This window comes from Mytilus galloprovincialis, chromosome 4, assembly GCF_965363235.1.
Source record: "Mytilus galloprovincialis chromosome 4, xbMytGall1.hap1.1, whole genome shotgun sequence".
Taxonomy (NCBI): domain Eukaryota; kingdom Metazoa; phylum Mollusca; class Bivalvia; order Mytilida; family Mytilidae; genus Mytilus; species Mytilus galloprovincialis.
In genome coordinates this window covers 43,794,781-43,866,869 of record NC_134841.1, presented here as the reverse complement: position 1 = coordinate 43,866,869, position 72,089 = coordinate 43,794,781, and the positions used below count along the sequence as shown (strand labels likewise).

General features: G+C 31.9%; 2 protein-coding genes and 3 long non-coding RNA genes across 6 annotated transcripts in view; 2 read left to right on the top strand and 3 right to left on the bottom strand.

Annotated features, from left to right (window-relative positions):
- The window catches only part of LOC143070618 (uncharacterized), a 5,435-nt gene extending 4,609 nt beyond the window's left edge, over window positions 1-826 (top strand). Inside the window, exon 10 of one of the 2 annotated variants that reach the window (XM_076244847.1) lies at window positions 383-826. In XM_076244847.1, coding sequence (XP_076100962.1) covers window positions 383-756 — 374 coding nt within the window. In that variant the 3' untranslated portion in view covers window positions 757-826. The remainder of the gene's footprint in view (window positions 1-382) is intronic. The other variant, XM_076244846.1, reaches the window with a different exon arrangement.
- Window positions 827-9,897: 9,071 nt separating this feature from the next.
- Window positions 9,898-16,771, bottom strand: LOC143070617 (uncharacterized). Its single transcript, XR_012976601.1, has 4 exons — window positions 16,526-16,771; window positions 15,647-15,770; window positions 13,767-13,817; window positions 9,898-11,770 (listed from the first exon to the last, which is right to left on the bottom strand). It is a non-coding gene; the product is annotated as an uncharacterized LOC143070617 (long non-coding RNA).
- Window positions 16,772-17,863: 1,092 nt separating this feature from the next.
- On the bottom strand, window positions 17,864-20,361 carry LOC143072200 (uncharacterized). Its single transcript, XR_012977071.1, has 2 exons — window positions 19,828-20,361; window positions 17,864-19,349 (listed from the first exon to the last, which is right to left on the bottom strand). It is a non-coding gene; the product is annotated as an uncharacterized LOC143072200 (long non-coding RNA).
- A 5,502-nt stretch (window positions 20,362-25,863) lies between these two features.
- LOC143070616 (uncharacterized) lies at window positions 25,864-29,831 on the bottom strand. The gene is made up of 3 exons (XR_012976600.1): window positions 29,669-29,831; window positions 28,332-28,450; window positions 25,864-27,123 (listed from the first exon to the last, which is right to left on the bottom strand). It is a non-coding gene; the product is annotated as an uncharacterized LOC143070616 (long non-coding RNA).
- An 11,516-nt stretch (window positions 29,832-41,347) lies between these two features.
- LOC143070615 (snaclec botrocetin subunit beta-like) lies at window positions 41,348-68,505 on the top strand. The gene is made up of 5 exons (XM_076244845.1): window positions 41,348-41,632; window positions 42,752-42,837; window positions 49,967-50,054; window positions 55,255-55,464; window positions 68,429-68,505. Exons 1-5 carry the CDS (start codon window positions 41,425-41,427, stop codon window positions 68,434-68,436), a joined length of 600 nt encoding a protein of 199 aa, XP_076100960.1. The 5' UTR covers window positions 41,348-41,424; the 3' UTR covers window positions 68,437-68,505.
- Window positions 68,506-72,089: the final 3,584 nt, after the last annotated feature.

The following is a 72,089-nucleotide window of genomic DNA, read 5'->3' as shown; positions in this document are numbered from 1 at the left end:
AATCTTTTCCTTCTTTTAAATTAATTGCCAAATTGTAAATCAAATAAGAATGAGAAGATGTGGTATATAAATACGAAGATGTGGTATATAAATACGAAGATGTGGTATATAAATACGAAGATGTGGTATATAAATACGAAGATGTGGTATATAAATAAGGAGATGTGGACACAGTGGTATATACATTTGTATGTAAGGAGATGTCGTATATAAATGACGGAATAAGGAGATATGGTATATAATTAACGAGGTGTGGTATATAATTAAGGATATATTGCATGATTACCGATGAAACACTCTAGTTACAAAAATGTTTGACAGTAAACAAAATGAATACATTTGAGTTTGTAGTATGTATCATATTTTTTTATTATTACAACAGGTTACCAAGTAAAATTAAAATTATCTTTGATGAACGAAAAGATTGGCTTTGGTTGGGTTAGACAAAATGCACTCTTTAGACGGAAGACATGGGGGTTTTATTTCCTGACATCAGAAGATTCAACAACAACATCAACAATAGATGTGCCATCAGTAACATCCCTCAAAGCTATTTCAACAACTGAAGTTATCGACTGTTCTGACGATTTTAGAGGACAGGGGGATAATCCATGTGTTATAGCCCAGGGAAACGACAAACAGGAAGACACAGAAAAGAAAGAACAAGAAGATGTAGTTTTAGTGCCTATGATCAAGAAAATTATTGCTGAATGTATTCAGGAGATTAAACTGGAAGAAAACATATTGGTAGTTTAAAATGGGGAAAAAAACAATTGAAAGTTTAAATTGTACATAAAACTTTTTACTAACTTTTTAATTAATCTAATAAAGTTATAAAAAACACGATTGTGTTACTGTTGATGGCATGTAAGATTTATGTAAGATTAAGGAGATGTGATACGATTGTCAATGAGACAACCGTTGGACCAAAGAAACCACTAAAGATCAAAGAACAAGGATTTCAACAACAACAGATCAATGTACGCTTTCAACAATTAGAAAACCGGATACTGTAAATAGTAAGCAATACAAGACCGTTATCTTCAACAGCGTGCAAAATCATTCCGTATAGTACGCAATAGAAGGGCAAAAATAAGAATCTCCTGCAATATGATATGCATTTACAAACGAATGACTTCAAAATTTATAAGAATAAGAAGATGTGATACCATTCTCAATGAGACAGCAGTTGAAACAAAGAATTCACCAAAGACCAAAAGAACAATGTACGCTTCCAACAATAAGAAAAACACATACCGTATATAGTAAGCAATACAAGGCTATACCATCTTCAACAAAGAGCAAAGTCATTCCGTATAGTATAAACAGATTATTGTAGCATGTTACCTGAATCTTAAATAATGATTCTGAATTCTGATTATATTATATCAATAGAAAATCAGAAGTGCCCACACGTAAAATCAATTTTCTAGCTCAACAGAAACATTTGTCTATACAGATTCATCATCCTTCGTACATGTCATGAATGATATAATTTTCTTCTTTGTTTATATTCAACAAAATCATTTCCTTTTATTAAAGTCAGTGGCAATACTAGCAAATAATTTATTCACAGTTTTTTTATCAGCCGAAAATTCATAGAAGCGCTAAACACAATTATAATTGTTTTAGAAGAGCAACATATACAAAAAGATGTTGTATGATTGCCAATTAAACTACTCTCCACAAGAGACAATGACAAATGTAAAACAATTTAAACGAGAAAACTATTTCTAAACAGCCTAATTAATGTACAAAAATTGAACGAAAAACGAATATGTAACACATCAATAAATTAAACGACAACCACTGAATTACCGGCCCCTGACTTGAGACAGGCACAATTATAATTGTTTTAGAAAAGCAACATATAAAAAAAGATGTTGTATGATTGCCAATGAAACTACTCTCCACAAGAGACAATGACAAATGTAAAACAATTAAAACGAGAAAACTATTTCTAAACAGCCTAATTAATGTACAAAAATTGAACGAAAAACGAATATGTAACACATCCATAAATTAAACGACAACCATTGAATTACAGGCTCCTAAATAAACAGAATGAAGCGGGGTTGAACATGTTAGCGGGCCCCCTTTACATGGGACAGTGGACGTGGCCGGGAACTTGTATATCCCAACCAGAAAAAGACAAGAAGTTCTGATCTGAGGTTACTCGTAGTTGAGTTCTTAACAAAGATATTTTTGAAAAATTCAACATTAAGTCGAGCAGTATGTAATTCATGACTAGTCATTGCACGGTCTGGGCACGACAAAGCAATTTTTAAAAAAATGTTAATTTTAGAATAGCAAGGAACACGTTCTATTGAATAGCTCACTATCTCCAGTCCCGATGAGCGACACCTCAATAGAATAACAAACGCCGGATCAAATATTATGACGTCAATAGATTGTTGGTTAACGTCACTGTTGGAAAGAAGGTCACGGTTTGACCTCAAGTCTATCAGACCGATAGTGACATAGAAAATTGTGTAACACTACGAATGAGACAAACCTCGAATTATCTAAAATATACACAACTATCATGATAAAAACTTACTGATAAAAATAATCTTAAGTATATATATTTTTTTACTGTAAAAATTTAGTATTACAAAAAACAAATTATCTAAAAGTTGAGTCTTCTTTAATTTTTTATTTAATATTCAACCTGAAAATTTTAAAATTGCTAATAAGACTACAAACCATCAGAGACCTTCTTAGGGCGAGGGGAAATCAAAGTGTCGATTTGAACATAATGTCATTTTATCTACATGATTTTGTGTAGGTACGCTTAAATATTTTATATCTCGTCCTGTTCGAATTATGTGACCATGAAGGACGTAGTCTTGGGTGGTAATTTTAAATGCACTTTTGTATTCTATAAAAAGATTGCAAGCATACAATTTTTTTAAAAATACGATATAAATTAAATGAAATACACAAACTTCATCAATTTTATGTTAAATGTTTTTTTTTTTAGTATTTCTATCAGTAATGCTGTCATCAGCAAATAACTTTAGTGTTGTGTAACTAATAAAGTTATAAAATAAACACGATTGTGTTACTGTTTATGGTATGTAAGATTTATGTAAGATTAAGGAGATGTTATCAAGTTAGCATATCTGTCCTTCTATGGATGTACTAAAATTAATATAAGTCACCTACATGTATCTATTGTCTCTGCCGTAGTATTCTGATTTTTAAACTATAGCCGTTCCCGAGGGTCATTGTCAAAAGCTTTGAAAATGTCCAATCACTATAACATCGATCTGTAACGTTATTCAGTGTGTATGTTGTGTTTTTAGCTCACCTGGCCTAAAAGGCCATGTGAGCTTTTCTCATCACTTGGCGTCCGTCGTCGTCGTCTGTCGTCGTTAACAATTTTTCAAACATCTTCTCCTCTGAAACTCCTGAATGGATTTGAATGAAACTTAACATGATTGTTCCTTAGTATATCCTGCACAAAATGTGCGCTTCGATTTTTGATCCGTCAAAAAACATGGCCGCCGTTACTTAAAATAGAACATAGGGGTCAAATGCAGTTTTTGGCTTATATCTCAAAAACGAAAGCATTTAGAGCAAATCTGACATGGGGTAAAAAAGTTCATTAGGTCAAGATCTATCAGCCCTGAAATTTTCAGATGAATCAAACAAACCATTGTTGGGTTGCTGCCACTTAATTGGTAATTTTAAGGAAATTTTGCAGTTTTTGGTCATTATCTTGAATATTATTATAGATAAAGATAAACTGTAAACAGCAAAAAAGATCAGCAAAGTAAGATCTACAAATAAGTTAATATGACCAAAATTGTCAATTGAACCCTTAAGGGGTTATTGTCCTTTAATGACAATTTTTCACAATTTGTTCATCATATTTGCTAACTTTAAAAAATCTTCTCCTCTGAAACTACTGAATGGATTTGGTTAAAACTTAGCATGATTGTTCCTTAGATTATCCTGCACAAAGTGTGTGCTTTGATTTTTGATCCGTCAAAAAACATGGCCGCCGTTACTTAAAATAGAACATAGGGGTCAAATGCAGTTTTTGGCTTATATCTCAAAAACGAAAGCATTTAGAGCAAATCTGACAGAGTAAAAATGTTCATTAGGTCAAGATCTATCAGCCCTGAAATTTTCAGATGAATCAAACAAACCATTGTTGGGTTGCTGCCACTTAATTGGTAATTTTAAGGAAATTTTGCAGTTTTTGGTCATTATCTTGAATATTATTATAGATAAAGATAAACTGTAAACAGCAAAAAAGATCAGCAAAGTAAGATCTACAAATAAGTTAATATGACCAAAATTGTCAATTGAACCCTTAAGGGGTTATTGTCCTTTAATGACAATTTTTCACAATTTGTTCATCATATTTGCTAACTTTAAAAAATCTTCTCCTCTGAAACTACTGAATGGATTTGGTTAAAACTTAGCATGATTGTTCCTTAGATTATCCTGCACAAAGTGTGTGCTTTGATTTTTGATCCGTCAAAAAACATGGCCGCCGTTACTTAAAATAGAACATAGGGGTCAAATGCAGTTTTTGGCTTATATCTCAAAAACGAAAGCATTTAGAGCAAATCTGACAGAGTAAAAATGTTCATTAGGTCAAGATCTATCAGCCCTGAAATTTTCAGATGAATCAAACAAACCATTGTTGGGTTGCTGCCACTTAATTGGTAATTTTAAGGAAATTTTGCAGTTTTTGGTCATTATCTTGAATATTATTATAGATAAAGATAAACTGTAAACAGCAAAAAAGATCAGCAAAGTAAGATCTGCAAATAAGTTAATTTGACCAAAATTGTCAATTGAACCCTTAAGGGGTTATTGTCCTTTAATGACAATTTTTCACAATTTGTTCATCATATTTGCTAACTTTAAAAAATCTTCTCCTCTGAAACTATTGAATGGATTTGGTTAAAACTTAGCATGGTTGTTCCTTAGATTATCCTGCACAAAGTGTGTGCTTTGATTTTTGATCCGTCAAAAAACATGGCCGCCGTTACTTAAAATAGAACATAGGGGTCAAATGCAGTTTTTGGCTTATATCTCAAAAACGAAAGCATTAAGAGCAAATCTGACATGGAGTAAAAATGTTCATTAGGTCAATATCTATCAGCCCTGAAATTTTCAGATGAATCAAACATCCAATTGTTGGGTTGCTGCCACTTAATTGGTAATTTTAAGGAAATTTTGCAGTTTTTGGTCATTATCTTGAATATTATTATAGATAAAGATAAACTGTAAACAGCAAATAATTATGATCAGCAAAGTAAGATCTACAAATAAGTCAATTTGACCAAAATTGTCAATTGACCTCTTTAGGAGTTATTGCCCTTTAAAGACTTTTTTTCACAATTTGTTCACCATGTTGACTTACTTTAAAAAATCTTCTCTTATGAAACTGCTGTATCAATTTCAGCCAAACTTAGGCTAAATGAGTTTCAGAGTTTCAGAGTATCTAGTATGAATTTTATATTTCATTTCCTTGTATGTCAAGAAACATAGCTCCTATGGCTAAAATAGAACATAGGAGAAAATGATTTGTTTTTGCTTTTGAAGAAAATAGGACGATTCAAAGAACATTTAAATAAATTGAAAAGCCAAAATAATCATTGATGAGAGATTAAACCAAAAAAATTCAGGTGAGCGATTCAGGCTCTTGAGAGCCTCTTGTTTCGTTTGGAAGCTCTTTAAGTGTTTTGTTCGTTTATGAAAGATATAAATGAGTGTGTCACGAGCACTTTATGGAAAGTCATGTTGGAAATTCTACAATAAATTTGTTTTCGATGTTCCTAAATAACAGCTTTATATACATTCCACAACTGCAACAAGTGTATTACGATATTTCTCAACTCGAGACAGTTAAATTTTTTACTTTTGAGAGTGGAGAAATATCGTAATACACGAGTTACCCTTAATTTTCTGTTTCTTTTATGATGGTTTGTCCTTCCTTTTTTCATCATTTTTACAGCGAATATATGTATGTTAGAGAAATGGGTGTATAATATATTGCATTATACGTTTATCTTCCTATTTTAGGATATACTGTTGTATATTTCCAGTTAATTAGTCCACCTCCCCCTTTTTAAACAATCTTGAATATGCTACGATAAATTTAAGGCTGAATATACACTATAATAATTATGAATCTCTTGCGTAGGACATTATTTAAAAAAAAAAAAACAGATTGTCCTTGTGATTCGCTTCATATTCTGTGTTAATTCAGGATTAACTTTCGCGGCTTTTTGGATTATATTTTGATGCGACCTAATTTTAGGAAAATTGATACTTAGGCCAAACAGATTTTTTTTTAATTCTCGTCTCATTTCCTCTCTTACGAGTTTCTATGCGTCACTGTTAGATTATATTTCACAATCTCAAATACCTTTTATTTCAGAAAATGTAGCAGACAATTAAGAAGTGCACATTTATTTATCATAACAATTTCCATGTTGATACATGTAAGACCACAGCTTCATGGCAAAACAACACTGAAGGCGAGACATACATAGTCTAAGATGCAAGTTCTGTGGTCTCTTGTGGAGAGTTGTCTTGGAAATCATGCCACATCTTCTTTTTTTTTTTTATAAACATTTCCTTGGAGTGTTGTTTTAGGAGGAGAATGATAATCCAAACATTACACCCGCATGGCCATAACGAATTTAAAATCTAATGGGTTTATTATTTGGTGAATTAAACATACTTAGTGCAAGATTGATGTACACGAATATTGGTGACTTAAATTTAAAACACAATCGTATCAAATAAAATAATCTTTTAATGATTTATTAAGTTTTCTTCCTAGTTACCGATTAATAAATTGTAATTGCTTTTTAAAATTGTTCTAGATTTTTTTACTTATAGTATTCTTAATGGACGTTTTATGTATGCAGATAATTCGTTATCGTAGCTATATACAAGAAGATTAATTTCGACCTGACTTCTAAAAGTTCATGCAATTATATTATTAAAAGGCGATGTCAGTTGGTGCTTTAATAAAAAATATCTGGACTTATTTTGGTCCTCGTTACATCATGAATAATGCATAATGATATTGTATTGCAAATGAAACACACTGCAAAAGTTCAACAAACATCATGCACCAAAATCAAACATCATCTTAACGAGAATGGAAACTTGATTATTCAACACAAGAAAAAAGAATAACAATCTATTGAAACTTTTAACATGCCATCTCAAAAAGTAAATCACATTGTATTTCTAAGAGCTAGTCAAGTAAATCACATTGTATTTCTAAGAGCTAGTCAAGTAAATCACATTGTATATATTTCTAAGTCTAGAGTATACTTCTCTAATTTTATTAAATACTGGAGCATTTTATAAACAGTAATTTAGCCTTTTTCTGATTAGTTCGTACTTTTATCCAGTTTGTGGGTTAATCGCCCAAATTTACACATCATCTACCTCTAGAAAAAAGTGTTTAATTCTATTTAAAAACATCCCTCTGACCAATATTGAGCTGTGCGACTTTTGGATTTTCAACGCTGGTCTCATATTCTGTAAACCAGGAAATTTCGCGCCTTGTGTTATTCACGATTTGCCGACCAAAAAAAAAAAAAGAAAAACTGATTCTGATTATTTTAGTTAATTTACATATGGCCTTGGCGATGATATTCATTTATTTTACCCCTCGCTAACACTCAGGACAAAGGAGTAGGTCCAGTACGACCCCTTTTTGGCCCCAAAATATAGCAGTTTTACAAAATTGTTAAAATGTAAACTTTAAGGTATTTATTGGATAGTAGAATGGTTCTGCTACATATATATGGGCTGTTTTTGACAATACAATGCACATATATTGGGTACTAGCACCATTAAGTCATGCTAAATTACTGAAATCTTTACAATTCAAACATTTTAGTTAAATTTTAGACGGTTTCCGTGTAAAACGAAAGTGGCCGCATTCGTGTTCATCCAAAATATTGAAATGGAAGTTGTATTTGATGATAATACATAACATATATAAAGATTGAGGATGAACACGGATGCGGCCACTTTCGTTTTTGACAAAAACCATCTGAAAAGTGACATTTGTTCGCATATTTGGTAGATTTTTCATATTTGATCTTGAATCGGATTCTTTTTAATGATTAAATAAGTTAAAATCTTTCACATAAATTAATTGAATCCTATGAAATAGACACTTAAGTGTTTAAAAAGTGGTCAAAATCTTTCGTCAGATGAAACTGAAATTTGAGGCCAAAATTGGTCCTTACCGGACCTACTCCTTTGAATATCATGGCCGAGGCCGTGTATCTTTACAACAAATCTATGGCTTCCATGAATTATTTCTTAAATAAAATATATTCTTTATCAAAAATAGATTATTATCTAAATAAAAGAGTCTAATTTTGTTTTAATATATAGCATTCAGAAAATTAGTTTATACAGAATCAAAAACCAACAAAGCCACCACTAAATTCTTCAAACAGTTTACCAGAGAAAAAAAGGTAACGGAGGGTTGAGATCTCATAAACATGTTCAACCCGGCCCCGCCGCAATTTTGCGCCTGTCCCAAGTTAGGAGCCTCTGGCCTTTGTTAGTCTTGTATGATTTTTAATTTTAGTTTCTTGTGTATAATTCGGAGTTTAGTATGACGTCCATTATCACTACATACTAGTATTCATATTTTTTAAGGGCCAGCTGAAGGACGCCTACGGGTACGGGAGTTTCTCGCTACATTGAAGACCCATTGATGGCCTTCGGCTGTTGTCTGCTCTATGGTCGGGTTGTTGTCGCTTTGACACATTCCCCATTTCCTTTCTCAATTTTAACAAAAAAATCCAAAATGTCATTTATCATTAAATAAAAATATCTTTAAAAAGTTGATTATTTCCCTTTGAAAAGAAATCTAGTAATAAATAACAGTGCTTTAACTGAACAAGGAGAAAAGCTAAAATCGTGAAAATTGAACTTTACCTGAAACTTGTCATGATAAAACAATAACTAAATATCAAATCAATATCTTCAAGCATGAAGAAAAAAAGTCTGGAAAACTGATTTGACGGACGGACAGATGACTCAAAACTGAAAGCAAACTTGGCATTTCAAGAGAGAATTGGTAAAAATAATTAACGTAAAACTGTTTCGCTTAAAATTTGTAAAATTTTAGTATTTGTTATGCACAACTACAGAGTTTACATTAAAATATTGATTTAAGTTGCAATATCATACGGTCGTTCCCTGATTGGATGAATGTGGATTGAGTGTACATGTATATACCATGGATCATGCATTTTAATATGGATACAAAGAGATGCAGGGTAACCCATAAATTGGAAGTCAATTTAAGAAAAGAACAAAAATAACTAACAGAAAAGAGCTAAATACCGGTGACATGCCTGTTGTTTGTTTTGAATATTTGTCAAAAAATATTTAAAATATAAAAAAGAAGATATGGTATGATTGCCAATGAGACAACTGTCCACAAGAGACCAAAAGGACACAGACATTAACAACTATAGGTCACCGTACGGCCTTCAACAATGAGCAAAGCCAATACCGCATAGTCAGCTATTAAAGGCCCCAATAAGACAATGTAAAACAATTCAAACGAGAAAACAAACGTCCTTATTTATATAAAAAAAAATGAACGAAAAACAAATATGTAACACATAAACAAACAACAACCACTGAATTACAGGCTCCTGACTTGGGACAGGCACATACATAAATAATGTGGTGGGGTTAAACATGTTAGCGGGATCCCAACCCTCCCCTAACCATGGACAGTGGTATACATTTATAAGACTATTTATGGAAATGTATACAAGAAGATCTGAATATAAGAATAAGTAACTTTATTGTCAACAAGAAACAAAAATATATTACAGAAAAAGTCATATAAAAAGCGTTTTACAAATTCAAAGCATATAAATAAAAATAATAAATATAAACAGCATTCATTTTTGTACAAATATAACTTGAAGCGTTTACATAGCAAATATATAAACAGTTAAAAACATATAATATTTAATACTATCACATTTTTTTCTTCAAATTTATTACATACATTATTATTAATAATAATAAGGAGAACGGAAGTATTTATCTTATTATAGCTGCCTTCTTCGATCACAAATTACCGGTATATATATATTAAATGAAATATGCATTCTAGTTTGTCTGTATCTATAGAAATAACATTGATGCAGGGACTTTCTATAGTTATAGGGACTTTTTCTATAGTTATAGAATAAAACATTTCTTGAACTACATGTATATTCAATAAAGAAATAATCAAATGTCCCGTACTAGTGAAACTAAAATGTCGTTTTTTCAACAACAAAAATTGCCAACGTGTAGCGCCGGTTTAAACGTTGATTTCTTAAAAGATTTTGGCTGCACTATCTTTATAATAACAGTACTTTGAATTATGAAATCGGCATAATTAGAAGAAGCGCAAAAAAAAACAAAAATCATCGTAAAAAAAATAATACCTTGATGTCAAGTAAATTGGAATTGGTTAATATGAAAAACAACATTTAATTTGAAAAATGAAAAACAATTATATAAATATCAAATATTATATCATGATGAACAAAATTAATGTTGAATTCAATTACGATAAACAAATAAAAATTGCATCATAATGCAGGAATTTGAAATTAAAATGATGAACACCATTTTGATTGAAACTTTTGAGCATTATGTAAACAGAACATGATAAATGGAGATAAAAATAAGGTCAAGGTTCTTCGCTCTTGATACACAATATCCATTTTTAAAGATGTAAAGTAAGAATAGCTTGATCGTCTCGTTTTTACGGTTTACGTCATCCAAAGCGGGTGTTCTATGTGAAAAATTCGAAAGAATGCAAAACGTCATGATCGCTATATATAAAAACAGATTAGTTTATGATACAGCGAAACCGAAGACGGTGACCCTACGATAATTGCATATCAATCAAACGAAAGTTTCATGTATCAGCCATGTCAACTGCACTTAACTGAAACAACTTTCAGTATAAAAATATAAAATGATTTTATTAATAAAAATTAAAAACAAATTTAATAAGTATGAACGATTTTCGTCGATTTTATGTGCTTTCGATTACAAAAAGTAATATCACAAAAATAGCTAGGAAAATTCAAAACGGAAAGTCCCTAATCAAATGGCAAAATCAAATGATAAAACACATCTAACGAATGGAAAACAACTGTCATATTCCAGACTTGGTACTGGCATTTTCAAATGTAGAAAATAGTGGATTTTACCTGGTTTTATAGCGCCAAACCTCTCACTAGTATGAAAAGCGCATTAAACTCCATAATATTCACCTGTTTTGAAAGAATTAATTGTCAAAGTCTTAAGATTTCGATGTTCAGTTATTGTTACGTGCAAAATTTAACCACAATCTGTGGCATACATACATGTAGACCATTAACTGTACAAGTTGAATGATCTTAAATTGCATTAATATATGAAGAGGAAGTACAATGTATATCTCAACAGTAAAATGTCAATAGTATCTACACGTTTATTGGAAGACATTTTCCGTTTTTAGTAGCACAACCTTGGGTTACGTCACATGGTCTACCGGATGTCATAGCAATGCATTTCAACCATAAAGTATTCTGTTCTTCTATGGATGCATAAATTCTTTGAAGAAGCTTCTTGTCATAATTTGCAATGATATTTTTCTGCATCACTAATTCTCTTTCAACTTGTTTTACTTTCGATTGAAGGTTCTCTGTTTCGGATTTTGAAGTTTGCAGATCTATGGCACAGCTGTTATAAGCTGGAACAGAAGAAATACATTATATTAATATAGAGTGTTGAATGATCATTATTTAAATATATATTATCATTTTACTTGAAGCCACACTTTTATTTTAACAAGCTATAAACGCCAGAACATATATTATTTGCTTTTGTAAGTTTTGATGTATATTTTTTTACACTATCTAGTTGTAAAACGTATTGAAATATTTTACTGGACGTTTAAGGGGACGACCATTTGATATTCTGGGGGGGGGAGGGTTTTGAAAATAGATAACTCAGCCTTGATAATCACAAAAATAAATGGTTTGTTCTGTGGTAGTTTGAAAATAAATGACCTGACTTGCAATGTATAGAAAATAAATAACTCCGCAGTCTAATCGAAAGTATAAGATGGCACCAGATTCTTCATAAATTCATCTTTTTTCCCCAAAAAATATCGGGAAGCACTTTCCATTTTTTTTTAATAACAAAAGTATAAATATTATTTAAATATAATAATACTTGAAATGTCTGAAAATTGGTTTCATTTAACTTGAGGTATATTGTCTCAGGAAACCTTGCCTCACTTTTATTTTAACAAGGCCATAACTACATGTAGGAAATTTCAAAACCAAACGCTTGTCTCCATATCAAATTGTGTTCACGGCCTTGCAAGAAAACAGTTCTGTTTTCCCTCAAACTTATAGCCCTGATTATTCGGGATCAATGTTTCTTATTTATTTGTCTTTTGTTCATTGATTGCCCTTCTGTATTCTGTTAGTGTTGCATTCTTTTTGTAATCTAGTAATTTTGTTATAAAGTTGATAATGAGTTTTAAAAAAAACCAGCAGCCACAGACTAAACTATGTGAATTCCATTTTTGCTTTATCATGCACATTGGTCTTTTGGTGTTGTCTCTAGAAACTTCAGTCTTACACTGAATTTATACATTTTGCTTTGAAACCAAAATATTGTCAAAAAATTATTAAAACAAAACTTCATTTTCAGATTATGAAAGGGTCTTCGGAACACCTAGAAAGCATGATTTTGCATCATTTGTTCTATAGCTTCTTGGGCCTTCAGTGGCCCCAAAACCCTTCAAACTTTTTTTGCCTCGCTCCGATCGGCGTAGTATGTTTGCCAATACATTTAAAAGTGACTAGTTATAACTTAACTTTAATACTATGTATGTATGTATTACATGTATATGCGGTTGGGAATTTTAAAGATTCATTTTTGCAGAAGGGGGTGGTTAATCTAATTAAATGGTACATAATGACTTGACTATACTATATGTATTATTTCTAATAAACGAATCATTTAAAAATTGTATGTTTTCGAATATCAAAAATATAGTTGTGAAAATGAATAATCAGTCCCTTGCTTTAATGAAAATGAAAAATCTTGTTTCAATAGTGCAGAAAATGAATAATCTGTCCTCTTAGTTTACAAAAATAAATAACCGATCAAAAACAAATCATCCTGCCCCCCCCCCCCCCAGAATATCAAATGATCGTCCCCAAAACATGGCAAATCAATCAATCAAAGACAACAATATACAATTTCGAATGTCAAAGCCAAATGCAGTGTTATTCATGTGAAATAAAAACTAAATAAAAAACCTATATATGCATTAGTTTTATTTGCACCTTTTTTTTTTTTAAAAGTTATAACGTTGAACGCTCAGCATTTTGACTAAAATAAATTTTGCTCTATTGATTTTCATAAAAGTTTGACAAAATATTTAATTTGACCTGTTGACAAGAATATAAAAGTTTCAAAAAATTAGAACAACACAATTTACAGGAATAATCTCTTTGGAGATATAGATAGCAGTATGATAAGCACAAATTGTGATCATTGATAAGCTTGGTTTCTCTCTAATAATAGCATGTGACGAAAACGTTCAGCTGTTTTTCTTTAGCTCCCTTAAGTGTTCTGTTACCCTTTAACATCAACTAGACATTGTTAATTTCTGTGTCATTTGCTCTCTTGCAATCATACCACATCTTTTTTTTGTAATATTGACGTACCATTTTTCCAGAGATATGCGTTAAAATTGTCACCGACTTCTTGACAGCCACCTGTAAAATAACAGATACAAAAATTGTTAATACATTTTTTTACAAAACGTTATTGACGAAATTGTAATTTACCCTGGTATTCATTAAACAGGCAAGTGAAATAAAAACAGTGCTTAGATATTTGTAACAATAGTTGAAACGAAAATTCAAATTGCCATTTGACAGCATATAATTATAGATCATAACAGGACCCACGTATACGAACTAGAGTAAGCATATCTCCGTACTAGATATCCTTTCTTCGAATTGTTATAGTCTAAAGTCACCTAGGGCACTTTCTCCTCTACAGTTTGTTACCTGGATTCAACTGTTTCATGTTTAAGAAATATATTTTAACTAGTCGTACATATTTAATAGATGATAAATTGAGAAGTTATGTCGCCAAAATAATAACATGATATTCACAATAAAACAAAATTAGTTTAGTGGAAAGATGTGATAAAAATTTGTCAACAAGATAAAACTTTAGCCAATAGCCAATTATAATATTAATTTTTATGACAGAGTATGTCGATATATCGAATTTCTAGATATTTTGGTACAAAATGAACGAAGGCCAGGACAATAATATTTGACCAAAATGTGCTGTCCTTATGCTGGAACATTGTAGACTTTATATGTTGTGAAACAAACACAAAAAAACAAAAAACAGATTCATAAAAGTGGCTGAAAATACCAAATGATGTTCAATCCTGCATGTATATGTCGGAGAAACCCCGGCAACGCAGGCAAGAAATTAGAAACGAGTAATGACAAACAACAATATCAGGGACTGAATTTTCGGCTCTCCCTTGACACTATTTGTGAGTATGGTCTTGAGAAAACGATTATAGTCCGTCGGAAGGGGACGATACATGGCCGATCCGTGTTCAGAGAGAGCCATATCTCTTGCACACAAAAGACACCCTTGTAGATTTCGAAAAAGAGTAGGCTAATGACGCTACAAGGTAGCACTCGCACCCGCAAAGTGGAAAGGGATTAAAATAAGTTGCAATAACGTGATAGTCCGTCTAATAAAATTAAGTGTTTTTTTAAATTTAATTAAAAGCTTAGCAACTTTATTCGTCTCAAGTACCCAGCTCATTTTTACAGTCATTAATTTGGTTATAATTAATTTCAAACACAGAACAAACAATACTAAAGGATACATGTTCTCACACTTACTGATGATTATTCTTAAACTTGTATTTGAGGAATGAATAAGTTTATTTCCATTTCAAATACGTTACGTTAAGTTAAATAATTTAAACAGCTTCAATAGACATAACATTTATAAATGCATATACCATTGACAGATTTATAGTATTGACTTTCTCAAGTTTCTACAAATCAAATATCATCCATATGTGAACTATAATTTTAACATAGTCTTACTTTTGTTAAATGAACTGTTGACACAGAGATATGTCTCACCTATTTGTAATTTTGATAGTATAACATATAGATATAAGAAGGTGTGGCATGAGTGCTAATGAGACAACTCTCCATCCAAGTAACAATATTTGTAAAAGTAAACCATTATAGATCAAAGTACGGTCTTCAACACAGAGCTTTGGCTCACATCGAGCAGCAAGCTCTTAAAGGGCCTCAAAGTGACCAGTGTTAAACAATGCAAACGGGAAAACCAACGGTCTAATTTATATTTAAAACGAGAAACAATGCAAATATTGAAATTAACATGGTATTTACTTATAATAATATGTAATCTATGCAACTTATTCAAAGTGTTTAACCATACATTATATTTAAATGCCATTTTTCAAGAGACCGATCTAAATCTAACAGTGCCTTTGTACTTTGATTTAAATAGAAAACGTTGAAATCCCTACCCGGTAAGTGATGGTCTAGTCGATACGTTGTTCTGCAGAAGAAGGACATCGTCTTTGATGTGCATTGGTCAATAATTGAAAACATCATCCAACACAGAATGATATAACATAAGTTTGAAGACATCTAAAACGAAAAAGGAAATGAGGTGAGATTTCACTAAATCGTTTTAGAAAATATGTGCAATTATAATTGAATAAAGTTAAAAGTACATAAATTCCGTGACTTACTGACTGTTTGATTTTTCTTGAAACATACTATATCCATTTAAAGGGAATATCTGTAAATATTACATATGGTGTAGCATTCTATACTCGGACTTCGTCCTCGGTCAATATTATCTGAACAGGTCCACATATATACGTATTGACCTCGTCAGAAGTCCATATTTGATTATATATACTATTTTTTTAAAGAACCCATTTTTATAGAGATGAAGTTTAAAAGATGTTTTAAATGCATTTTCAATGTTCTTTTCCATTTAAAAGTGCAAATAGTTCATGGATCATAATTCAAACATAATAAAGTACATGAACACACATCATAATTTGAATGTTTATAAATTTAATTAAATTTGATTTGCAGTTAAACAAATAATATGTTGAAATTGTAAGCAAACCTTTCGAAAAAATGTCATCTTCTTTGTACACCTCTTACGTTATAAAATTTAATTTAACTTCATATCATGTGACAAAATTTTGCTTACATGTGTGTGTGTGTGTGTGTGTGTGTGTGTTTCCAAACGGCCACTATCCACCCTGTCCCACAATCTTGAGTATTTTCTTATATTATTATGGATAAATTTTCTGGTTACTAAAATTTGTTTACCAGCAAACCTATATACAAGTGTTTAAATTTGTATTATAATGTTAAGCACATACCTTTTGAACGAGATTTTGACAACTGTAATAAATAAATCAAATCGTGTGTTTGTTTTCTGTCTCTCTTCGACGTATATTATATACAGAATATCTCCTACACAAAAAACAGCAGATACAAGTGTCATGAGAAGACGCCCATTTTAGGGTACGACTTGTTTATTGTGCATAACTTAACAGTCATGGTTAATATGAAATACAAAATAATAAGAATACAACACGGTCATTCCAAAAGCATCCCAAACTTAACTTGCGTCTTCGTGACTAAACCATTATATATAAATAAATACCTTCTTAGATCATCTCATAAACACTTCAATAAATAAAAAAAAGAAATATAAATAAGACATCTTACATTATAAAGTGTTTAATTTACGAACATGTGGAGTTTTTACTTCAGGGCAAACCTATATACAAATGTATCTTTGCATCATTAAAGTTTAAATACCATGTATTTGTCATACAATAATATAAACATTAAAGTTTTTACACATACATGTTAGAATAGGACGGACCGGGTGGTTTATTGAAACGTTTACCGTCAATAAATGAGAAAATGCACTTTTATTTCATTTGGTTTTTTTTCGGAATTATTTTTTCTTTACTTACCAATTAAATGAAACGAAAAGATAAAACTATTAGTGTGGCGATTTGGTGATCACCAGCGAAGGACATTTTAGCGCATTGATGGAACATTTTAGCGAAAAAAATCGGACGTTTAAGCGCCAAAGTATATCCTATTTGAGCGCCAGATTTTTAACCCATTTAAGCGAAATATTTTTTAACCCGTCCTAATAAATAATATATTATTAATAAAACAACTTTAATACACTCGAGACAGCACAATATTAAACATATCATGTCCAGTAAAGTCTAAAAGATCAAATCAAATGTTAAAAGTCCGTACTAGACTGTAATTTAGATCTAGATTGTGGTGGACATTCGCCAATACTACTACAGTTTTCGTATAAATCACTGTTCAACCAGGAAAGTTTTTGCTAAAATGGACTATTAAAAATACAGGTAAACGGATTAATCCTGCGCTAAAATGGGCTCTTATGTCGGCGCTTAAATGTCCCCTAGTAGACTAAAATTATTCGCTGAAATGTCCTCTGCCCTTGATCACATAAGGGTTTTCCAGTTTTTACTTGAAACCATTTCCATTAAACTAGTATAATAAACTCATTTTATATACTAGAATTAAAATTTTGTATGTCAAATACAAAAGAATAATCAGTGCGGCAATGGACATTTGAGCGCATTGACAGGACATTTGAGCGAAAAAAAAAGGACGTTTGAGCGCCAAAGTATAGGACATTTGAGCGCCTAAATTTTAGGACATTTGAGCGAAAATAAGAATAAGCGTAGGACATTTGAGCGAAAACAAGTCTTGGATAGAGAATTGTCTTATTGGCAATCATACCACATTTTCTTACGAATATAGTTCATTAAATGAGGAGTTTACCAACAAAAAGATTAAAACATATTTTAATTGTAAACAAAGCACTAAAAACAAAGCACTGTCATAAAACATAAAACTCGGCAACGGCATTATTTACAAGTCTGTTCGGGCTTGGAACTTATATCCCAGGCTTCTGACATAAAAATCCCTCGTAATTTCCTGCTGGCAGTATTTCGAATGCAAATCCCGGAGATTCTGTTCCTTCTCCTTTTCTGTTCGGCTCTGCGGTGCATCAATGTTCAAACTCCGAATTTTTATGTAAGTCACAGATTGCAATTTGATAATAGTGTCAAGGAAAATATAAATTGATGGATGACTGTGATAGAACTGCTCGTTATAATGGGCATGAAATGATTCGGGCCCATTGTTAGTACGTTTTAACGAGGATGGAACTTCGGCCCAGAGATGAGGGGGAAATAACGATTCATCTGTTATATAAGTATCAGTCAGGTAATCTGCAAATTCTATACAAGGCTTGTCGTTAGGTACAACGGCCATAAAATCTTCTACGAAACAGTCGGCTACTTCGTCTGGAGCTAAAAAGGCTATCCCAAAAATCCCTTTAAGCCATTTACTAATGTCTGAATCAAGCTCTTTGTATTGTTGACTAAGTCCAACTTTCTGGATTTTTCGCCACCAGGCTTGGCCTAAGTGAAACCTACAGCATTTGATCTCTATAGACGGGAAAAAATCCTTCATAACTTTCATTACCCGTTCTTCAAAATCGACGTGTACTGCTTTCGGTTGAAGTGTGTGACCTTGATCGGAACATAGCTTGACAATTGAGGAAAAGCAATTCACGTAAATTTCTTCAGACTTTCCAGGAAGTAAGCAGAATACAAGAGGGACATAATTTCCTTTGTTATAGCCATGAATAGTATATAACTGTTTAAAGAACTTTGGGCAATATTTGTAAGTACCATCCATAAAAATTTCCGGCACACTGCATAAACATTCAAGATTGGTTGGACACGTAAGAATAATTATACCAGTTTGTTCATCATTAAACTGCACAAAATTTTCAAATTTATTTGACTGAATATTAATCTTCTTTAATGAATGGTGTGTTTCCTCTCTAGATTTAGGAAGTGCAGGGTGAGATTTACGCCTCTTTCTATATATAGCCTTTGAAACGCTGCCAATGTCTTCAGACTTTAGATTTGCTTCATCCATGTTCTGTAACTCTGTACGGATAATTTTTGAAGGACGTTGAGCAATATCATCATCCGCTTTTCTTTTTGATCGTACCCGCAGCAAGTGACGTTCATTGTCACGATCACTGGTATCATGGTTATGAGTATTTTTCTGTTGAATTATAACGGTTCCGGTACAATCCGTCCTCAGTCTTGCTTTGCAACCTTTTGCCTGAAAAATATTGAAAGGACAAATACAATTGAAGTGTTTAAATGCTTTTTCATTTGCTATTGCAAGACATAAAAATAAGATGTAGTATGAAATGAAATGAAATGAAATTCATAACATGTTTAGAATGGGAACACCACAGACATTTATGTGTTTAGCTTCTAAACATTTTCCTAAACATGTTTAGGCTCTAAGCACAATTTTTACAGTGTATTGTATGAATATTGTAAAGTGCCTAGAAAATCAACCTAACAATGTTATATAGGTTACAGTACGACCTTCAACATGGAGCCTTGATACCTAACCCTATATGTGGTAGCTTATATTCAAATGTGTTAAAAAAATTAATCTAAAGGAGGTATAAGATAGACATATAATGATATAGATATAAATCAAAATTAAAAGAAGTTATGGAAGTTGAAGCGTAACAGACGAACAAGTAGTTTACATTAACATTAAATTTGTAAAAAAAGGTACTTACTGTACATCTCCAGGATATTTCTTCTCCTTTTAGTGTTTTGTCCACTCTATATCGGAAACTGTCACAAACAAGGCTTTTTTTTCCCTTATTAGTCTCGGTCAAAATAATATCCATTTTAACACGTACATGTATTATTAGTATTAAGATTTCAAGTGCCAAGGGACATTTCACTTAATAGATATATATATAAGAATTTTAGAACAAAGAAAATTTGCATAGCCAATGAATTATAGTAGAATTGATTGGTAAATAGAGATCAACTTAGGATTTCACTTACATAAACCAGCCAGAACCGGTCGAATTACTCGGGTGTGAAATAAAATAAAAAATATTTATAACTAAATCTTACTTTTTTTTCTTACTTTTAAAAAAAAATCTTAATTCGTGTAAAATTATCAGGGAAAATTTCGCTCAAATGTCCTGTCTGAAAACTCAGGTAAGGTTAATATCCCGGCGCTCAAATGTCCTATGAAGTCGGCGCTCAAATGACCCTATGTGCTTTTTTCTTTTTCGCTCAAATGTCCTATGCCCGTTTGTCCACTTAAATTTTTTTGGATACGAGCGTCACTGAAAATCAGTGACGCTCGTATCCAAAAAAATTTAAGTGGACAAACAAAGTATGAAGATTTATGAAGTTGAAGAGCACTGAGGACTGAAAATTAAGAAAGGTTTTGCCAAATACAACTAAAGTGATATATACATTGAGTTATAACTTATAATAACTGTGAATAACCTCAAAGTGTCGTTAACAAATAATTTATAACTCCGGAATGGTAAAAATGGAAAATGATAAAAACCAATAAAAATTTAATATTTGTTTTCCCGTCCCAATTACGCCTTACATATTAATAAATTTCAATAATAAGGTATTTGCAACTGAACATAAAATAAATATCAATCAATCCTCAGAATCAATCATACATATCATTTGGGGTGTCTAGTTTAAAAAAGATGTCCGACGACCTCGCCTTTCAACCAACATGGCCGCCATGGCTAAAAATATAACATAAAAGGGGGGGGGATCAAATGTATTTTTTGGCCCATTATATTCAGTGAAATCAAACAATCAGATCCATAGGTGGTACAATTAGGTAGAACGATGTGCACAAAACTTTCATACATACCAACTAAAATTCATCGTTTGTGATTGTAATATGTACATGTATATTGGGGTTGTGATAGTGATATTTTCGGCACCAATACGTTGATTTGTTCGACATGATAAATAACAAACATTTTTTATTCAATAACATATAGAAACAAGAAATTCGTCTTGAATTCATTGTTGTATTAAAACCCCACACCCCACATGTTTGATGGAAACCAATTTTTTTCACTCGTCAGAAACAATTTGTTTTCCAGAAATTCGAAACAGATATATTTTTGAAAATTACAATGTAAACAGATTGATTTTCATTTGAAAAGCGTGATAAGCCATTTTTTAGCATTGCATATCTTTTCAGTTTGTAACAAAAAGCAGACGTAAACTATATCATGTATATGACGCACCTGTTTCAGTCGTAATCAGTACACAAAAATAATGCACTTGTCCTGACTGTCAAAATTGATAACGTCCATTCAATTGTAATACGTAAACAATTAATTAAGAAGTGCAGTGAAAGCATTGTATTACGGAAACTGATGCACAGTAATATGTTATAGGCGTGTGAAATTTATGCACTTTGAAGGGCCAACCCTGAGGCCAACCTAATATCTTTCTAAACAAGTGCATTATTCTAAAACAATTCATCTATACTTTTGATGAAAAGAAAGTGAGAAAAGGAAAATGCTACGGAAGCGTATCAGCGCCACACATTTTTTTTTTATTTTTCTTCCTATCTTTGAGTTACAATGCAAACCTTTGCGAAATAACGCAAACCTTTGCCTTATAACGCAAACCTTTTCGTTTAACGCAAACATAGGAAGAAATATTAAAAAAAAGTGTGTGTGGCGCTAATACGCTTTCGTAAAATGCGAGCAATTGAATGTATATTTTTAATATATTGTTTTTTCTTTATTTTGTGGTAAAATATGGAGTGTCAACTGAATTAGCACACCTGGCCTGAAAGGCAAAATGAGTTTTTCTAATCACTTGGCGTCCGTCGTTCGTCGTCGTCCATCGCCCATTAACTTAAAAACAAAAATCTTCTCTGAAACTACTGGGACAAATTTAACTAAACTTGGCCACAATCGGCATTTGGGTATCTAGTTTACAAAATGTGTCCGACGACCCCGGCTGCCAACCAACATGGTCGCCATTGCTAAAAATAGAACATAGGGGGTAAATGTAGGTTTTGGCTTATATTCAGAAATCAAACAATTAGATTCATAGGTGGTACAATTAGGTAGAACGATGTGCATAAAACTTTCAGTTAACAACTAAATTTCATCATATGTGATTGTATGCAAATTGGGGTTGTGATGGTGATATTTTCGGCACCAACACGCTGATTTGTTCGACTTGATAAATAACAAACTTTTTTTTATTCAATAACACGTACATAGAAATAGAAACAAGAAACTCATTTAAAAACTCATTGCTGTATTTACTCCACTCCCAAATTTTTTAATGGAAAACATCTATTTTTTCACTTCTCGTTAGAACCAATATGCAATTTGTTTTCTAGAAATTCAAAACAGATATATTTTTGAAAAAAAGACGTCATTTACAATGTAAACAGATAGATTTTGATTTGAAATGCGTGATAAGAATTTTTATTTTTACATTGCATATCTTTACAGTTTGTAACAAAAAGCAGACGAAACTGTGTGTCGCACCTGTTTTAGTTGTACTCAGTACACGTGCACTTGTCCTGACTGTCAAAATTAATAACGTCCATTCGATTGTAATAGTACATAATTAATTAAGAAATGCAGTGGAATGCTATATGCACATCAGGAAAAGGTAATGTACATGACTTGTATTAAACGTGATTTGAATATGAATCTGGCTACATATAAGGCGGATCCACAAAAGCGGATTTTTAACATTATAGTTCAAAATATGATATTCTGTGGGCAGACATGTCAGTGACTGGTTTTACGAGGCGGGGTTCTAACTTGTAGGCCGTCATGTGTGGTGAGTCTAACTTGTAGGCCTTCATGTGTGGTGAGTTTACACACATGAAGGCCTACAAGTTAGAACCCCGCCTCGTAAAACCAAAGACTATAACTGGTACGGTATTTGCTGTTTTTATGCTAGTAAGCATGCGGTGTTAAGGAGTAAAAACAAAGACTGTTCGTCTCGGAGATGGAACAATGAGTCCGGGGTTAATGGACTGCGTGTTAACTTTACTTGGACTCATTTAAAACGTCTCCTTTTCTTAAAATGAGCTTGATCTCTATCATCATGTTTTAAAGCTCTTTGACCACATTCAATGATGAATATGTAAAATTTGATAAATTAAGATAACTATTGTTTTACTGCGCGCAGTTAGACTTAATTCCTAAACTCAACATATATATTATTTCAGATTGTAACTATTTCGTAAGTTTTATATTTGTATCAGTGAATATGCAGGAAATATTTTCGGTTGGAAGTTCATTTGCCATTTTTAAATCAATCAAATCATATTTTGTTTGTTAAGAAGGCAATCTAAAGGGTACAGCGTATATATATCTATCCTTGAAGTATTATGTTTCGTATTGTTACAAGATAAAATTGAGAATGGAAATGGGGAATGTGTCAAAGAGACAACAACCCAACCAAAGAGGTGCAAAAAACATCCCAAGGCCACCAATGGGTCTTCAACTCAGCAGGAAAATTCCTCACTCGGAGGCGAGCTTCAGCAGGTTTCGAAACAAAAATGTGTACTCGTTCAGTTAAGATCCTTCTTGAAAAAGTCCTTAGAACTGAGGGCAGGGGACTCTTAACAACTTGTTTGTTGTTATAAATTTTAATGCTGTTGATATTTTGTATGTTTAATATGTATGTATTTATGTTTATTGTGTTTATTGTATTAATATATGTTGGTCACAAACTGTAAAGTTTATATGACAATAAAATATTTGATTTGATTTATTAATAATGGACGTCACACTAAACTCCAAAACATATAAATAAATGAACTAAGACTAAAAAACATACAAGACTAGCAAAGGACACAGGCTCCCGACATTTGAGAGATCTCAACCCGTCGCCTATACCTTTTGTTTATACGCTTAGTCATTTTGCAGCATCAGATTGTAGAAATCATATAGTAGTGGATTCTCATCCGACATTGAACACTGACAACTTTCATAAATTAGCAAACATTAATTTGGTTCTTTTACACCACATGCAAAAAAAAACCCATTCCTACTAGGTTTTAATCAAATATCGAACAAAGCAGCCCAATTACAATTATAGACAGATAAAAATTGATTCATAATGACAGGCACTCTAGGATTAATTCTTTACCTATTCCAAGTAATTATTACACGTCTAATTCACATCTCTAAACATACCAAACTAATTCAGTGAAAATGAAGATAGAGCTACATTGTACTACAGATTTTTCTTTAAAGACCTCAGACTACCAAGACAGGTTAGATTGCCTGATATTTAAAAGGATATTCAACATTTTCTGTGCTTATGTATACATTTAACAGTAAATATGGTAGATGATTTATTTTAAAAATTATTTTTACAATACAAAATATTGGCGATTTTGATAGCGAATTGAGTATTTAGTAGGCCAATGAAAATGAGTCTTCCACGATTTTGGAAGTTTATCGTGAGGTAAAGGGATGTAACTCATTTTATTTACGAAGAAATCGTCAGTCAAAAGCATTCATAAACTTATTGATAGGTCGTCAACTCATTTGCATATCATTATAAATTCATAAATTCTAGTTCACTCACATGTGACCTCAAAGCGGGTTTCGTTAGATCTCCCACGCGACATATCAGAAAACGGGAGCGATGAGAGATCGGTTTTTAATTAGATAAAAAAAGTGTACTGTCATTAACGCTACCAACTTTAACTGCTCTATATGCGCGTTTTAATAAATAATTTTAGGGAACAACAAGGGGAGTTTAAAAGGGGGTACATTTCTTTCCGAAAAATATACTGATCACCAATTTGATGTTGTTGTTTTTTTATTTCAGAGTTTTGAAGTAACTCCCTTAAGTTTTGCTTGAGGCAAATCTCATTTTTATAGAAAATTCACAATCCAACACAACCTTTGCAGGGTTTAAAAAACAGACAGAACTAGAGAAGGAATCAGACCTTTGCAGGATGAAAATATTGTAAATAATGATTAAAATCACAGCCAATGAAACGGTGAAAGAAGGAGAAATACGACTTCGAATCAACACATACCGAGACAAAATGCCAATGTCCATTGCTGACTATGCGGTATGGGCTTTACTCAGGGTTGAAGGCCGTACGGTGACCTTTAATTGTTAATTTCTGTGTCATTTGGTCTCTTGTGGAGAGTTGTCTCATCGGCAATAATATCACACTTTTTTTGTATAATTTTGGTGGTTTGACAATGCTCCGTGTTGAAGGCGGTATTTTGACCTTGTATAATAATAATTATTTTTTTTTACCAAATGACTTGGATGGAGAATTGTCTCAATTGCAGTCATACCACATCTTCTTATTTCTGTTTAATTCTGACTTACTTCCATGACAATGGACAGCTGTTACAGAAAAGAAATTATTTTTATCAACTGATTCAACAGACGACATCTTGAAGCCCTTCCTAGAAGATTTTAAATAATGTAATATCTTCATTGCCAGAATTACATTCGTATCGGAGAAACAGTAACAAGTAAAATACAAACATGCACAAGCATGCAAAAAAATTTGAACATTTAACTAAATACACAATTGTAAGATGATATACTGTATTTCAGTAGTATGAGTTTCGTAAACCTATCTGACACCCTTTGATACATTGTATGCAGACGGTTTACATGACCATGTCAGGAGTATGCAAGAAAATCAATATATATGTTTTCGTACTTTTTGGATGTTTGTGTACCAAAAGTATACTTACTTTAGTGGCTAAGGAATGATTAATCTGTGAAAATTTTGAAAACAATATGTCCATATTTTAATTAATTTATTTATTAGTGAAAATTTTAATGCACACTTATACCCAATAGGGGGTTAAAGGCATATAAACGATACAATACAAATGTATACACATTGAAAGTTTATAACATATTTAAAATCATATATAGAGTAGTAAAATAGTGATAATATTCATGCAGGAGTTATGTCCACTCATATGATGCCCTAATGTCATGTGCAACTTGTTACATGTAGGTTATGTATCTGTTCTGGTGGCTTTTTCAATGACATAAGGTTTTTTGCTTAAACTTTATGCCGAAAGACATTTTTGTTTGTTTTGTGAAACAAATAAGCTTGATAGTTGTATTTTTCCCTATTTGATAATACCATGTTGTAAAAGTTGTAGTTGACGTAGAAAGGGCGATAAGTCTGTTGAAATTTAAATGTACAATTGCTATTTTTCTCGGGGTGAATAAACACCTGATAAATTTCGTTCTTCCAAGACGTAAAGATCTATTTGACTAAATAGCGAATTTCCTATTAAGGTTTTACAATGATTTAAACAAAATAAAATAGAATCGACGAGTTCATGAAGTGTTTAAATTTCATGAGGCAAATTGCATCCTATGTTTCTAATAACCAGATATTAATGATTTGACTTTCTATATAAGACAAAATAAAATAAATATACCGTCCAGAAGAAGAAACATTCCCGGTGTACTGTTGCATGCTTTTTGAGCCATACTGAGAACAAAAACTGTTCCAATGTTTTGTTAACTGCAAATTTTTATTATATCTGACAATATCAATGATAATAAACGTGTCGTACCAATGTCGTTGATAAATAAGAAGATGTTGCATGAGTGCATATGAAGCAGCTCTCCATTCAAGTCACAATTTATAAAAAAAAGTTAACAATAATAGGTCATAGTACGGCTTTCAACACGGAACCTTGGCTTACACCAAGCATTTTTTGGTAGTCCAGGAATGATAAGTATTGGATCTTCAGTCTTTGTTTACACGTTGATTGGAAAGCAAAGTCCTTGTTTAGAAGTTGAGCAACCCTGTGTAACATCACACGGTCTACCAGGTTTCACAGCAATACACTTCAGCCACAGACTGTTTTGCTCCTTGATTGATGAAGATATCCGTAATAAAAGTTTTGAATCGCAAGCTTCTTTAATATTTTGGATACGCCTGTCTGATTCTTTTTTCAGCACCTGGTTTTGATCGTATAAATCCTTGTTTTTAGAATTTATTTGTTGTATTTTATTGAAACATTTGGCGGAACACTCTGAAAATGGAAAAGGGTAACATATAAATATTATCCTTTTAGAAAATATACGTCATATGAGTATAAGGCAATGCACGAAACGAACTGATTTAAAGCGATTTCATTGCAAATCAAGTTTTTCACATAGTGTCCTCCCTGTGCCTTTTATGCAGTATTGGTTTTGCTTCTTTTTTAATATGCCACAAGGGATCTGCAATGTTTTCTATCTCTATCCTTTGGAGTTTTTTTGTTAATAGTTTTCTCTTGGTAATACTACTTTTATATCTTTATTTTCATAATAATTTAAGTATCACTTATATATTTATATATATGTCTAAATAGCAGTTAATAAAGGTTTTTGAATCACCAAACATTTATTATAAGCTTTTGTATGAAAACAAATAAGATATGGTATGACTACCAAATAGGCAACTCTCAACCAAATGATGAAGAATTGGACAACTGCATGTATAATAGGCCTTGATCATTGAGCAAAACCCATTGAGATATAAAATAACCCGAAATGAAAAATGTAAAACAAATTCAAACGAGAAATCAACGACTTGATTTTTGTACAAACGAATTCCAATTAAACGAAAAACTTATACTTATATATTTGATAAACAGCAACAAACGAACATTACCCCTGTGGGGTTCGTGTTGTTTATTCTTTAGTTTTCTATGTTGTGTCGTGTGTGCTGTTGTTTGTTTGTCTTTTTCATTTTTAGCCATGGCGTTGTCAGTTTGTTTTAGATTTATGAGTTTGACTGTCCCTTTGGTATCTTTCGTCCCTCTTTTACTAAATTCTTGACTTTGGACAGACAAAATTGTTGTTTTAGTTGAAAAAATAGTTTGTTGATAAGTGTGAATTGTTGATATTAGATAAATACACATCAATTTCAAATTTTCACCTTGTTTCTTGAATATATTAACGTATAACTTCTTTCAAGTTATACTTTTGATTAAATTCCCAGTTTGGAGCAGTTTTTCTGTTCGCCAATTCGTCCTTGGAATGTCTGTCCGTTATGTTTTGCGTGTTGCGTTTTCATTGCTATATCCCTATAAGCATCGTTGTAGAATTTGCTGTTTTATTTAAAAGTTTGTTCGGTTGTAACCTTTCTGTCATATACTTAAGATCTCCTTTTTTTTCATACGTTTGAGTACTTTATTATAAATTTTACCTTTATTTATTAAAATTCTAACATATAAAATAAAATATAATCATTTACCGTTTTTCCAATATGCAGTTTCATCATAATATATTGAAGGAGCTGTTATCCTTTTCCAACTGCTGTTGGCCATACTTGGAACCACTATGGCAAATAAAAGTCCCAATAAATAAATCATTCTGTAAGAAAAAATATTTGAAACTTTTTAACAAAATAGTCAGCCGATTTACATAATATACAGTAGCATGATTTGAAAAAAATGCAGACGTATTCGAAATTTTTAAAATTACCATTCTTCGGACCACTAGCTGCATTCTCGCATGGTTTTTATACTCATGGATATATTTTGAAATAGTTTCAAGCGATTGTATACTTATTGTCTTAAGCCAAATGTGTATGAAATTCAAATGTTGTAATATTAAAGATGTAAATCCAACTAGAAATAAATAATAAAAAAGTGACTGCACCATTGAAATAAAAAAAGTTGCCATATTCACGTATAAGTATTTGAATGTTGTTTGGATAAAGTCCAGTAGCAATATTACATGCATATCCAGGACGAGAAAAAGATCACAATACTACCATTGTGTGGGTTCTGTAATTTGGGAGAAAAGATAAAAAAAATTAGACTATCAATGGAAAAAGAAGTTATGTTTGGAAGTTGTGGAAATCTTGTCATACATCTTAAATATTAGTTGCTATTCGGGAATTGATATGACTGCAAATGAGACAACTATCCACCAAAGACACAACTATCCACCAAAGACAAAGTTCAAATGAAGTGGATGTAAGCAATAACAGTATAGAAAACCGAAGGTCTTCAACAATGTGAAAATCCATACCGTGGTCGGCTATCAAATGCCAGGATAGGAAATAATTCAAGGAGGACTTGACTAACAGATTACGAAAAACAACTAAGACAGACATGAAACAACTTGAAGGACAACCACTTAACTAAAGGCTGAACTCGTCGTCACCGTGGACGATTTTATAATTATGTACAAAGTCCTGTAGTTGATAAGTCATTTAATTGTGTTAAAGATGCATATTTTTAAGTAAACATACAAGGCAATTGTTTTTTTTTTGCATTTAGGAATTATACCTCAATGTGTACCTTTTAAACACGTAACTTTCGAATAATTTCAAAGTATTATATTGGCATTATACCTTGATTTAGCTTTATGCATTTTGACGTTTTAGACCTTCTAGGAAAAGAAAACGGTGCAAATGTCTGACCGAAGTTCGCACTGATTATAATTTGACATGAAAAATAACCAATCAATCAAATATTTGTTTCCGCGGTTAAGACAACCTTCGAAAATTCGTACACATCGTCTGAACTCAAAATGACACAAAACATGTATCACAAACAATATAATTGTAGCTAAAAATATTACCTGTTTTTGTTGACTTTTCCAGGTCACTTATTGTAGTAATAATGTGTAGTAGAAATAAGTCCTTATATATGTAGATAGAGATACCAATTCACGTTGGTGTCATATAAAAATTATAAATATAATCATGTACATCATACAAATGTAAACCAATGAAAAACAATGCCTTATGGGAAGTTCAATCCTTGTAACATGTGAATAGTTGTAACATAGAGAAAGGAATTTAATTCATTTAGAACATGTCAATAAAAAGAGACAGAGGAACATAACATCATGTGGTCAACATGTTGACTGCGTCTTCAAATTCAATATCATGTACATTAAAAACTAAAATTTATTTGTAAGACATTTAGAAACAGAACGAAATGAGAGGTTTGCCGATCATTTCGCCAGTTTCGTAACTAGTACTTAGTCTAATTCATTTAATGTTTCCGACAATTTACAAATTAATATCATGGTTTCATTTTGTATTAAGGTCATATATTTGTCTTTGATTTTTCAAAGAAATCGGCAAAGTTTAGAAGCTGACCGCGACGGGTACTCCACAATGTTCTTTACAAAAATAAAATATTCACATTGTCGTTTGTTCAATATGGAAGCGGAGTAACAAGATACTTTATTTGCAAAAATGCAAATAAAGCGAAAACAATATTTGTGCACCTGTTTTTTGTTTTTGTACAATAGTTAGTTGATTGCGGGATAAATGAATCTACGATATTATATATAAAATAGAGAATGGAAATGGGGAATGTGCCAAAGAGACAAAAACCCGACCATAGAAAAAAAACAACAGCAGAAGGTCACCAACAGGTCTTCAATCCCGCACCATTATACAATATAAAGGCAACAGTAGTATATCGCTGTTCGAAATTCAAAAATCGATTGAGAAAAAAAACCAAATCCCGGTTGCAAACTAAAACTGAGGGAAACACATCAAATATAAAAGGAGAACTACGACACAACAGAAACACAACACTACAATGTAATACACACAGAAACGAACTATAATATAACAATTGCCATTTTCCTGGCTTTGTACAGGACAATTTGATAATAGTTATAATGATACCTTCATTGTACATGTACACGTATATTATCTTTACTCATAAATCAACAAGAAAATATAAACAATCACTTTAATAAACAAGTAAAGATGGAAAAATAACAAGATGCGCCGTTAAATATAACTACTTCGTTCTATATTGTCATGTTCTCTTCGGTTATCAAATCATATAAATTTAGTATTATAACAGTAAAAAAGGGAATACTATGATAATGTAAATCGAAATTGCCTGCAAGATAAACTGCAATATTTATGACTTATATGTAAACAGAGTATTTGTAGCAGCTACCCACCATAGTTCTAAAATGAACATTGTTCAAAATAGTAATCGATTCTTCTCAAATGGAGAAACCATAAGGTCATTTATATCAGGAATAAATCATAGCATATATGTATAATCACATTTATATGAATAACGATTTCGGCTTTTTCAAATATTTTAATTCTAAGAAATACAATGTGCATTTCCAGTGTTCCCTTCCTTCTTAATAGAATTCGTACTTATTTAGCTGAACGCATAATACGGGGCGCCGAATGGGACTCTTGTGGTTTTGTACAAAATTCAATTCTGTCATAACAAAATCATGTCTTACAAAACTATGTGCTACAGACTTGTTTTGTGAGAACTTCAATTTTGTGATGACAAAATTCATTTGTGTAGACAAAATTCATTTTTGTAGACAAAATTCATATTTGTCATGCATGACAAAAGTCAATTTTGTCTAAAAGGTATGCAAATATAAACATATTTGCATATATATTTGCATACAAAATTGACTTTTGTTACCTGATATGGAAATTAAATCACAAAAGTCAATTGTGTGAGGTAAGATTCAATTTTGTGAGACAAAATTGACTATTGTGAGACAAAATTGACTTTTGTGAGACAATAGTCAATTTTGTGAGACAAAATTCAATTTTGTGAGACAAAATATTTTGTCAATTTTGTTGAGACAATAGTCAATTTTGTTAATTTTGTTGAGACAAAAGTCAATTCTGTCAATTTTGTTGAGACAAAAATCAATTTTGTTGAGACAAAAGTCAATTTTGTTAATTTTGTTGAGACAAAAGTCAATTTTGTTAATTTTGTTGAGACAAAAGTCAATTTTGTCACTTTTGTTGAGACAAAAGTCAATTTTGTCAATTTTGTTGAGACAAAAGTCAATTTTGTCAATTTTGTTGAGACAAAAGTAAATTTTGTCAATTTTGTTGAGACAAAAGTCAATTTTGTCAATTTTGTTGAGACAAAATTCAATTTTGTCAATTTTGTTGAGACAAAAGTCAATTTTGTCAATTTTGTTGAGACAAAATTCATTTTTGTCAATTTTGTGTAACAAAAGTCGATTTTGTATGCAAATTAGTTCACAGAAACCAAACTAAACTAATTTGAATACAAAATTGACTTTTGTATCCCAATTTTCAAATTAGGTAACAAAATTCAAGTCTGTGTAACAAAAATGAATTTTGTCATGACAAAAGTGACTTTTGTCCGCTGATAGATAATTTTGTATGACAAAATTTTAAATTTGTAGTATGATACAAATTTTGTTAAACTGAACTTATTTTTGTTGAACAAAAGTCACTTTTGTCCGTACAAAATTGAATTTTGAGTACAAAACCACAAAAATCCCATTCGGCGCCCCGTACATAATGAACACCTGTTGGAACCCTCGAAGTATACAGGTACATATAACTTTAGTGTATTAGATTAACATGTGAATCATCGCACTATTACAACATTGTGTATCTCGGGGGCGAAACATGCAGTTGATTACGTTCAAAATGATTAACATGATATAAAATGTTGTACAACATTTCTTTACTATAAAAGTGATTGGAAAGTACAATTGCTGGTAATTATAATGCTAACTTATTAGGCCAATCAGGATTTCAATTCACAGAAACATGAGAAAACATATCTCTCAATCACGACACCTAATAGTATTTATTTTTCAAAATTTAAAACAGAATCCGTTGTAGGAATAAAGCGCTAAGAAATATATCTATGTATAAATTAAAGCATCTTTTAATGTACCTTTATACGGAAGCTGGAGTGCCATGCAAAAAAAAATCAACTTGTGCGCACAAGTTACCAACTTTCGCGCACAAGTTACCATCTTGTGCGCATAAGTTTCACAACTTGTGCGCAAGAGTTGTACAACTTGTGCACACAAGTTACTCGTGATCTTATAGACATGCGCTGTTTTGCTAAAGAGACTACTTTATGGAACGCCGTATCTGCCGAATACAAACATATGTTTATAAGTGAAATTTAGCCTTATTTTGTACAAATTATAATGTGTACAGGCACTTTTTGTACAAATTACAATTTGTACAAAGTCAAAATACAAATTATAATTTGTACAAAATGATAACTTGTACACAACATATGCATGAATCCACATACTTTTCAATATCTGCACATGTTTTTTCTATGTATACACATACTTTTCATATATATGAACATAGTTTACTTTATATGCACTTACTTTTTATAGATATATGCACATACTTTTCCTACATATGCACATCGTTTACCTTATATGCACATACTTTTCTATATATAAAATTGAGAAGGGAAATGGGGAATGTACCAAAGAGACAACAACCCGACCATAGAAAAAAAAAAACAACAGCAGAAGGTCACCAACAGGTCTTCAATGTAGCGAGAAATTCCCGCACCCGGAGGCGTCCTTCAGCTGGCCTCTAAACAAATATATACTAGTTCAGTGATAATGAACGCCATACTAATTTCCAAATTGTACACAAGAAACTAAAATTAAAATAATACAAGACTAACAAAGGCCAGAGGCTCCTGACTTGGGACAGGCGCAAAAATGCGGCGGGGTTAAACATGTTTGTGAGATCTCAACCCTCCCACTATACCTCTAGCCAATGTAGAAAAGAAAAAAACATAACAATACGCACATTAAAATTCAGTTCAAGAGAAGTCCGAGTCTGATGTCAGAAGATGTAACCAAAGAAAATAAACAAAAACAGACTACTAGCAGTTAACTGACATGCCAGCTCCAGACTTCAATTAAACTGACTGAAAGATTATGATTTCATCATATGAACATCAGGCACAATCCTTCCCCTTAGGGGTTTAGTATCATACCATTATAAAATATATGAGAAGAACATAACCCGTGTCATGCCAACAACTGGTTTTTGAATAAATGTGTTTAGTTCCGACGCAAAGACGCTATAAGTGAATCAATATTAACGCCAAAATATGCAATCTTTAATGACCTGACAACAGTATCGTAACTATATCCCTTCTTAATAAGTCTATTCAAAGGTTTTGTTAGTTTTGTTAGTTTTTGAGGTGAATACTGACACCTTTGTGCTTTATAAAGAATATTTCCATAAAAATTTGGATGTGAAATACCTGAACGTATAAGAAGTCTGCATGTTGAGCTATATTTACGAATGATGTCCTTAATATACCGATGATAAAATTTAGTAAATGTTTTGACTAGTTTGTGGTATCGAAAACCCTGGTGTAATAATTTTTCAGTAATATTTTCTCTCGTTAAAATCTAAAACATTGTTACATACACGAGCGAATCGTACAAGTTGGGATATATAAACACCGTAAGATGGTGACAAGGAAACGTCACCATCTAAAAATGGTTAATTAACGATAGGAAATGAATTTTTTTTTCTATATATGCACATACTTATTCTACATATTCTACATATGAATGTACAAATGTAGTTCTGCATGTGAATACTTTTCTCAGTATATATGAACATAGTTTTTCAACGTGAGAATTACAATTCATATTATGCTTTTCTGTTGTTTTTTTCAAACTGAACTAAGGGTTCCAATATCATAAAAAGAATGTTTATTAAGAATTTCTTAATGATGTATGTTGTTCAATTAAGTAACTTTTGAAATCATTTTCATATGAATGTAATACTAGTTTGGCATGTATGATGGTATGGCGCTGTTGTCTTCATCAATAGTCACTTGTTTTAATGCCATAACTTTGTATTTTGTATGAGTCGTTTGTATTACATTTAACACAAGGATTCTTACCACTAATGGCGTGTTGAATTCAGTGGTTTTTGTCCCAACAATTCAGTGATAACGGGTCACAAGTTATATTAATGCATTTAGTTTGGTTTCCGCACTCTGTCGTTAATTTGCCTTATCCAAATTAATGAAATTCACACAAAATGTTAATAATCACACAAAGTCAGGCCTAGTTAGAATTTGGGCAGTAATGTTTTGGACAATTATGCCCCTTTATAACTTGGAAAATTGAAATTTTAAGCGGGGGCATTCGTGCTTTCAGACTTGTTTTTTTATACAGGTTTAATGTTTTATTAGTAAAAACATTAGTAAGAGCCGAATGCACTTTGTCGGTGTGGGAATCATCTATAAACAGTGAATGTAAAATTTCATAGAGTGAGACAAAGGTATTACTGTCCAGCGATGGCGAAAACTATTTCTATAGAGCTTTATATTTTCGGTATTAAGATAGAATACCTGGATGCTTCATAATTTGTTTGTAATAGCCTTATGTTTCGAAGTTTCCGTCTGTCATATGTTCTTTAATCTTGACCTATTATAAATGGTACAGCGACTGGTTGAACAAAATTATAGTTTTTTTGTCATGTGAACTTCTCCCTTTTTATGAGTGATCAATGTTAAAATTACGTTATTATGTACGTTTCTCGGATGTAATAACGCAGTAGGTCAACTATATGTGGCACATTTTCATGATTTATAATTCTTTGGTCAATGTTAAACTTTTTCTATAAACAGTGTATAAGAATGGCCCACTGAATTTCTTGATGTCTTTAAAAAGATGCCTATTATCAAAATGTTAATCACAATCCAAATGTAGATATGTCAAACGTATTTAAAGGGGCCATACTTGCTCAAACTATCCAGGGTTTTACATTTGCAGTAATATCAAACTGGGCCCTTGTGCCATTTTATCAATTTGATTGATATCTTAAAGAGACAAAAATATTGATAGAATCATATATTCATTTTCAAGTTGTAAAGCCTCGGTCACACCTTACCGGATAGCACGAACGGATGCCTAACGGATGAAAATAAAAGTTGTCCATTGACAAAATTGTTATCCGTTGGGAGTCCGTTGAAGTACTGACCGAATAAAACGGACGTGTAACGGATGCATAACGGACACACAACGGATATGCAACGTACGAGAAACGGACACGTACCGGACAGAACGGATGTCGAACGTACATCTAACGGACGAGTACCGCATAAAACGGACACCTAACGGAAGCGTACCGGATAAAACGGATGAACAAGATATATACGGAAAAATCAAAGGTGACAATAATAATACATGTAAATCGCATAAATATTCAAAATGTTTCTGTGTAACTGGTTTTGGTTTGTTCTTCAAGATTCCACCAAAAGGCAGTGTCTGGCCTGAATAAGAACTGCTTGATTGTGAAGACGTGCCTATACTCTAAGATCGATTATGAATAATAAGAATTCATGAACCTTAAGAAATCTGACATACCAATAATTGGCATTTCTGACCCGAAATTTTCAATTGGCTTTTATCCGTTTTAGATCCGTTCATCATCCGTTTTATCCGTTATACGTCCGGTAGAAGTCCGTTTCTCATCCGTTCAACATCCGTTTTATCCGTTAAACGTCCGGTAGAAGTCCGTTGGTGAATTTATCTTCCAGACCTCTAACGGATGTATAACGGACACGTAACGGATACAAAACGGAAACGAAACGGACGAGTACCGTACAAAACGGACGCCTAACGGACGTTCAACGGACATTTTATCCGTTGGACGTCCGTTCAAAGTTTTGAACATGCTCAAAATTTTCCACCGGACAGAACGGACGTCGACGGATAAAACGTACGCTTAACGGACATGCAACGGACGTCTAACGGATAAGAACGGACGTCTAACGGACATGAACGGATTGAAAAAAAGTTATCCGTTAGGCGTCCGTTCGAGCTATCCGGTAAGGTGTGACCGAGGCTTAAGCTTTTGAAAATTGGGGGTCGGGTGGGAGTAATGTATCTCTCTTGAATTTTCCTCTTTGTATACAAAAGTAATTATATACATATATAACTTCTTTAAAATATTAAAAAAATAAACTGTTTTCACAGAAATGATTATGTAACGTCTTTTTGTAATTTTGACAATGCAAATGTTGAAACTAAAATAGCAATACTTTAACATGTAAGTTATGGAAATATTCAAAGTTGATGAACCACGACTGAAAGTACATGTCTGAACAATATCCATGGAAATGAGATGTGCCAATATACAACTACATACAAAATACCATGGACTTATCATAAGTCATTCCCTTTTAACAAACATAAACTTGTAAACTATGTAAAAGTTTCAATGTCAATGAACCATGATGAGGGGATGGGCTTTATAACCTCCATAGAAATATGACTTGTAAATGCCAATACATTTTCAAAGTCAATAGACAATTACTCAGGGGACAGGGCCAAATATTATCTATGGAAATGAGATGTTCCAATACTTATACAACTGCATAAAACATATCATTGAACCACCACTTGTGGTTCAACATAAAATAGACCTAATCACAAACTAATACATTGCGAAGCCAACGCCGACGCCGTAAAAATAAAATGTATACGTATTGAAAAGCTTTAAAAAGGTGTGAATATCAAATATGATATGACATACTGCAGTGCTGCATTATGATTTTTCTGATTTACTCTGCATTTCTTGTTTTGCGTCTACATTTTCAGCATTTGGGGATTAAGGTGAGAGTGCAAAAACAAACGAAACAAGAATGTGTCCAAAGTACACGGATGCCCCACTCGCACTATCATTGTTCATGTTCCATGGACTTTGAAATTGGGTAAATATCTAATTTGGCATTAAAATTAGAAAGATTATACTATAGGGAACATGTGTACTAAGTTTCAAGTTGATTGGACTTCAATTTCATCAAGAACTTCTTTTGCAAAGTTGAATTAAGGGTGCAGCAAAATAAAATGGAAAGATGGAAGGACAGACGGTAAAACGGACGATCAAGGGTAAAACATGTATAATGCCCCATACGCCTATCGGCAGGGCATAAAAAAAATTCCCCCGTCTTTGGTCCTTTCTATAACATCATAATAATAGAAAACAATTCACATTTTGAGATCTTAGACTATACTGAATACTTTGAAAACACATTAAAATTGGTAGAGAAAATGGCAATTTAAATTAAGTTTTATAAGAATGCATTTTTACAACTTTTGACCCGTTAGTTACCTAATCCTTGTGTTAAAATTTTTAAGTTTTAAAAAACACTAGTCCATAATGATTGTTTGATTTTGCATGACATCCAGCCCATATCACCTTACAAAGACATATTAGGTGGTTATTTCACAGTATTTGTTTTTGTATTTTTGCCCCCAAAAAAGAAGAAAAAAAGCATGGAAAGTGAACTGAATTACATGTAGAAAATGTATACAGATAAATAATTATTACAGAGGATTTGTTTATATGTAACTCATATAAATACATCGTATTTAAAGTTGATAATTGTTATAACTTTTTGGAACGCAAAGAATAAACAATTTACATCAGATGGTGTTCGAAACGCGAATTGAAACTAGATTACAAGGTCAAAAATGGCTCTCCCTTCACTTTTTTTTCTTCACAATAACAAACTTTTTCTTTGGAACAAGATTATAAACAAAAATGCCAAACGTTGAAAGATTATAATATAAATCACGAAAAATAAGATGTTTGCCACAAAGTACATAAACACTTAGAATCATCATCAATCCAAGGTTAGAACCAGATTTACGAAATAACAATTAAGCTTCCCCTCATAAATATGTAGTTATATACTGGGCGCAACAGTAACATAAATAACGTCCAATCGAAATGCTGTGGTCCGACTGATTGATGCATCACTAAATTAATAAGAAAATTACTGATCATAAAATAAACAAATCTTCAATAACTTAAATTATAAGTCAAAATTATTTACTTCAAGCAATTTTATTCAATTTTGAAATTAATAATCTTGATGCTCTTTAGAAATATAACAAAACACAGTTTGCCAATTTTGAAGTACATATGCATGTAGCAGTAATTTTGGCAGCAGTTTCATCATTTGCAATGAAAAACCTTGTTTCGGCTAGGAAATGAGATAAACATGTACCAATAGGGCATATATACACAAAATAAGTAGTTTGGTCGATAGTTTCACATTAACTAAGGAGGAAACTGCTCTGTTTTTTTTCATTTAAAAAGGTCAGCTACATTTTTTTTAATTCAATGTGGAGATTTAAATGATTTAAAGGAGAACATTAAATATAAACATTTTAATAAAAAGAATATATGTAAAATGGAGATTTAAATGATTTAAAGGAGAACATTAAATATAAACATTTTAATAAAAAGAATATATGTAAAACTGTAATATAATTGATTTATACAATTGACCAATTTAAATTTTAATTTCATTCTCAAATTTTTTGTTCTGTTCCAGTTGTTTAATTTTGTTCAGATAAAACATTATAGTGACTGGATTTCTTATTATTGAGATAAATGCAATAAACACAGTTCAATTAAGTTTAAGTTCTCCATACGTACACGTTGTATTAATATTGCATTGACGCATAAACACACCATAGACAGTTAGTGCATCGTTTCAATTTTTTTTTAAAACAATACATATAAAGTAAAAATACACATATTGTGATCAACGGCGTTTTTTTTCTTTCTGTATTGTAAATTGTATAATTCATGTACTGAAACATTTCATTACTGTAAAGAAAAGAAAAGAAAACCTAAATTCTCGCATTAACAAGGTTTATACTGAGTTGTTTTCCTTAATTGTTTTTGTTTAAAATGGTCGTTAAGACAAAAACCCAATCTAGAACAACCTATAGGGAGTATCAACTTAAAATCATTCAAATGTATGCATCGTAAAAACTGTTGAATTCAACGAGCAGTCTATAAAAGAGTGCTGCGATGATGGACTTCAAATTCTGTCAAAACACAGGCATATGCATAAATTGCTAGATAAAACTGATTTGATAATTTAGTCTCATATGCATGATTTTTGTTATTAGTTGTAAGTGGCTTCGAACTAGCTGTCAGTAACTGCGAGTACCCTCAGATCTGCACTTAGTGTCTTTTTGTTGTTGGGAGATACAAGTTCCCGGCCAAGTCCACTCTTTTTTTTGTTAGATGTATTTCTATTTGCATTCATTTAATGAGTTAAGCCTTTTTAATTGATCGTTATAATTCGTTCGAATTTTGATCTGTCACAACACTGTCCCAGGTTATGGGGAGGGTTGGGAACCCGCATACATGTATAACCCCGCCCGTCTGTATGTATGAGCCTGTCCATAGCAAGGAGCCTGTAATTCAGTGGTTGTCGTTTGTTGATGTCATTATTTGTGTTACATAATTGCTTTTCGTTCAGTGTTTTGTACATTTATAGGCCTAATTAGTTTTCTCGTTTGAATTGTATTATACTTGTCATTTCGGGGCCTTTTATAGCTGACTATGCGGTATAGTATTTACTCATTGTTGAAGGCTTTAAGGTAACCTATAGTTGTTAATTTCTGTGACATTTGGTCTCTTGTTGAGATTTGTATCATTGCCAATCATACCACATATTCTTTTTTATATTTAGAAATCTTTTTAATATCTTTGCCTTAGAATGATTATGAAAGATAATTAAAATAAAAGTAAGTAAGTAAGTAAGTAGTTTATCTTGTGTCCAAATATAATATAGTCAACCATACAAAATATAAAATCTTAAAAATCATATAAAATTTCTACAATTATGACATATGAGACACTTTTGTATCCTTTGTCTCTCTTTTTATCTCATCTTTCCTAAAAAGAAAAGTAAACTTTTGCCATCACGATGTTAACTTTTTGAAAGATCTTCTACTCTGTAAAGTGCACTTATTGGCTTATATCTCATACACTAAAGCATTTAGAACAAATCCCTGAAATATTTGGACGAATCAGACAACTGATTTTTGGGTTATTGTTCCTAAATTGACAACTTAAATGAAAAGTAAAATCACAAAAATTCTGAACTCAGAGGAAAATCAAATCGAAATTATTGTAATCTTTAATATTATCAAAGATAAAAAATAAACTGTAACATTGTTCAGCAAAATAAAATCTACAAATAAGCCAAAATTGTCAATTTTCTCTGTTGTTTCCCTTTAAAGGCAATTTACACATTTTGTTTAAAAAAACATTTCCTCCGAAACTACTTAAGCATTGTCAGCTAAACGTGCATTGAATGATCCTTATGTATGATAAGTTTGTGTTTTGTGTTTGTGTTTTATGTTGTTTCATAAAATAACAAGGTGCCATGGCTAAATATAGAACATATATGTAGGAGTAAAATGTTGTTTTTGGCTTATATCTCTAAAATTAACTTGAAGGTATTTGAGCAAATCTGACAATATATTAAAGTGTTCATTATTACACGATCCACCTGCCTTGAAAATGTCAGCCAGATTGGATAACTGATTTTTTTTTGAATTGATGATTTAAAGGATATTTTGCAGTATTGGTTATTATCTTGAATATACTGTAAACAGTAAGATCTACAAATAATTCAAATGATCAAAGTTGTCAAATGATCCCTTGTCCTAAATCATAGTTACATGATACCTTCTTGTATTTGGGTATTTACTTTTTAAGATTGATAAGGATGAAGCTTCAATTCCGATTTGCTTTGCTGTTATCTGCCAGTACATGTGTCATCAGTTTTCCGTTCTTTACAAAGTCGAAGGGCGAATTAGTTAATATACGAGGACGAATTGGACAATTGAAACAAAAACTTGATACTATGGATCAAAAGTTAACGAGTTTGGAAAGCGATTTTTCTTGGTTAGGACAAAACTTCACCAAGTCTACAGGTAAGAATTTTAAATCATTTAAATCATAGATGTATTATCTTTAGTTGCATATAATCCACAATTTTAGTATGATGCTTATTTGATATACCATCTCTTTGTATTCTCATCGTTTCAGTCGTAATATCACCATTGATGTTTCCCGATTAGTTTTTGTAAAATTTGTACTTTTTCACGTGTGATTAACGCAATGGCTATGTGTCGACTGATTTGTAACCCACCTGTGATATTTCAGTGCTTTATCACGTAAATATTGCAACATGGTCTGATTTGTTTTAAATTGCCATATCAGCGGAAGGTTTGACTACCCATAAAACCAGGTTCAACCCACCATTTGTTTCGTAAACTGTCCTTAACCGAGTTAGGAATATCACAGTCTTTATCAAATTGTATGTTTTGATTTATGAAGGCGGTAGTGTTTGCTGCAGATCAGTGTTTCTGATGACTTTTTTGTTCTGTTATCTTCTTATAGTTGATGTGTTTCCTTTGGTTGTGGTTGGTGACCCGGATATGTTTTATTTTAATCAATTTATGACTATTGAACAGTAGTATATTACTGTTGCCTTTATTTGTCTATTTTATCCGTTGCTAGGGAAAATAAGCACTAGCATAAAATATAGTCCTACGTGAAAATAAAGATATATAAATAACTGATTCAGAATATAAAAAAACTACTATTCACTAACCAAACTTAAAATGAAGTGGATGTAAGCAATAATATGCTTCCGTACGTTTGTTTAACTCGTGTATTTGTGTAACAAAGTCGTGTTTGCAAAGCCTGCGATTAGAATCGTAGTCATTCTTGAGAATAACAATGTTTATAAACCTATTTTTATTCAACACAATTTCATTTTTAATTTAAAATTTTGTATGTAACTTTGATAAGCTAGCTTCAGTTCTGATACTCTTTTCATAGAGCATGTAGATAGTAAAATGTATATTTTCATTCCTGAACATATAGTAATCTAACGATTTAAAGAAAAGATTTTATTTTGGTATTCCACGATTCTTTTTTTCCTTATTGTTAAACAAAACACATTTGCGATCCAAATTGTTTGAAAAAGAAATATAGTATTTGCTGATAAAATTGATAACAGTTCGACATTTAAAGATTACATTTAGTTTCAGAATTAAAAGGGCACAAATATGAATATAAAGGACACTGTTACTACTACAGTGAAGATAAAATTAATTGGTTCAAAGCAGAGGTAAGTGACAGTCGTTGTATCAATTCAAATTGGAAATTTTGGAGGACTCAGTCGACTAATCTACAATGCATGAAACTAAATTGGAGAAAAGTATGCTCTTAAAGTGGCCTAGTATCACTTGTCTCAGAATTTATTTTTCATATATACCTTAATATAACATTATGTTATATTGAGTTATATAGGATATTTTTTTGAGACAAGTGCCTGTGTCTAGTCTGCTGAGAGAAACATTAAAACTTCAACAAACAAAAAAAATCACCTTTAATACGCATTAAAGTATATACTTTTTGATTGTTTGTTTTCTTAGTAAGGACCTTCTAATCTTTCTGAATAAAATCAATAGGACGGAAAGAAATAACAGCACCTAAAAATACATTGCAATAAATGGTTTCAAAGTAAGAATAAGTAGTCTGTTTAACTTTTGTGATATAGTGCAATCTGCCTAGCAGAAATTGGAATTCTTTTTCCTACTCAATAAAATGCAATGCAAATTAGAATGCTGGTATCTTTGAGTTGCTGTTGGGATAATATGATATCCACATCTATAATGTTACTGGTTGAATCACTACTTTAAAATTGTAGCCAACAAAAGACACAAATCAATAATAAAAAGTTAACAAGATTTATTATACACGTCAAGTTTACAAAAAGTATTACATAACTGTCAAAATATATTTCCTATCTTTTGTCTTTTCTTTATCCAGAAATTTTCTCCGAAATCCAATCATAATATTACGTCCAATAGGTCACAATCTATAATGATGTTGTTTGTAAAATAAAAGTGTTAAGCCTATCGATGTCTATGTCTAGGTCTACTAGTTTAACTTTAGTGTCTGTATATATATATAGTTGTCACGGAAATCTCTAGAACACTGTAGAAAGGAAAGTTCCAGACAACAGTAGAAAGGAAGTTTCCAGAACAATGTAAGAAGTTTAATTAACGCAGTTTTTATCATGGTCATTGTGGAATCGTTATTTTAGTCAAATTGAAAGTTCCAATCATTCCATCAGTATCTTTGATTGTACCAGTGATTTCTAAACTGCATATCTACAAGATTATTTTGTAAACAACTATTAGGCCCCACAAAACAACTAGGCCAACATTAACAAATATAATAATTACAATATCATAAAAATACTACTAAAGGAGCAGACCGATATCAATTAGCTGCAACTCCTCTGAAACCATACAAAGTCGAGAATATATGTGATGTGACGAATATGTGTAGTGTTTGTGCTTCTAAAATTTTTCTTTGAAACAATCTTTTTTTATTCTGAGAAAACGCGGATTTTGAGAAATTATCAAAATTTGGAGACCGTTACAATTCGTGTCTTGTACTCTTTCGCGTATGATCAGTCGACGTACTGCCCACGAAATGTATAATACTAAAATAACGAGATCATGAATATACAGGGATTTTGAAATTTTCCGATTGTAGTAAAAAAAATTGAACGGGTTCAAACAGAAAGATTTAAATAGCAGAGAAAGCTATACACCTAACTAATCGACACAACTTTATTAGATGACAATACAAATGCTAAAACTCCGGGCTTAAAAGTTAAAACAAGGCATAGGTAATGTTAACGGAGTCACGGATCCGTGATGTCGCGGGTGTTTTTTTTAGTGTGTACTAAATTTCTATCTTTGTGAAAACAGTAGTTAGAATATGATTTTGAATTTTCCTGGACATATGTTGTTTTGTTTTATATTTTTTTATTAAGTTAAATGATTTTAATAGGTTGATTATATGATTTTATTATACAATATTGGCCCTTTTTCTTTGTGTATTTTTTTGGAATGATATAAGTTTCCTGTATAGTGTACTGTTGTTGTTATTCAACGGTTGCAGTGTATCATAGATATGCCTTGAATCCCTAAATGTGAACACACTAAGAAACGATACTTTCATGAGAAATCTACTAGGGATTTTCTATATTATCTATTAACTAACTTCCAATACATGTATGCAGCAATTATGGGGATTATGTGCGCTATTTATAAATTGAAAATTAGCTGTGATTGTGAAAATCATTGAATATCGTTAAAATGAATCTGATCAATTGATTTTTATTTTTTTTGATGTGATAGCTTGCCTGTAAATTCATGAAATGAAAATTAATCAGACAAACTGATTGGGAAAATTTTTAAGATAGATTGGAAATTTATATGTTCGGCTGTTTATTTATAGAAAGAAAACCTGGGGATTTATTGCATTATTCAAAATTTTTAAATAAATACAAAATATTTTTGTTTTTAAAATCATATTTTCAACTTGGCCATTAAGGTAAAAAAATAAATATACTTTTTTGATTGAGTTAAGTCTGCCAATTGATATTTTATCGTATGTTTTTCTTTGTTGTGATGTTATGCTATTGTTTCAGAAAAAGGGAGAAGGTTTGGATCCATTAAAACGTTCAATCCCGCTGCAAATGTTTGCACCTGTCCTAAGTCAGGAATCTGATGTACAGTAGTTGTCGCTTGTTTATGTAATATATACGTGTTTCTCGTTTCTCGTTTTGTTTATATAGATTAGACCGTTGGTTTTCCCGTTTGAATGGTTTTACACTAGTAATTTTGGGGCCCTTTATAGCTTTTTGTTCGGTGTGAGCCAAGGCTCCGTGTTGAAGGCCGTACTTTAATCTATAATGGTTTACTTTTTAAATTGTTATTTGTATGGAGAGTTGTCTCATTGGCACTCACACCACATCTTCCTATATCTATGGACTGATAGGAAAATTATATTTTTTTACTTGTAGCAAGAAAAAATATTCGGTGACACCATTTTTTATTTTCCTGAAGGATATTATATATATAGACAATAATAGTGCATTGACTTGACATATCGTTGATATGTCAAGTCAATTCACTAGTATTGTCTTTATACTGCAATCTAAAAAAACATTTTCACCCTTTTATAAAAAGGCCACATATCATGCAGGCGGAGAAATTATATACCACAATGAAATGTACATAACAGTGACTGTATATGACATAGAAATATACGGTCAACGCATTTTGACTGCTCAAATAGAACGAGTGCAGTATACATATATATATATATATATATATATATATGTATATATATTTTATTTTATAGTGCAACCTGATATAATATAATAATTCAACATATTTAAGTACATTATTTTCATATCAGCCAGCCTTCAAAGACTTATGATGCCCTGCTATTAAACTCTAAAACAATAATTACAAATGCCAAAAAAAAAAAGATTACAAAAAAAATGAAAAAATTATATTAAACGTAATTTCTCAGTTCTATAAATTCAAATTGAAATTAATTGTTCTCTAAACTGAGTTATAACAATTATATAAGTTGACACAAATTTACTGTTAGTTGTGAGTAGATTGATTATTATCTCATCGTCAGTTAATATTGATAAGTTGATAGATGTGCGAATATGAAAGTCAGCAAAAAAGTGTTCCGTTTTGGCCGTGGGGGCACGGAATAAGAAAATGTTTTTCGCCTGCAACCGCCTAGGAAGATTTGCATACTTTTACAAAAACGTCTGTTAGCCGGGGTTCCACGTTAGTTATCGTTCTTTTTTAATCTCCAATGGATATGTTTCACTTCTCATTCTAGCGATTGCAGAACGTTGTTGTCTTGACAATACTGACCTGACATACGATTGGGATTCGAAGTTTGAGTGTAAAAGTGTAAATATTCGTAGTTTGACATATTGTTGACATCTCTTTATATAATAAAACCTATCTTCGAAAAACCATCTCAAAGATTTCTTTTAATGCACAACTTCAGGAACAATCTAAGCAGTTTTGGCAGTTTCGTATTGGCAATAGATAATATTAGTATATATATTCTACAATAATACATTCAATTTGGTTATGTCATCAAAGTACATAACAGTAACAAATTCATATGCATATATTATAGGAAATCTTTCGTTCATAAAAGTTTGAAAATGTAAACCTTGACACTTAAACCATTCGCAAACAGTTCAAGATATTATACATTGGAAATTTTTATCAAGTAGAAAAGAACGTTCATTCATAACGTCTACAAGGTTTTTTTCACGATCTTATCTAAACTATTACCTAAGTCTGGAGAATACAAGAACCCAGATCACCTATCATAAACTGTATTAACAAACCTTCCATCAATTCTGAACTGAACAAAGAAATATGCCGTATATGCCAGGAAATGCTTACCCTTCCGAAGCACCTGATTTCACTCCCGGTTTTTAGTGGAGTTCGTGTTGTTTCTTATTTTATTATTTATAACTGTTGTTGTAAATGTCCATTGGTTTTGTGAGTCTTTGTTCACTCCTTTTGGTTGTTTTTGTCTTGTGCTGAGGGCGGCAACCCTGAAAACAGATACCCAACTTTAAACTAGCAAAGCATGCTTGTATGTAAATACTTGTTCTTTTTCTGATAGCTGAGAAAGAAGGACAATCTTACATAACGTGAAAGATATGAACATAACTGACACTCATTATTTGTTATAAGATTCATTTGTTGAAGCGTTGCATTTATAGGCAGACAATTCGTTCTTACCCAAATGTTTAGCCTTGTTTAGCGGAAGTCGTCAACGTTTGATGAATACGACTGCTTACGTTGGATTGGAACAAGTTTTAACTTCTCTTTCCTAAAATATTAGATAATTGAGCATTGGTCGTTTAGTAACCATAAAGTTTATTAAAGATATTGACGTTTATGTTTCCAATTGCATAATGGTCAAGACCCACAGTCTGTAGAATAGTTTTGATATTTTCTATATATTTCCATTCATTATATTTAACAGGTAAAATTGCATTTCGGATAATTTTAGACAGCCGATTATCGGGCAGGTTTTATAATCTAGCGAAGTATGCAAATATTTGTCTATCCATAATCTATGTATTGACTCCCAGCCAAATTCAGCTAGTAGCGCACATTTAGGGATAGTAATTTTGTGTTTAGGATGATTTTCCCACTTTCTTTTAAAATTTTCTAGTAATTCGATACATTTCTAGGATGACGGGAACCATACCTAACATTCATACGGCAGTGGTGGTCGAATGGCTGATATCCATAGAGAATGACAAAAATTAAAATCCCCATTTTTCGTTTGAAATTTTCTTTTAGATACTACTCTATATGGTATGTAGATTTAAAGGATCTTGAAAAATATACACCCACATATTTATATTCATTTACTTCTTCGATGAGATCACTTCATAGATCACATATTTTATCTGAGTCTTTCTTTTTACCTGAAACAAGAACCTTCGACTTGGATGAATTAAACTTTTGCTATTATTCCACAATTAGATGAGCTTTTTGGCCCCTGAGGATTTTTCAAATATTAGAGCTTTTGTGCAATAAAATTCATTTTTGGATAGCTGAAGATTAAAATTGCCACCATAGTGGGTTTATAAGAACATAAAGATTATGTAATATATGTAATATGGCATGTTTTCTGTATGACAGTCCGTATTTTTATATCCATAGTACATTGGTACGGCAATTATTGTGATGTTTTTTCCAACTTTTTTTCACACGTACTTTGTGATTAAATTTTACGCAAAATGAGGCGAAAGACATCAATTTTTTATTTGATCAATTTGTAGATTAATGTCAACAGTTTCAGAAATGGTATCACTCAAAAGCATTGAAATTATAGTTTGAACCAAATTTTTGAGGAATATGTGACATTTTCATCCCCCTTTTTTCAATATTTTATGTTAAATAAATGCGTAATGTTGTCATGGATACACTTAACAGGAGTTATATTTCACTATTTTAACTTTTGAAACTGACATCTTTGGAAAAAAATGATCACATACATATGCACATTAACGACAGAAACAGTTGGATTAATGTATTAGAAAGCCAGGAATAGAAGATGATTATACATTTTGTAACTGTGGAGTGCTACCTTAAGCTCCATTTTGAGACAAATTTATGCTCTATGTTTAAAAGAATTTGTAGCTCATCTTTTGTGTTTCTTAAAAAGACAATGTCATCGACGAAAAGAAGACAATTGAATAACTCAGAAGCGATGATTATACCCAAATATGCCATCGTAAGCATATCGCATAGGTCAGTCATCAAAACGTAAAACAGTGTAGAAGATAAAATGCATCCTAGTTTAAGGATCCTGAGTTTAACCTTTCAGACTCGTAATTACCAAAAAGGACTTTATTGCTAAAATTCTTATAAGACATTATCAATTTAAAGGTATAATTTATGGAATACTAGGCTAAGGTACCGTTTTGGGAAAAGACTTCATTAAGTTGTACTAACAATTGTTTTTGAAAGTACAATGCCAAATTAAAATTGTCAATTACAACTATATAATTCTGATCTATCTAAATTTGAGTTTTTTGACAATAAAGTCAGTCGCATAAGAAACACAACAATGGTTGTTAAGCCATTAAATTTACGAAAACAGTGAAATGAAACTTTATTTCAGTCCAGATTATACTTCGTCAAAATTACATAAAAGTACATGCTATTCTCCAAAGTAAGCCAATTCTGGACGTTTTGTCAAATTTTGATGATTTTGTGCAATTTTTAGACCTAAAAGCATTAGAAACACTTTGGCCGCCATCTACGATCCAAAATGTTTTGTAACCAAAAGATTCCATTTTTTTTCATTTCACGCTTCAAGACAAAAACTGTCACCTCAAACAGAAAAAGGTGTACCAAACGTTTTCTTTTCGATGAGACCAATGCCCATTTTTTTTTGCTTTCGCAAAATCATGCATACCGGTGGCAGAGATGCAAATACATGGTTTAAAAAGATGAATCTCAGTCTTATCTTTCTGTGGATTTTTTTAATCGCTTGTTTTTTAATATTTGTCTATACTTAAAAAAATTTAAAATGTCTCGATGCTCCAGACTAAAATTTAAATATAATCACGTTTAATCATGAAATGTATTAAGCTCTCAATTATGCACTCACATCAAACTTATAAAGCCTCCCAATTTTTTCAAAAAATACCACTTGACCATTTTTCCTCCGCTGAAAAAACTTTTAAATTTTCCGTTTGATTTCAACAGGATAAATTTCTCGGAAAACCCCCCCACAGAAAATGATAAAAAAAAGTGGCGATTAGAACCCGGAAAGAAATCGAAAGCTGAAATGACATTACTTGTTGTATTCTTTTGTAGTACACATGTAGACAAACCGGTGGATATATGGTTAAGTTTGACGAAAAGACTGAAAGCGATGAAATTTCTTCTAATAGACCACATAAGGGTAAGTAACGTTAGAAATTCAAACGATATACTTATAATACTATAAAATATCAATATTCATACAAAAACAAATTAAACATTTGGACCAAGAACGCATGGCACACTTTTTTGCATTTAGGAGATGAGTTATATTTCTTTCATCAATTCATACTAGTATTAGCGTAAATGTTTGAGTAAATCTATCTAATCATACTCCAGTAATTGTGCGATATGGGAACAATTGTCTTATATCTAAAAGTGAAATTTCCATACCTGAAACGACTTTAACGAGATGCTTGATTTCTTGATTGACAACATATGTGTTACGTTTGAAGGACGTGTTTTTCAACAGATTGTCGGAAATCCAATTGGAACCAATTGTGCTCTTCTTCTTGCCGACTTGTTTCTTTATTATTATGAGGCTAACGTCATACAGAAACTTCTTAGGAAGAAAGATAAGAAGTTAGCACTATCCCTTGACTTTATGTTCCGCTATATAGATGAAGTTTTCTCACTAAATATTTCAAAATTTGGTGAATATGTTGAACGAATCTATCCTATCGAACTAGAGATAAAGGATACTAAAAATAAAGTTAAGTTTGCCTCATATCTTGACTTACATCTAGAAATTGACAATGAGGGTCGGTTGAAAACAAAACTTTACGACAAAATAGATCATTTCATCTTCCCAATTGTGAACTTTCCATTTTTGGGTCATTATAAAAAAAAACATGCAAATTTCGATGAGGTGATATTTGGAAAAATGATGTCATTGTTCAAAACATTTTAATGTGTCCCTCTATTTTATAGTATGGTAGCAACTATATTCTGAAAAGGGAAAAATGAAGAGTTCCTTCAATTTTAATAACTTTGGGTCATCCTTTGCAAGAATCAATGGTGTTCCAATCTTAAACATGCATTGAGGTATTAAACATTATTGTTAAATATCAAAGAACCGTTCCAATTTGTTGTTATGGTTAAAATTACAACTTATTGACATTATTCCTACAGCTATGCATTCTATTTAAACATAAATTTCAGAATAAATTGTTGTATAAAAGTTAGCTGTCCTAATTATTACCGTTTTTATATTAAACAAGTACACACCCGTGATATCGCGGGTCCGTGACTGACTTAAAGTATATAACTATGCCTAAGCCTTATTTTAGTAATTGGTATTGTCATCTGATAAAGTCATGTCGATTATAAGATACACAGTTTTTTTTTACTTTCAAATCTTTCTGTTTGAACCCGCGGACCTGGAACTTATCAATTATTGGTAATATTAATTATTTGGAAAACAAAAGGTCATGGCTATCCAGGAATGGAGTATTTTTTAATCAACAGCGTTGTCCTATATTAGTTATCTTAGAAAGTCTTGCTGATTGCTGAATAAAACTACAATAGGGAACAATTTAACAATGATAGAATTTAGTAGTGTCAGCCCTTTGATTATGACCCGTGTATATAGCAAAATCTTAAATACACCGTTTGGTGGTGCGCCTGTCAAATGCGGAAAGTACAGATAAGGTAATAGCTAACAGGTAAATATACTATTGGTATCGGTATCGGATTGGACCCGGAACTTGTTAATTATTGGCAATATTAATTATGTGGAAAACAAAAGGGTCTGGAGTGGTGTAATTTTTAATCTACACCATTGTCCTATATTAGTTCTATATAGAGTTGAATTCTTTGATTTGTCGTTTTTACCCGATGACGGCTGACAAATTCGACCTCGTAATTTTAGTATTATAGATAATACCCTAAAAACAGAAAATATGTAAAATGTTGAAGACTGAATGATTAGATAATGCTTATCCGCCGTATACGACCTGAAAACACTTTCATTTCTTAATAAAAAATTTAAAAAATGGTATTTTTATATATTAACATCACTGACCTCTCAGTAGCTCCAATGACACAAAAGTATCACTATTGACAACACAAGTCAAATTTATCTTTTATTAAGTACTAAACATAAAACAAAGAACACTGAGCAAAAGAAAAAGAAAAAATATAACTCTGAGGCTAAAAATTCTCAAATTATATAATAACATCAATAACTAAATATGTCAATATTGTTACTAAAAAGTTTCATTGGTGTTACCAGCATACACAAGTTTTTGAAAACTTTGTATATAACATGTAATACATGATAGTATTAAAACGTTGTTCATGTTGTTAAATAAGTATTGGTTTTCATAAATTATATGAAGTTTCGCTTGTTAAACATGAAAGAAACACAAAAAATGCTGATTGTCATAATGTATTCAGTGGTGTTACTGAACTGGTCAATGGTGATATTTTATCAAAGTGGTCTCACCATTGACAGTAACAGCAATGATTTAAAGATGTATTTTTAGATTTAATTACAATATAAGTGATCCATTCCCCTATTTCATATGTTGTTCCCGGTGCATGTTTCTATAAACAATATCTTCTAATTTAAACTTCAGGAACATTTTTATAAAATGATTTTTGTAAGGGTACACCATGGACACTATTTTCATTTATGTTATAGCGTTTACTTACTTTTAAGATTTTTCACTAAATTTTCAACATAGATGTGTTCTTTCGTTTGCATAACATGCTTACAGGTTACATTGCTGAGGGAGAAACTATTGTAAATGTTGAAATCTTGAGAAAGATAACTCTTACCCTAACAAATTGTCCTTTGGTTACACCATTGACTTAAAAAATGAGACTTTTCCTTTTGGTGATTTTTTTTTATTATAAAACCACCATACACCTTCCAAATCATTAAAAAAACGTTTGTATGCATCAAAAAGTGATAAATTATCATAACAAATGATATGAATAATAGTCATATTTCAGGTCTGATAGGATTTAAAGTAAAAAATAACTGTTAATTCTGGCTATATCCAAGGGTTTAAGAAAACATTAAGGATGTTTTTTTTTACATTTCATATTGTAAACTGTATATAGTGTATCATAATACATTCATATCTAACATATGCAAGTGTTATTTTGATATATTTTGATATATTTTCATGTCTTTTTACTTAAAAACCCCAAATAACATAGTTTTGCATGTTTTTTTTATAATAACCCATCTATGTAGCAACATTCCAGCAGCGCCTAAATACGGAGTATGTATCTCCCAATTGATACGATATTCCCGGGCTTGTATTTCCTATCATGATTTCCTTGATAGAGGATTGCTGCTCACAAGGAGCTATAAAACCAAGAGTTCCAAATGGTGAAGTTGAAATAATCCCTTCGTAAATTTTACGACCGCCATCACGAGCTGTTTGACCATTATGGAATAAACGTTTCATAGATGATATCGGATATGTTCTTAATGTCATAACTACAATCCCCTTTCCATATTACGAATAAATCCTACAGAATTAGACTTTTTACTGGGTTTGTAATAAAATAAGCAACACGACGGGGGCCACATTTGGAGCAAGATCTGCTTACCCTTTCGGAGCACATAAGTTCACTCCCAGTTTTCAGTGTGGTTCGAGTTACTTAGTCTTTAGTTTTCTATGTTGTGTCTTGTGTACTATTATTTGTTGGTTTGTATTTTTCTTTTTTAGCCATAGCGTTGTCAGTTTATTTTCGATCTATGAGTTTGACTGTCCCTTTGGTATTTTTTGCACATTCTTTACAAGTATATAAAATGGAAAAGGACAAAAAATGCCAATACTAATATCTTTATACCGAATTTCTGGTACGACAGACACAAATAAATTAGAATGGAAGATTTCTTCCGTCAATCCTGATGATATGTTAAACCTTCAGGAGAACTTTTTAAAGCAAATTTGGGTTATTTAATGAATGTTGACACCCGAAGAGATGAACGGACGAACATCTTTATACCATAAAAGTCCCTTAACGACATCAAAGAAACATGAAAAACAAACCAAAAAACAGCAATTAACGATTAACATATGTCAGGAAAATCCGCCTGACAATAATACTAAGGCTTTTCAACCTCAGGAATAGAATACCTTAGCTGTATTTGGCAAAACTTTTAGGAATTTTGGTTCTCAATGCTCTTCAACTTCGTCCTTTATTAGGCCTTTTTAACTTTTTGGGATTCGAGCGTCACCGATGAGTCTTTTAGAGACTAAATTTAATCCTGTATCTACAATGAGTTTTTTTTACAACGATTGGGTATATGCCACTGCTGGTGGAGTTTTAATTCCCGAGGGTATCACCAGCCCAGTAGTCAGCACTTCTGTGTTGACATGCATTATCATTGATATGGGCATATTAATAAATTAACTCTTCACAAAATGTAGAATCTTTGAAAAAACTAAGGCTTTTCTACCTCAGGAATAGATTACCTAAGCTGTATTTGGCAAAACTTTTAGGAGTTTTAGTTCTCAATGCTCTTCAATTTCGTACTTTTTTTGCCTTTTTTGCCTTTTTTTTATTATTATTATTTTTTATTATTTTTTTCACTTTTGTATTCGAGCGTCAGTGACGAGCGAAACGCGCGTCTGGCTTAAATACAAAAAATAATCCTGGTATCTATGATGGATTTATTTCAAAGTTAATCTTATGTTTTACTTTCTACCTTAACAAGCTTGAACTAGTTCGATTAAAAGCCTTCTAGCGATATATTTTAAAAATTAGAACAGTTTCATAGGAAAAAATCATCCTAAATTAAATTTCGATTTTGTTTAAATATGTGTAACCTACCTTTTAAATAATATTACTTCATTAGCTATCATAACCCTACAAACGTTTATTATCTTCTTGTTATACGTAAAGATGAACTTAAGGATGTACTTTGGTGATGTAAGGTAAAATTAAACAAATCAAGAATTCAAAATTGATACTTTAAACTGGAAGAGTATTTGTTTACGATTAGAATAAACTTTAAAATATTGATAGGTCGTGGCGCTACTTTTTGGGATATTTGATTTATAGAATATGACGGAAAAAGGCTGACTCGGACTTTTACCTTATATTTGCATTGGAATTATTTGGGTCTCAAATGAAAAGAGAAAATTAAGAATCTGCTTAAATTTTGCCAAATGACCTGTTATGTGCTATTTTAGTCTTATGTTAAAATATAAATAGATGTTATGGGGTAAAATATTTTACCTTGTATCATATGGAAAAACACAAAGGAGTCCGAAAATTTGACACTTATTCCAAAACCTCACCTAAGTTCATCCTTAAGGTCATTAATGATTTATTTAGTTCCTTTTGTTGAAGTATACAATATCATTTTCTTACAGGTGATCATTACTGGATAGGCCTTTCTGATTTGAATGAAGGAGAGTATCGATGGAGCTATGATCAAACCAAAGCCACCTTTTTCCCTTGGGAAGATGGATGGGGTGCAAAGGGAACAGATAAAAACTGTGTGATGTTCAATGGTGGAGCAGCACGATGGGTTGACTATACGTGTGAAAGAGCATTCTACTATATCTGTGAAGTCGATTATTGTAAGTTATGAAAAGTTGTGTAGAATTAAGCTTGACAAAAGTTATGTGTTTTTTTTATTTCGCTTTTTAACGATGGGTAAGGTCATCCTGCACGATAATGTTATGTGCTGGTAATTGGGGCTTGGCAAGTACTGATGATCATGATAAATATGAAATTAAAGAGAGAAAAAATGATGATTTTTAACGTTTATTTGAATCAAAAATTCAAAGAAAAAACTGAAATGTTTGAACTTTGTTTCGTATGGGTATAATAAGGTACTTGTTTGTTTGCTTCTGGCCTTGAATGTTTGTCCCTAATAATTTTATTAACTATGTATTTGCATTCAGGTATCGCAGATCACATTTATTCGTTCATAATGTGTTAATTTACGTTTTTTGGTGTGTTGAACCTTCCAATTGATATTTTATCGTGTGTTTTTTTATGTTGTGATGTTATACTATTGTTTTTAGAAAAAGGGAGAATGTTTGGTACAATTAAAACGTTTAATACCGCTGCAAATGTTTGCACCTGTCCTAAGTCAGGAATCTGATGTACAGTAGCTGTTGTTTGTTTATGTAATTTATACGTGTTTCTCGTTTCTCGTTTTTTTTAATATAGATTAGACCGTTGGTTTTCCCGTTTGAATGGTTTTACACTAGTAGTTTTATGGCTCTTTATAGCTTGTTGTTCGGTGTGAGGAAAGGCTCCGTCTTGAAGGCCGTACATTCACCTATTATGGTTTACTTTCAGTTGTCTCATTGACACTCATACCACATCTTCCTATATCTATAAACAATAATAAAATTCGTAAGGGTTCCACGGAACCCAGTGTCTCGCCTACTTTTGCTGTTAATCGCAGACTCAACAAAAATGAGGAAAAACATCAATAAAAATGTCCCTCTCGATACTGTCTTTTGATTGAAAGAAGCTTCCAAGTTTGGTAAAAAAAATCCAGGATAGTTTATGAATCTAGCTAATAAATGTTTTATAAACTTTAACTGCAGACTGTATGTAATGTTAACTGGAAGAAAAACTAAGTCCATTTATAAGTGAAATATGGAAAAAGTGAATTTGTTTTTACAAAATTTACTTCTGAATAATATCTTATGATCAGAAACAAGCTTTTGTCTAAGTTTGGTAGAAATCCAGGATAGTTTAAGAACATTATAAAAATTTTAAAAACTTAAACCACAGAGTGAATTTTTTGTTTATGGCAAAAAATATCTAAGTCCATTTATAAGTAAAATACGGAAAAGTGGAAATTTATTTCTACAAAATGTTCTTCTTGATACTATCTTATATTTAATAAACAAGCTTCTGTCTAAGTTTGGTACAAATCAAGGATAGTTTAAAGTTATTAAAATTTTAAAAACTTTAACCACAGAGTGAATGTAATGTTAACTCGCAGAAAAACTAAGTCCATTTATAAGTAAAATACGGAAAAAATGGAATTTTATTTTTACAAAATTTACTTCTGGATACTTTCTTATGATCATAAACAAGCTTCTGTCCAAGTTTGGTAGACATTTAGTATAGTTTAAGAAGGTTATTAAAATTTCAAAAACTTTAACCACAGAGTGAATATTTTGTGGACGCAGTCGACGACGACGGAATGTAGGATCGCTTAGTCTCGTTTTTTCGACTAAAGTCAAAGGCTCGACAAAATGGCACTTCAAACTGTTTCAGAAAGTGTAACACTCAAGTACTCATTTCTAAAATATGTAGAAAAGAGTCCATTTCCTATAGTCAAGTCCCCAAGACATTTTCTTTGTAAAAAAACGCACTGCAGATCAAGCCATTTTAAAAAGGATCCACCCATGCTAAAAGAGGTAAACCATATGTCCCTATTCAAAGGCATTGTTAATGAAAAATGGGGTTTGGAACCCCCTGGATCCGCTACTAAATTATCGTTATTTATTCAAAATTGTACATTGTATCAGTTTCGATATGTCTTGATTCTGTGATGGTTTATCTTGACATTGGGCTGGTTGGTCAGTATACGATGCTGTTTATTTATTTGTCGTTAATCCAATTTGTAACATTCGTTACATAAATAATATAATTGGACAAATAATTGTATTCAATTGGATTTGTGACTCCTTTTTTATTTTGATTATCAATTGGCTGTTTCTTAATTGGGCGATAGCTTCAGTTCACTATAAGATAACAATATGTTTAATTAGAATAGATTTAGATAATAAATGTCCTTAAAAGGATATTTTTTCCATAATATGCTTAAAACAGTATAAAGGTGCATAAGTTAGTCCGACATTTTGAATGACAAAAAATATTTGACAAGGTCAGATGGATCCTTTTTCAGACAGACATGTGCACCTTACAATCATACCATAGTCCAAATTTTGTTGACGAATTGTTTATATTATCTTAGAAACAGAACAAAACACAATAACTTTATACTAACCAACAAATCTTGATTAAAAAAATTATATAATTACATCGGATTTCACAAAACAAAACTAGAAACCGATTTCTTAGCGTGTAGTTAAAAGTATATTTCATTTTTAATTTTCCGGAAGTTTCTTTTGAGTTTTACTAAAGATACCGAGAAATGAATAGTAAACTAAGGTAGATAATAACTTAAATTATATTACGATTGTAATAAGTAAACATGGTTCTATCGGGAGTGCTTTATATTGGTACATTGATTTAGAGTTTGTGAGGCTGTATGTAAGACTTCATGAATGAAATAAAGAATAAGTTCATTGACTTTGTATTGTCATATCCCAGCTCCACTGCCAAAGTTGAGAGGATTAAATCATGTAGGTTTTGTGTTCAATGATACCAATATAATGAAAAAATATCATATGATTACAAATGATTTGAATAATTAAACTGATCTTTTCAAAAAGCAATAAGGGGTTCATGATGTTTTGAGGGTAATCCAATAATATGTATCAGAATGACAGTCCTTGTGTAGTAATCGTTGTTTGTTTTTGATTTGGACAGCTGTCTTGATGTATAAACAAATAAGGAGTCAATATACATAACTTATCCAGATGAAAATTTTAGAATCCTTTTGAATTACATGTAAATTTCAAAAAAACAAATAGGTTAAACACATTGTTTTTCTGATTAACACAGACATGTTTGCTACATTAATAAAAGTGGTATCTTCATTCAAGTCACATGATCCATAATCAAGATTATCGCAATAAACGCCAATTGATATTAAATGTCAACTTGGTTTTCCTAAATACAAATTTTCTCTCAAATTAAAGGAGTAGGTGCAGTAAAACCTCTTTGTGGCCACAAAATAGAGCAGTTTTACAAAATCGTGAAAATGTAATCTTATAGCTATTTATTGGAAAGAAGAATGCTTCTGCTACATAACTATGGGCTGTTTTTGACAGTAAAGTGCTCATATATCGGATACTAGGATCATAAAGTCATGCTAAATTACTGAAATCTTCACAATTTCAGCATTTTAGTTAAATTTTAGACGGTTTCCGTCTTAAATGGAATTGGCCGCATTCGTGTTCATTCATAATATTGAGGTATAAGTTGTCTTTGATGATAATACATAACATATATAAAGGTTGAGGATGAACACGGATGCGGCCACTTTTATTTTTGACAAAAACCAAGTGAAAAGTGACGGCATATTTAATAGATTTTTCATATTTAAGCTTGAATCAGAGCGTTTGTAATGACTAAATCAGTTAAAATCTTTCACATAAACTAATTGAATCAATTGAAATAGACACTTATTATAAGTGATTAAAAGGTGTCCAAAATCTTTCGTTAGATGAACCTGAAATTTGAGGCCAAAATCGGTCCTTACCGGACCTACTCCTTTGTTCCAAGCTATCGGCTGATGACATGATAACACTTTTCGATAAAATTTTCTTGATATCAATGTTAAAATGTTTTGTTGCGATAAAGCCTTGGTCACACCTTACCTAAGACGAACGAACGCCTAACGGATGAAAATAAAAGTTGTCGTTGTGAGTCCGTTGATGTACTGACCAAATAAAACGGACGTTTAACGAATGCATAACGGACATGCAACGGATATGCAACGTACGAGAAACGGAAACTTACCGGACAGTATCTTCCATTGATTTGATTTTCAAAAGTTAAAACGGTGAAAAATAATTCCTTTTGTGTGTATCTATGGCAAAATTCTGCATTTAATTACCATAAAATATTGTAAAAAGGGAGTTGAGCATGTCACATATCCTCCCAACATTTGGATTAAACTAGAATGTCAATGCCTTTGAGTGATACCTTTGTAGAAACTGTTGACATTAATCTTCCAAATGATCAAATAAAAAATGGATGTCTTTCACCTCATTTTTTCGTAAAATCTAATCAAAAAGTTCGTGCGACAAAAAGTTGAAAAAAAACATTAGGTAGCACTCCACAGTTAGAAAATAAAATTAAAAATGAGCCACAAAATGTTTTATCATCTCCTATTCCTGGATTTCTAACACATTAACCTAACTGTTTGTGTTGTACATGTGCATATGTATGTAATCAGTATATTCCATAGATTTGATTTTCAAAAGTTAAAAGAGTGAAAATTAATTCCTTTTATGTGTATCCATGGCAACATTCTGCATTTATTTACCATAAAATATTGCAAAAAGGGGGGTGGACATGTCACATATCCCCCAAGAATTTGGATCAAACTAGAATTTCAATGCCTTTGAGTGATACCTTTTTAGAAACTGTTTTCATAAATCTTCCTAATGATCAAATAAAAAATGGGTGTCTTTCGCCTCATTTTTTTCGTAAAATCCAATCACAAAGTTCGTGCGATAAAAAGTTGGAAAAAAACATTAAAATAATTGCCGGACAAATGTATGGTAGGGACATGCAAATACGGACTGTCATACAGAAAACAGCTTATATTACATACATTACATAATCTTGATGTTCATATAAACCCAATACAAAGGCTATTTTAATACTCAGCTATCCAAAAATGAATTTTATTGCACACTAGCTCTCATATTTGAAAAATCAACAGGGGCCAAAATGCGAAACTACACACCTAACTGTGGAGTGCTACCTTACAATAATTGCCGGACCAATGTATGGTATGGACATGCAAAAACGGACTGTCATACAGAAAACGGCCTATATTACATACATTACCTTAACTTAATGCTCATATAAACCCTTTACGAAGGCTATTTTAGTTCTCAGCTATCCAAAAATGAATTTTATTGAACACTAGCTCTCATATTTGAAAAATCAACAGGGGCCAAAATGCAAAACTACGCACCTAACTGTGAAGTGATATCTTAAGGTGAAATTTTTCCACTCCTGCCTAAATTTATAGTTATATCTTTTGTGTTCTAAAATCAGTACAGAAACAGTTCTGAAAAAATAAGTACTGAAACAGTACTGAAACAGTACTGAAAATAACAGTACTAAAATAGTACTGAAACAGTACTGAAACAGTACTGAAAAAAAACAGTACTGAAAAAATCAGTACTGAAACAGTACTGAAACAGTACTGAAACAGTACTGAAAAAATCAGTACTGATTTCATTGAAAGTATAACATTATAAGTTTTCAGTCTTTCCTAATAGGACTGATATGCACGAGGGTAGAAATGTACCAAAAAAGCGTGGGTAAATTATTGGTAGTGCAGCTGTTACAATTGAAATGGTACCTTAGTTTATAAAATTGGTTTAGTAATAAAGATGTTAAGAAGGTTACCAGTTGATGTTGAAACACAACAAAAAGTGATTTAAAAATAAATGCAGGATCGAAGTGAAAAAATTTAAGTCTGCCTCATTTTTGGGGTAAATTTCTAAAACTTTTCCTTTTTTTCTGTTTAAAATCATTAAATTACCTTAGGTATTTGAAAGCGTTGATATGTCAATTTTGCTGTAAATAGCATACCTAAACTTGGTTTAGAAGCTCTCAAGCAGGGTATAAATTTCTAACAGTACTGGCATCATTAAATTTAATTAATACCAAATTATAATATGAAATCTTGCTAAAAATGTTTATTTGACTTATTCGCATTGAAATATATAAAGCGATACATTCTGAGGACATAATAAAAAGCGCAATATTTGGTTACAAGAGCGAAGCTAATGGAGTACAAATTTAAGACCCCAACATGTCTAAGTGTCAAAATGTGTATATTTGGTTGCTAGCAGATTTGTAACCTTCAGAACTAAAACAAGAACATAAAAGACTAAAGATTTGTGGTTAAATTTATCTTAAAAAGTGCATTTCTATGCTTTCTGATGTGCAATAAGGTAGCACTCGATCCACAGTTAGAAAATAAAATTACAAATGAACCACAAAATGTTTTATCATCTCCTATTCCTGGATTTCTAATACATTAACCTAACTGTTTGTGTTGTACATGTGCATATGTATGTAATCAGTATCTTCCATAGATTTGATTTTCAAAAGTTAAAAGGGTGATAATAATTCCTTTTATGTGTATCCATGGCAACATTCTGCCTTTATTTACCATAAAATATTGCAAAAAGGGGGGTGAACATGTCACATATCCCCCCAACATTTGGATTAAACTAGAATTTCAATGCCTTTGAGTTATACCTTTTTAGAAACTGTGGACATTAATCTTCTTAATGATCAAATAAAAAATGGGTGTCTTTCGCCTCATTTTTTCGTAAAATCTAATCAAAAAGTTTGTGCGACAAAAAGTTGGAAAAAAACATAACAATAATTGCCGGACCAATGTATGGTATGGACATGCAAAAACGGACTGTCATACAGAAAACGGCCTATATTACATACATTACCTTAACTTAATGCTCATATAAACCCTTTACGAAGGCTATTTTAGTTCTCAGCTATCCAAAAATGAATTTTATTGAACACTAGCTCTCATATTTGAAAAATCAACAGGGGACAAAATGCGAAACTACGCACCTAACTGTGAAGTGATATCTTAAGGTGAAATTTTTCCACTCCTGCCTAAATTTATAGTTATATCTTTTGTGTTCTAAAATCAGTACAGAAACAGTTCTGAAAAAATAAGTACTGAAACAGTACTGAAAATAACAGTACTGAAACAGTACTGAAAATAACAGTACTAAAATAGTACTGAAACAGTACTGAAACAGTACTGAAAAAAAACAGTACTGAAAAAATCAGTACTGAAACAGTACTGAAACAGTACTGAAAAAATCAGTACTGATTTCATTGAAAGTATAACATTATAAGTTTTCAGTCTTTCCTAATAGGACTGATATGCACGAGGGTAGAAATGTACCAAAAAAGCGTGGGTAAATTATTGGTAGTGCAGCTGTTACAATTGAAATGGTACCTTAGTTTATAAAATTGGTTTAGTAATAAAGATGTTAAGAAGGTTACCAGTTGATGTTGAAACACAACAAAAAGTGATTTAAAAATAAATGCAGGATCGAAGTGAAAAAATTTAAGTCTGCCTCATTTTTGGGGTAAATTTCTAAAACTTTTCCTTTTTTTCTGTTTAAAATCATTAAATTACCTTAGGTATTTGAAAGCGTTGATATGTCAATTTTGCTGTAAATAGCATACCTAAACTTGGTTTAGAAGCTCTCAAGCAGGGTATAAATTTCTAACAGTACTGGCATCATTAAATTTAATTAATACCAAAATATAATATGAAATCTTGCTAAAAATGTTTATTTGACTTATTCGCATTGAAATATATAAAGCGATACATTCTGAGGACATAATAAAAAGCGCAATATTTGGTTACAAGAGCGAAGCTAATGGAGTACAAATTTAAGACCCCAACATGTCTAAGTGTCAAAATGTGTATATTTGGTTGCTAGCAGATTTGTAACCTTCAGAACTAAAACAAGAACATAAAAGACTAAAGATTTGTGGTTAAATTTATCTTAAAAAGTGCATTTCTATGCTTTCTGATGTGCAATAAGGTAGCACTCGATCCACAGTTAGAAAATAAAATTACAAATGAACCACAAAATGTTTTATCATCTCCTATTCCTGGATTTCTAATACATTAACCTAACTGTTTGTGTTGTACATGTGCATATGTATGTAATCAGTATCTTCCATAGATTTGATTTTCAAAAGTTAAAAGGGTGATAATAATTCCTTTTATGTGTATCCATGGCAACATTCTGCCTTTATTTACCATAAAATATTGCAAAAAGGGGGGTGAACATGTCACATATCCCCCCAACATTTGGATTAAACTAGAATTTCAATGCCTTTGAGTTATACCTTTTTAGAAACTGTGGACATTAATCTTCTTAATGATCAAATAAAAAATGGGTGTCTTTCGCCTCATTTTTTCGTAAAATCTAATCAAAAAGTTTGTGCGACAAAAAGTTGGAAAAAAACATAACAATAATTGCCGGACCAATGTATGGTATGGATATGCAAATACGGATTGTTATACAGAAAACAGCCTATATTACATACATTGCATAACCTTGATGTTCATATAAACATAATACGAAGGCTATTTTAGTACTAAGCTATCCAAAAATGAGTTTTATTGCACACTAGCTCTCATATTTCAAAAATCAACAGGGGCCAAAATGCGAAACTACGCACAACTGTGGAGTGCTACCTACATCCAACGGTCGAGTACCGCATAAAACGGACACTTAACGGAAGCGTACCGGATAAAACGGACGAACAAGATATACGGAAAAATTAAAGGCGACAATAATTATACATGTTAATCGCATACATATTCAAAATCCATCTGTGTAACTGGTTTTGGTTTGTTCTTCAAAATACCGCCAAAGAACAGTGTTTGGCCTGAATAAGAGCTGATTGATTGTGAAGACGTACCTTACTCTAAGATCGATAATGAATAATGAGAATTCAAGAACCGAAGAAATCTGATTGCCATTTCTGACGCGAAATTTTCAATTGGCATTTATCCGTTTCAGATGCGTTCATCATCCGTTTTATCCGTTATACGTCCGGTAGAAGTCCGTTTCACATTCGTTTTATCCGTTAGACGTCCGTTAGAAGTCCGTTGGTGCATTTATCTGCCAGACCTCCAACGGATGTATAATGGACACGTAACGGATACAAAACGGAAACGAAACGGACGAGTACGGTACAAAACGGACGTCTACCGGAAGTTCAACGGACATTTCATCTGTTGGACGTCCGTTCAAAGTTTTGAACATGCTCACAAATTTCCACCGGACAGAACGGACGTCGACGGATAAAACGTACGCTTAACAGACGTGCAGCGGATATGGACGGACGTCTAACGGATAAGAACGGATTGAAAAAAAATTATCCGTTAGGTATCCGTTCGAGCTATCCGTTAAGGTGTGACCGAGTCCGTTTTGTACGGTACTCGTCCGTTTCGTTTCAGTTTTGTATCCGTTACATGTCCGTTATAAGCCTCGCTCACACCTTAATGAAAGGTCAAACGGATGCCTAACGGATAACTTTTTTTTAATCCGTTCATGCCCGTTAGACGTCCGTTCTTATCCGTTAGACATCTTCATGTCCGTTGTATGTCCGTTGAGCGTACGTTTTATCCGTCGACGTCCGTTGTGTCCGGTGGAAATTTTTGAGCATGTTCAAAAATTTGAACGGACGTCAAACGGATGAAATGTCCGTTCAACGTCCGGAAGGCCGTTTTGTACGGTACTCGTCCGTTTCGTTTCCGTTTTGTATCCGTTACGTGTCCGTTATACATCCGTTGGAGGTCTGGAAGATAAATTCACTAACGGACTTCTACCGAACGTTTAACGGATTAAAACGGATGTTGAACGAATGAGAAACGGACTTCTACCGGACGTCTAACGGATAAAACGGATGATGAACGGACCTGTAACGGATACATGCCAATTGAAAAATTCGCGTCAGAAATGCCAATTATTGGTATGTCAGATTTCTTAAGGTTCATGCATTCTTATTATTCATAATCGATCTTAGAGTAAGGTTACGTCTTCTCAGTCAATCAGCTCTTATTCAGGCCAAACACTGCCCTTTGGTGTCATTTTGAAGAACAAACCAGAACCAGTTACACAGAAACATTGTGAATATGTATGCGATTTACATGTATTATTTTTGTCGCCTTTAATTTTTACGTATATCTTGTTCATCCGTTTTATCCGGTACGCTTCCGTGAGGTGTCCGTTTTATAGGGTACTCGTCTGTTGGATGTACGTTCGACATCCGTTCTGTTCGGTACGTTTCCGTTTCTCGTACGTTGCATATCCGGTGTGTGTCCGTTAAATGCATTCCATACACGTCCGTTTTATTCGGTCAGTACATCAACGGACTCCCAACGGATAACAATTTTGTCAACAGACAACTTTTATTTTCATCCGTTAGGCGTCCGTTCGTGCTTTCCGGTAAGGTGTGACTGCGGCTTTAGGGTCACATTCAAAACCATTTGACATATGGATAGAAATTTCCCCGACTAGCAAACCAATTAATCTAGACAGCACTTCCGTGTTGACATGAAAATCAATTATTTAGTCATTTCATAAATTTACAGATTTACTTTTTGCTAATTTCTCGAAACAATTCGAATTACTAAGGATTTTCTTTTCCTAGGCTAAGATTACCTCAGCCCTATTTGGCCCAACGTTTTGGAATTTTGAGTCATCAATGCCCTTCAACTTTGTTCTTGTGTTGGCTTTGTAACTATTTTGATCTAAGCGTCGCAGCTAGTGAGTCGTATGGAGACCAAACGCGCGTCTGGCGTATCAAATTATAAGCCTGTTACCTTTGATAACTAGTGGCAATCATCGATAATTTTATAGAACCTTCTGCTAAATTTCTTATAAATGTAGAATTTTTTAACAATGCTGCGTAAAGTAGCCAATACGAACAAATGTTTCATTGGTGACTAACTTTGATTTCTCTTTTGTGAGGGACATTACCGATCATGATCAAATTTGTCTATTTTTTTTTCTAGCGTGCTTCTTCTGTTGCAGAAAACTCGACATAGGGTTGATTATCCGGCGGCGGCGTTAACTTACTACTTGAAAGCTTTACATTTTAGAAGGTGGAAGACCTGGATTCTTCATTTTTTGTATATGGGTGACTTATTTTATGAAGTTTCCGTCTGTCCATCGACCTTGCCCTCTTTTTCATTGTTAAGTAACTACTTGAATAAAAGATTATTTTTTTGTTATGTTTATTTCTCTCTTATTATGAGTACATGTAATAGAATAACTATATTTAAGTATGTGCGTACAGTGCAAGGCCCTCAGGTTTGTCAGACAGTTTGCATCTGACCTCAACCTCATTTCATGGATCAGTCAACAAGGTTAAGTTTTCTTGGTCAAGTCCACATATCAGATACTATACGAAATAGGTCTACTATATATGGTGTTTTAAATTATTGTAAGGTGTTCCTGTTCAATTGGTATTTGTCATCTGACTTTGACCTCATTTTGATGTTCAGAGGTTATAGTTAAGTTTTTGTGTTTTGGTACTTTTTTTATAATACTATATGTTATAGGTCAATTAGATTTGGGGTATAGAAATATTTTACCATGTACATGTCAGTGTGGCAGGTTTTATATGACGTCGACCTCGTTGTCACGGTTCTTGTTCAGTGTTCAGTTTTGTGTTTTAGTTGAATTTTAAGTAATAGGTCATCTATATGTCGTGTATGGAATGATTGTTAAGTAAACGTGTCCAACTAGCAGGTTTCATCTGACCTTGTACTCATTTTTATGGTTCAGTGATTAAAGCTATCTTTTTGCTTTTTTTGTCTTTTTTCATTATACTATAAGCTATATGTCATTTACATTTCGTGAATGAAATGATTGTAAGATGTTTAGGTCTATCTGTCAGATATCATGTGACCTTGACCTCATTTTCATGGTTTATAGGTCAAGTTTAAATGTCCTGGTTAACTTTGTGTCCAAGAAACTATAGGCAAATCATTAAAGGTCAACTATGTGCATGTCATGATTGTAAGTTGTACGTGTATTACCTGTTTCGTTCATCTGACATTGGCCTCAATTTCTGGAATCATGTTAAGTTTATGTGATACTTACAGCAAAGCTTTATTTTTAGGACTTTCAACATAAAATGAATGATCAGTAAAGAATTCGAAGGCGAGACATTTCAGCCTGTGCACTTTTGTTTATACAAAGTTTAAACCGTACTCATTTTCATCTTTTCGGTTGGGCAAACGAAATCTAAGGTTGATAGTGTTTCTCTAGCACATTTATTAACATTCATAATTTGCTTCTTTTTCTCACTAATAGCAACACATACTGAGCATGATAAGGGCCTGTCCGATGAACCATGGGTAATGGTCAAGAAAGATTTTGATTTTGTGCTTAAACCAGATTTTCAAGAAGTTAGAAGGAACACAGTGCATATTTGATAGGCTTCGCAGCAGCCACATCAACCCATCTACACATTTTTTGCCATATTAGTGTTTATTGTATTGTCGATGTCACTCCTTCCCTGGATTAATTTCGTACTCTCAACATGCTTCCCTTTCCACTTCAATGCTATTGGTGTTCTTTATATATTGATAAAGTCTTTTGATCTTGTCAATTACTGCCATGACAGATTCCCGTCCATACTTTATTTATGAGTTATTATTAACCCAAACGGGTTGTGTTAAAATTGGTGTCTTGCAAAAAATTAAAGTGATGCCCGTCGCATTTTATTTTAAATTTTGATTTATTTTTTAACCTTTTAACTTGGTAAATTTTATAGAAAAAGTGGCACTTTAAACCTCTTTTATTAAATAGAATTTCTTTTCCTTAGTAAGCTTTAACTTAACCTTGCGTTTTAAGAGCTGACATTACATCTCTAACCAAAAACTCATGTGGTGAATATTGAACTCCTTTTTATCACCAGTTTGAGTTGAATTTTTTGTCATATGTTGATAAAGGTACAAATGCTATTGCATATGGTTGTCTGGCAGCATTTGTTCAATTTCTTTTTCCGTTTTAATCTAAATTTGTTTATTTTATCCGTGAATTCTTGTCTGCCTGGATTGTTTATTGTATACTTCATTTTCACCTTCTTTACATGTATCTCATTTCTCTTTTTTAGGTGCCTAATGCCGTGAGATGAAACAGAACAGAAGTATTCAAATGACACTACAAAATAATAAACATTTTTTTCTGATCTTTAATCTTTTTCTCTAGACAGCAAGTTTACTTGCCTAGTATATGTATCTATGTTTGATTGAAGAATGACATCCGATTCTCCATAACAAATATAGTTCAAAGGGGTCTATTTTTAAAAGTTAAAATACATTGATAATCTTGTATAAAGTATATAACATTCGTTTTGTTTATAGATTTTTAATATAATCGCTCGATGTCTTTAGCCGGATTAAGATTAATTAGATTCTTTAGTTTTATAGTTGTTAAGGGTCTTAAATATATGGTTTGGAATCAGAATCATTCATTGTATTGATCAAACTAAACACATTTTATGTATAACAGCCACGAAAAGAGCAATAACTAATAGGATGCTTTATTGCATAAACAATACACACAACAGTCCATATCATCATTATTAAAGAGAATGAAATAAAAATAGCGCAGTTATAGCCTGTACTTGCATTTTGTAATACTATAAATGAAGTACAAAAATGAATAAACAATTTTGATTTTTTAGATGCTCAATTACACCTCGCATTTTAATAATTTAAAAAAACATATAAAAGTGAGGCGAAAGGTAACAGAGGAACATATACAAATAAATCGAAAATAAACTGGCACCACCAGGACTAAACAGGAAAATGACCAATAGACAAACAATAGTACACAAAACACAACATAGAAAACTAAACACTGAGCAAACTGAACACCTTCAAAAATTGGGATGATCTCGTATAATATATATGTAGAAGCAATACATATGTTGATGTTTCAACATTCTGTACTGACTTTAAGAATTTCAACGAAAGTATTATCTATCATGAATCACTGTTGAATGATTGAGTCAGAAATATTGAAACCTTAAATTAAATAAAACCTTTAATCATTTCGTTCATGTTACAAAGATTAATTTCAGACTTGTAGACAACATATTACAAACTATTTTGTATTACAATTGTCGTCTTTTCTACTGTGGCGGCCTTTGTAGAGCAAGTGAATTTAGATACGATTCAGGTTATTCAAAATTCATAGATCCTTTGAATAAACTTATTGGTGTTTCCATCCACTTCATTCGAACTGAGATGGATAGCTGTTTCATTGGCAATATCATACCATATCTCCCTATTTTCTTATTAAATAATCAAATTAAAAATGTAATATTTATTTAAGATCTTTGAATATTGTTTTAATTGTGCTACATGTAACATTGATTTTGGACTGTTTACACTAAATCGATAAGATGTGGACGGATTGATATTTCAGTCTTAAATCATGATTTTAACAGAAGTTATTGCGTGGTTTTAATTATTGTGAATATTGCGACTAGCTGAGTATCGGAATGATAAAAACTCGCATTCTGATAGCTTATTAACTATATACAAAACAATAAACGAAAATCAAATGATTTGTTTCTGTGTTGTTTACAAAATTAATTCCATGTTATAGTTGTTTTATTTGGTATCTATAATATCTATTTAATTAAATAAGGTACATTGAAGCCACGACTTTCTTCTGATTTTTTTTAGTAAGACAGATAAACAGTATCGATTAAAACAATCAAATATCTATACACTATACAATGTAACAAAATCAACGATATCAATTTTGTTATAATCTAATATTCAGGGACATGCAGAAAAATTTAAAATTTATAAAAAAAAAAATGATATTAAACAAAAACACAAACTACAATTATTTACGCTATGTGAAGATCTTAGGAGTTCAGATATTCCAGTCATAACTATTCACCTAATTAACCTTCTAAAAGTCATTCTATTTTTATCACAAATCTGACCCAAACATTATCTGCAGGTGATCGCTATGTAACACAAGAAATGAGGTTAACATAGCACGTGCACAGAATCAGTTCACTACTTTACAATCAACATGGCCAGACGCTTTAAACGAACTATAACGACATAAACTTGTAGAAAACAACAACAATAAAAGGAGTAAATTACATACCAAGTTAGTAAAAAATGCCAAATTATTTGTGAAAAAATTTTTGGGACATAATTTGACGGATCATGAAACCTTATTACTTGCAAAAGGTGTAAAGTTCATAATTAACCCTTCGAACAAAAATGCCATACGAAACTTTATGAAGGACTTTGACGAATTCTCAAGAAAACTTAGATGTCGATATCTCTATAATGATGGTAGAATTTACAAGAGACACCCTTTTTACATAAATTCGGGATATAAACCACTGGATTCTTGTCCAGCAATTGAAAATTACATATTCTCAACAAAAATAGAACTTAGTAGAATGAAAATAAACAAACACATCAGAAATATATCTGCCGAGGAATTGTCGGCTATTCGGAATCTAAAGAAAAATAATAACATTATAATACGTAAAGCAGACAAAAACTCAACACTATGTATTCTTGACAAAGACAACTATTTACGTGAACACGGCCGACACTCGGCTTACCGAGAGATAGGTCGGTTAATCTATATTGAGTATGCGGCTATATCGGCGGTGGGTCTGTTAATCGGGTTGGCTAAAGTCTGTTAATCAGGTGTTATCGTGAAAATCAGTACAAGGTCAGCATGTTTCATTGTATTACTTTTTAATTATATTTATATCATAAAAACTATTCATGTCTGACAAAATGATTTAGAGTACTGAATACAGTGGTGTAATTATTTTTTTTCTAGCTTCAATAAACGATCTATAAAATGAAAAGGCGATTTACTCATCAATAAATTTATACACATTTTACACACACAAAATGTACACAAAAATGACCAGTTGGTTGAGTTTACTTGCATGCAATCTTTTGAACATCGAAAAAAGACTGGCATTATGTTTGTTTACCATATTAACACCAATATGTGAAAAATCTACACGAAAAACTGTATTTTGGTGACATAAATCAATTTTTGATAAAAATATGGTCTGTTAATGGGTCGGATGTATAAAACTCGGTCTGTTAATTGGTCTGTTAAGAGTTATGAATGACATTACAAGTATAATTTAATTGCTATATGGGATGTTATCTGAATAAAGAGATAGGCCAAAGATTAGTGGCTAGAATAAATGGAAACAACACATGAACAATGAAACATAAGTTTAGACAATGGAATCTGAAAATTGATAGAAATGATTTTAAAAAGTGTAAAATCAAAGTAATATTAATTTCATCAAAGAATGGTCGCATATATCATGTGGATTCTGTTTCATTGATATAAATGGCACCAATTTGTCATTTACATAGTTAACAAGTACATACATCAGAGATAAACTTCGTAATGTTTTGATTTGTTTTATCAAATGAACTGAAATATGTTTATAATGCAAACAAATATAGACAAACCTTTCAACATCAACCTTTCTCTACACCACCTTGAAGGTCACTCGATACTCAAGCACGTTTGAGGACTGCGAGTCGGCTAAATGACTTACGATATCATAGGAATACATCATTACTCAAAAAATAAAATTAATATTATGCATTTATTGTGATTTACAGGAATATAAAATTGTCTTGTTGTTACACATTAAATCAGCACCCAACACTAATATAAAAAAACTTACTAATGTCTATTTCTTGTTTAGAACCACGGTTTAGAACTTGGTACAGACATTCCCTTAGGCG

Bases quoted from the DNA above. Each gene is read 5' to 3' on its own strand.
- LOC143070615 (XM_076244845.1), top strand. From the start codon at position 41,425: ATGAAGCTTCAATTCCGATTTGCTTTGCTGTTATCTGCCAGTACATGT. The intron at 42,838-49,966 runs GTAAGTGACAGT...ATTCTTTTGTAG, and splicing joins TTAATTGGTTCAAAGCAGAG to TACACATGTAGACAAACCGG. The intron at 50,055-55,254 runs GTAAGTAACGTT...ATTTTCTTACAG, and splicing joins TTCTAATAGACCACATAAGG to GTGATCATTACTGGATAGGC.